Source organism: Enhydra lutris, unplaced genomic scaffold, assembly GCF_002288905.1.
Source record: "Enhydra lutris kenyoni isolate GAN:26980312 unplaced genomic scaffold, ASM228890v2 scaffoldscaffold5, whole genome shotgun sequence".
Taxonomy (NCBI): domain Eukaryota; kingdom Metazoa; phylum Chordata; class Mammalia; order Carnivora; family Mustelidae; genus Enhydra; species Enhydra lutris.
The window spans coordinates 30,199,234-30,271,322 of NW_019154089.1; the positions used below are offsets into that span (position 1 = coordinate 30,199,234).

The window sequence follows — 72,089 nt, forward strand, 5'->3', positions numbered from 1 at the left end:
GAAGGCAGAGGCTTAACCCACTGAGCCACCCAGGCACCCGGTCATTTTCCTTAATACAAAACAGAAATGTGTGATGTGGGAAGTGAACCTTTGGCATTTGACAGAACTGAGAGTAGTGCTGACTTCTTAGTGATTCAGATCCATGGATGGCTGGTGGGCAGACTGGAGCCCTGCTCTGCACAGGGCGTCCATCAGAATCAGTGGGAGAGCTGGGCCCCAGCTCCGGGGCCCTGGCAGAGAGGGCTATACTCTGTGAGTCATACGGTCCCCAAATGGACAAGGAAAGCACATGATGGAGCTAAAGGTAGAATTTGTTGCTTGATCACAGGTGTCAGGACAGCCAGTAAAACCACATCAAGAAGATCCACCAAATATTGTATTAATTTTTAAATAACTTAGGGCAATATTTCCCAGTGGGTGGTGCTTTAGTTTTTTCGCTTGTTTGGGTTGGTTCAGTCATACTGGGGAGCATATGGAAGAACTTTTTTTGTGCAGGGAGAACATTTTTAAAGGCTTTTTAAAAATACTAGTTTTACTGAGGGATATTTGACAAATAAAATTGTAAGAAATTTAAAGTAAAAGTTGTGGTGATTTGATACATTCGTATATACTGTGAAAGATCCCCCCAATCCAGTTCTTTAACACATCCAGCCCCACACATATTTATCTCTTCTTTCTTTCTTTCTTTTTCATTTTTTTTTTTTTTTTGCGAGACCATTTAAGTTCAACTCTCTTAGCAACTTTCACTTATACAATATAGTGTTATCAACTATAGTCACCGTGTTCTGTGTTGGCTCCGCACACCTTATTCATCTTATAGCTGAAGGTGTGTATTCTTTTAACAACCTTTCCCTTTTTTCTTCACCCCCAGCTTCTGGCAGCCACTTTTCTACTCTTTGTTTCTGTGAGTTTAACTTTTTAAAAAATTCTGCATATAGGTGATACCATGCTGTATTTGTCCTCCTCTGTCTGGCTTATTTCATGTAGGATAATCCTCTCAAGGTCCATCCCTGCTGTCACAAATGGTAGGATTTCCTTCTTTGTCGTGGCTGGGTAATATTCCACAGGATATCCGTACACCACATCTTCTTTATCCATTTGTCCACTGACAGACACGTGGGTTGATTCCATAGCTTGGCTATTGTGAATAATGGTGCAATGAGCCTGGGAGCTCAGATTTCTTTTCTTTTCTTTTTCTTTCTTTCTTTCTTTTTTTTTTTTTTTTAAAGATTTTATTTATTTGTTTGACAGGCAGAGATCACAAGCAGGCAGAGAGGCAGGCAGAGAGAGAAGAGGAAGCAGGCTCCCCATCGAGCAGAGAGCCTGATGCGGAGCTCCATCCCAGGACCCTGGGATCATGACCTGAGCCAAAGGCAGAGGCTTTAACCCACTGAGCCACCCACGCACCTCTCAGATATCTTTTCAATATCTTCTTTTCACTTCTTTTGGATGTGTACCCACAAGTGGAATTGCGGGATCATATACTATCCTATTTTTAATTTTTTGAAGAATCTCACACTGTTTTCCATAGTGACTACACCAATTTATATTCCCACCACCAGTGCCCAAAGTTTCCCTTTATACCAACTCCTCACCAACATTTATCTCTTGTTTTCTGTTTTGTTTTGTTTTTACTTAAAAGAAACTCATTTTTATGTATCCCCTGCAGAGGGAGATCCCTTCTGAGTTTGGACAGTGGTGACTGAGCGTGAACATCCTCTGGTTTTCCGTTTAACATTTTGTTACCTTAGGTAGCTCAGAAGATGAAGGCTTTCTCCTTTACCCTTCCGTGACAATCTCAGATGAAGATCGACATCACCTGGCCGTCCCCTTGTCCACCTCCTTCTCTTCCTAGGGGAGTCATCGTTGCAGTCGCTGTCACCTCAAGGCCCCTCAGGCTCATCTCTTGTCTGTCTGATGACAGTCATTCTAACAGGGGTGAAGATACTTCGTTGTAGTTTTTTAAAAATATTTTATTTATTTATTTGAGAGAGAGACAGTGAGAGAGAGTATGAGCGAGGAGAAGGTCAGAGGGAGAAGCAGACTCCCCGTGGAGCTGGGAGCCCGATGCGGGACTCCATCCTGGGACTCCAGGATCATGACCTAAGTGAAAGCAGTCGCTTAACCAACTGAGCCACCCAGGCGCCCTTCATTGTAGTTTTTTAAAGTAATTACATGCCTACTTTTTTTATTTCTTTCACTTTATGGCAAGTGATGTTGGCATTTCATTCATGGTCATGATATAAAGGATATTTTTGAATATAATAATTTAAGTGCAAATGAGAAAATTTAAAATGAAGTATTTCTAAAATAACGATACCATGGTGTTGATAAGGCAAAAATGTGATGGTGATATGAGAAGGGCAGAACTTGGGGAAACACTGGTATGTGACATGATGCCCCCTCTCTTTCATTGTTTTCACCAGAGATCCCCACCCCCCTGCCCCAGAGAAGCTCCGGAGAAGGTCAAAAGCAAGAAGCTTTTGTTTAATACATTTTCCATCTGGATTCATATGTGAGAAATGTTCAAAACGCTCTTAAGATGCTTCTAGCAGAAGATCTGTTCCCCATCAACATGGGACATGTTTCTGCAAGAAACCACGTCTATCTCAAGTTACCTCAACTGCTCAGTGCGGTGATCATCAAGGGTAGGTTCACACAGGCCCTGGGAGAATGCCAGAGGATCCCTCATGGCTGATGAGGATGAGATATCTATCTGTATTTATTTTATCTAAAATGTAGAAAAATAAATTTTACTAATGATTAATAGGCACACTGACAGAGCAGACATCTATTTTATAAGTATGTACAGTTGGGGGTCGGACAGTAAACACCATTTTATGAATCAGATGTTTAGTCAAAATGGTTCAGTCACTACCATATATGAGAAAAAACATACTGTTGGTGTGTTTGCAGTCTGTCGCTCTAGGCACACCTGCTCTCTCTCACTCTGTTCCTGAGGGAAGGCAGAAGACTCTGAAGAATTCACTCCTGAAGAAAAGAAGGATGTCCAAGAGGTCTCCCTCACATGGGAGGAATCCTATGCTGTCTTTTTACAGCCCTTTGGAAATCTCAAAACCCAACCATCTTATTTGAGTTCCAAATTTAAAAAGGAAAGACAACCCAGGCCACAGATGGACTATGTTCCCCAATTTTTTCACTATACATTCATAACTCAGAATTTATTTTCCCGTAAAAATGGTTTATAGTAATTCATTTTCTTAGAAAATATTTACTTAACACTCAGTGTGGCAGAAGTAGTTGCAAAGACAATTTACAGATTATAATGCTGTTACAATGCTAGTGATTTAAATGGAACAAAAATTGGATAAGAATAGTTTATGTTGAACCACAGGGAAAGCCACAAGAATGAGAACTGGAGATTCTTGCAAACACTTTGAAAAGGTCCCCTAGTCTGCTTCCAGGACATGAAAGAGGCACCGAACTAGCTTTCTCTTGTCCAGGTTCACTGCAAAACTCACAGCTCTTCTCCTCTTCAATACTGAAGTATCACTAGTATGCTCTTTTCGCTTACACTCATGGGTAGGGTCTATTTTGGGTCAGTGAAGAGGGGAAAAACTTCCCCCACCATAGCAGCTCTTCATTATATAGGGGTCTGCTTATAATTAACCTTTTCTTGTGTCGTTCAAAAAGGAGGTTTTTAACACACCTCCCAGAGATCATTCAGCTTGTGCTGGGAATTGGAGATCTATCGGTCCCTGTGGGGGTAATAAAAAGTCCCAGAGGCCCACTAGGTAAGGGAAGGGCACACCTTGCCGGAATGCTGTTTAGTTCACAGTTGACAGAGACCCAGGAGGAATGATATTTTTCCCCGCATATTTGAGCAGTGCCCACATCAGATTCATTGTTTAAGCTGGGTTGCTCCTTCCCAAAGAACTTAGCATCCATGAGACAATGTGGAAATTTATGAATATTTTAAAGTTCCATCAACACATCACGAAGGTGCTAGAAGAGACTGGTGGTACATAAACCAGAGCTGTAACCACTTGCGGAACACGACAGTGGCCCGGAGAAGTAGGGATGAGAAACCGCTCTCTCTGTAGGTTTCTGCCTCCCAGCGCACATACGGACAACATGATCCACGCCAGTTCGTGCTGGAGGCCGACTGCACATGACTGCCTGCCCTTGCAAACGAAGGACCAGGATACCACCGAGGGCGACAGAAGCGCACCACCTCCTGCTTTCCTTCAGTCTCTGCTAACTGACACTCTCACCTCCACCCTGCCTCCCCCTCCCCAATGGCCTTCCCCCTCCACCCCCACTAGCTTGCAAGGAACACTAAGCAGAAAACAACCGGAAACATTGCAGGAAGAACACACTCTGAAGTTGTTCCAGACCCTCCCGTCCACTTGAAATGTTGCTTTCCTCCGAGAGACCTTCCCTGACCCTCAGTCACCCTCTGTCACAACCTCCCGCTCTCATGCTTGATTCTTTCTTGGCACTGTGAGTCTTCCGAAGTCATTTCTACCTTGTTTCCTGGAGATGTATGGCTTTTGTGAGTGGGAAACTTGTCTGTCCCGCTCATTCCAGTATCTCCAGGGTCTAGAACAGTGCCTGGCCCCAGAAGGTGCTCAGGAAATAAATGTCCACTAAACAAATTCCCTGAAATACCCAGCAAGATGATACAGATGTTCAGTACATGTTAGTCAGTAGACAGAAAGCACTTAGCAAATGGTGGTTATTATGGTTTTATGATTAAGTTGTTGGTACCCAGAAAAAAAAAATTACCTGGCCTCTAGGATTTGACAATATTCTTTCCCAGCCCAGCAAAATTATTTGGTTCCTCTTGCTTCTCCCTGACCCTTAAAATAAAATTCTACTTGAGCCTGAGAATTGCACCCACAGCCACAGTCCCAACACATCTGTGAATTAGCAATGCAGGCTTAGTGCTACGATGTACGGTCTCCTTTGAGAATATGGGGTGAAAAATCCCCACAGGCTTGGCCTCAGCTTTCTTTGTTCACATTGTTTGCTTTGAAGACCTTAACACGGTGCTGAGAAATCAATACGCAGGGATGCTGCCGACCCTGTATATGTCTCCTTCTGATTCTCCTCTGGGAGGCTTGGCTCACTCCAATGCACTGATAAGTCATGTAGTGCCCAGCTTTCTCTGCAAATTAAGGCTTTGTAACTAATCAAGGAACGCCAAGTTTAGCGCGCCGTGGATTTTCCATCCTGAGTGTCATTAGATGAAACGGAAGTACACATTACAGGTTTGTGTAATGAACAAGCCTCAAGTTAGGTTTGCCGTGATAGGGTTATCAGTCATTGTACAAATTAATTATTTAGGAAAGCACTTTTTACAGTGGGTTTTCATTTAAGTTTTGCCCCTTGATATATGTGTATGAGAATGACTAATCCATCGGACACTGCTACTGTACTTGTGCATCTATCACTATCGGGCCTTTTTTCGTAATTGGTTTATTAATTATAGCATCTTAATGATCTGTTTAAAATAAATAAACCATTTGCACCATTTCAAAGGTATTTTGTGAGGCTCAGCTGATATTAAAATAGCACCAGCCTTATGTGCTTTTTCAGCAAGTGACCTAATTAGTTAATAAAGTAATTGAATATTAAAAAGGATGTTGCAAGTGATTAAAATTTAAGAGCCTTCAGAATGTTATTAAAGCTATAAATCATACATCACTGTTTTAATTTGCATAGCTACAGAATTACTAATGGTCCCACGTGCACACGGGGCTTGGCAATTAGTCCTTTAACAAAATGTTGGTGATGTTGAGGTACCAAATTCTTTCAAGCTCTTTTGATAGCTACATAGAAACCTGCTTTTGCCAGATTAAATATCTAACTGTTGAAGTTGCTGCTGGCTCCCTTTGACAAGTACAGACATCCATTCACTCAACAAATATTTATGATACCCACTGCGTCCAAGAACTATGTTGTAAGTGTTGAGTATAACGGTAAACCAAACAGACACAGTCCTAATGGAATTTAGGGACTGGAGATATCAGTCATGCACTTCCCTAAATTCATGTGTATTACAAAAGGTGATAACAAGCTACAAAGGAAAAGTATAGGATGTTCCAAAAGGATTTTGCTGGCGAAATCTGAACTCCTCTGCTAAATTAGGGACCAAACACTTACTTCCAGGTGAACAGACAGGGACTTCACCCAGCAGGTTGGGAAGTTTTATTCAAGCAAGAAATGCTTCATGAATCTACCAGTGGTGTGTAGGAAGGACTGGCTGAAACTGTTGGTTGTTTACTCAAGAGCCTTTGTTCTTTCCTGGCTATCAGAATCCCATTCTCTTTGGCTACAGCACTAGTACTATGCTTAGGGAACGTAGACCCAGGGATAAATGATGAAAAGTCTAAACCTATTATTGTAATTCCATTGCCCTTTGCCTGTGGATTGGTTTATGGTGGATGTGTTCTGATGAACTCTAAGAGGATTTCTGGAAGGATCTTCCTTGCTGATAAAAAGAGACACACAAGAACACACTTTCCCTCCATGCTTTTTATTTTTTTTATTTTTATTTTTTTTAAAGATTTTATTTATTTATTTGACAGAGAGATCACAAGCAGGCAGAGAGGCAGGCAGAGAGAGAGGAAGAAGCAGGCTCCCCTAGAGAGCAGAGAGCCCGATGCGGGGCTCGATCCCAGGACTCTGAGATCATGACCTGAGCCGAAGGCAGCGGCTTAACCCACTGAGCCACCCAGGCACCCCTCCCTCCATGCTTCTTATATCATCATTAGTGAAGGTAATACTTGGTGCTATAGCGGCCATATTGAGACCATGAGAGGGGAAGGCAAAACAACCAAACAGTACACACACACATCTGCCCACGTGTATGTGCACACACACACACACACACACACACACACACACACACACACACGCTAAACCTGAGAGCTCTGATATTGTTGAGTAGGCTGAACCAACTCTGGAAACTTTGGATATCCTACTACATGAAAGAATAAGTTTCAGTTGGATAGTCTCTTACTTGCCCCCTAAGACATCTTAACTAAACCAGATGGGTCAAAAATGAAGACACTGAAAGCTGAAAGACAAATTAAGAGGCTAATATAATTGTCCATTTGAGCAGTGATACAACACTAAGCTATGGTGGGATGGAACAGGAGGAATGGAAAGTGACGTCAAGAACAGAGCAGAGGCCTTGTGGACAAGATTCAACAGAATCTGTCAACGTACTAGTTATCCACGGTGCCAGGTAATAGTGATCGCCCTCAACTGAGCACTTCCCATGTTCCAGGCACTGTTGTAAGCACTTCACATGCAGTGCGCATGGAATCATTTCAACAATTCTATAAAATCCCACGAATTGTCACCATGGTTGAGTTCCGTTTCAGTCAGCCTTGGTTTGCCAAGTTGAAGTCCAGTAGCCTCTGCCACCACTAGTAGTTGAAAGCAGATGAGTTGTTTCTGACCCCTTGAGAGAGCCGCCGGCTATACTGCTGCCGCCAACGTATTTTTTTACTTCCTGACTCACAGAGAAAATGACACTATTTTAAGGCACACTGAAGGGAACTTAGGGCATCTGTGTGGGGCTTGGCAAAAGACTTCATGATTCTTTCTCTTTATATTATATAATTATAAGAAAATAAAATTCAGAATTTAGGGAAGATATTAAATACTGAATTTGTATAAACTTTCCAAAAAATAATGTCTTTAATTTTTAATGAGAAATTAGCATTTGCTTTTTATGACTATAGCCTTTCACAACAGATTTTGTGCTTCAAATAGCAATTCCTGAAGAAGACTTTCGTAATCCAGTCAAGATTCTTTAATCAGTCTCTCCAAATTCTTGATATTCACCACAAACAATAAACCTTGTTCACACAAGTTAGTAATGCCAACAAAGTAAAACATTTTTTGAAGCCTTTCAAATTTTATAATATTTGAGTCATATTTAAAGAATCTATCCGTTCCTTTTCTTTCACTCACAATTGCCCTATTGGAATTCCTTGAGATTGTGTGACTGGATTTCAAATCTTTGGGAACTTTTTCAAACCAAATTATTTCAAAATAATAAAAATGCTTTAATTCATAGACCACTCATGCATAGTTAAAGTAGTTACTAAGCACAGCCAACTTGGACACCTCTGAAAGGGCACGTCAGTCACAGAGGGAAGAATCCAATACATGTGAAGACAGACTCGGTGTTGTGCCTGCCAAGAACCTCTGTGCCCCCTCCCTGCCCCTGTTGAACTTGCGACCGGATGCACTTCGGCCTGCTGCTGTGCGTCTTGCGGGGCCAGCTCCCTGGGTGTGCAACCTGGACCACCATACAGGACCCTGCACTCCGAAGGACCCCATTCTTGGTTTCAGGCTTTGTTGTTGGCATCTTCAAATGATTTTTGAACAAGTAACCCTGCATTTTCGTTTTTCACTGGGCCCTGCAAGTCATGTAGCTGGTGTTGGCATCTGGGGCACCTGGAACACACACTCCTCCAGTAGCAGCCACCCTGTGCCTTTGCCCACGATGGGCAATGGCATGTCTTTTGAGTCATGAAGCAACTTCTTAGGTTCTGTGTTCGGCTCCTTGACATGGGGCATAACGATCTGGATATTATCAGGCTCACCAGGTTCAATGTTGACATGACCATGGGCTACATCTTCCTACCTTGTTCCACTCAGCCACCCTCGAGGGACCTTGATGAAGTTGTCGGTGCTTCCGGCTGGAGGTGACTGGTCCAGAGTTTCCAGGTGCTACAAGAACGGAGGCATCTATTATATCACTCTAGATGCCATGGCTTACTATTTGGGCAGTCCTGTGCGGGGTGTGTTCCTCGTCATGTTAAATTCTGCCAAGAAGATCTCTGTGACCTGAAGGAGGTCTACCAGATCCTTGCCAATAGTTTTCAATATGAAGAGTTTGTATTAAATTTTGAATACCCACTCAAAGAGAATGTAGATTTGAGGTATGATCACTGAGGGTTAGATCTAGGAAGGACCAAAGTGGAAGGCAGAGCTGGAAGGGAACATTCTGAATCCTTCCAGGCTCTTCCTTCATATGAGGGTTTAGAGCAGTTTCTCCCAAACGATTTGGAATCTGTATTACTTTTGGTTTGATGTCATACATAATGTTGATCTCTCTCTTAAAATGACACATATATATTAATATATAAGGATATATAGATGTGCATCTATCTATATCTATCTATCTATCTGTCTATTTAAATAAAATAAGCAAAAACAGTTCCAAGACAGTGAGGACAGATGACTCCCAACAGAGGTGAGGAAAGTTTCTGCCAAAACACTTTTCATGGAGCAACAGATGTGCTCAGATGACTCTGGGGATCGGGGAGAAAGAGGGGTAAGAGAACTCAGCTGAGGCATAATTGGACCTGGCAAGGGTAGGGAAGAAGCTGTACACAGGTCTAAGATTTCTCACACAGACTACCAAATGAACTAATTGCTTTCTGCCCTCAGAGGCAAAGATCACAAGTATGCATCAATCTTAGAACAAGGTCATACAAACAGAATCCCAACAGATATTCTTAAGTAAATACTATTTTATACTATTTTACATAAATACATACACAACATTCCCCATTACACAGTCTTACTGTTTCAGCAAGAATCGTGCACTGAGAACTCTATAGATGTTAACGGCATGGAGTCCTTTCCTTGCTCTGTATGGTGCGTGGGTGTGTACGCACGTGCACAAGTGTGCAGTCATTAAGTGGTTCTTGTGGTTAAAGTACTCATCAGGTCTACATGCAGTGGAAGAAAACTATAACTGCATTCCTGCTTCTTAATATTCTGATTTTCTGATCTAAGTAAGTCTTCTGGCATTTATAAAATGGTCTGGCCCTCTTGCTACCAGTCAATGGCTTTCCAAGGATCATGAGAAACCTATAAAAGTATATCAGTAAAAAAGTATAAAAGTAATAAAAGTAACCAGTATAAAAGTATAAAAGTAACCAGTATAAAAGTAAACCCAGGCAGCATCAAAATAACAGGAGTAGCTTTTTGCAAGAGTCCATAAGGTAAGGGAGGAGACAGAAGAAGGAAATACACTCTGTGTTCCTACATTGCTAAAATGTTATGCTCTGCCTTATGATATATTTGAACCCAGATCCCTTTATAAGTCCCTTTTTCTGGTAAATCTCATCTCTGGACATGGGGGCAGGAAGGGAGGACCTTCTGGACTTCACATTCATGAAGATTTCACATGAAGACTCGGGGCTCTATTTCTTTCTTTCTTTTTAAGATTTTATTTATTTGACAGAGAAAGAGAGAGATCACAAGTAGGTAGAGGGGCAGGCGGAGAGGAGGAAGAAGGCTCCCTGCTGAGCAGAGAGCCCAATGTGGGGCTCCATCCTAGGACCCTGAGCTGAAGGCAGAGGCTTAACCCACTAAGCCACCCAGGCACCACTTGGGACTCTATTTCTTTTTTTCTTTTTTTTTTTTTTTAAGATTTTATTTATTTATTTGAAACAGAGAGAGATCACAAGTAGGCAGAGAGGCAGGCACAGAGAGAGAGGAGAAAGCAGGCTCCCCGCTGAGCAGAGAGCCCGATGCGGGCCTCGATCCCAGGACCCTGAGATCATGACCTGAGCCAAAGGCAGAGGCTTAACCCACTGAACCACTCAGGCGCCCTGGGACTCTATTTCTAAATGAGGCTACACACCTACTCACAGGTACACAAAGAGGATGGAATGCTATCTTTCAACTTGAATTTTTAAAATATACTGCGAAGTTTGCAACTTGGCTTTGACCTTTCTTCATTTTTTTTTTTTAGTATATTGGGAGTCTCCAATAATGGAAGTGGCTGGGCCCTCTCTCAACCTTGAAGGGATGTGTGTGTGTGTGTGTGTGTGTGTGTGTGTGCATCTTTTTATGTGTATTTTTCCTCCAGTGCACATTTTCATAACTGAATTGGATGTAACATGCTCAATTAATTAGGGAATACATTTTTATTACCAATACCACTGCTGGTTATAATTCGATCTCTATAAGGAACTGGCCAACCAGGCAGATTAGCATGAACTGGTTCATGACTGGAGGGGAACAAAGATGTGCGGCCAACACATCTGCTTTGCATGTTTGTGCTTTGTTTATCATAAAACAGGTGATAATGATAAGGACGTGTAAGAAGCACAGTTGTTAATGATAGCGCCAGTAGAGAGTGCGAACAAAAGCCATGACTTTTGAGCAAAAGCTAGATGTAAATTAAACTCTGGATTTGTTCAGAGTTGAGGTTTTATAGCTATACATTTACGGCATTTAGAAAGACCTTTGGTGTTGAAATTCCTGAAAGAATAATTTCATCACTTCAAGTGTGAAACTCCCCAGTCACTCAACCCAACTCTTCCCACTGAAGCAACTGCTTCATAGTATTGTCTTTGCTAATGTGACCATTTTATTACAGACACTGTGTGTATTATAAAACACATGAAACTTATATAATGCAGCATTTACTAACACACAGGTACATGGATCACTTGTGGCACAGGAGGGGTCTCCAGATAAAATGTATGAAGACAAACATTTTAATTTCAATAGTTGTATATTTCTTTTAATGTGTACTTTCGATTTAGGGCAAATTTTCTCACTTGCCATTGATGGTAGTGATGTACAGCTTCTTTTTAAGTGTAAGCTAAAAAGTGAGTCAATCTATAGAAAAACACTGAATAATTAAGCAGTAGTCTGCTTAGGATAAAGCAAAAATGGTGAAAGAGCTCTGCAATTGACCCATGTTTTGGAAAAAATGAACTATGTAATAAAAAGAAAGAAGATGTGGGCTTTGGGTTGAGTTTCTGATGGTGATGATGGCTACACTGAGCCATCCTGGAGAACAGTGCCACACACATGTAAGGCTGCTGCCTGATGCCCCAGGAGCGTGCTTTTCCACGTGACACTAATTGGCCCACACAGGAGTGAAACCATGACCCTTCCCTCATTAGCCACATGCTCAGACCAGCTGAGCTAGCTCACTCTGGGTCACTGGGGTCCTATGTAGGAAATTACCATTCCAGTGCCCTGTGGTCCTCTCGTAACCCCAACTAATGAATGTCCCGTGGAGCCTAATGTCATTCCTGGGGGAGCACACTGCTCTCCCAGAAGTGGAGAAGTTGATGATATTCCGATGTTTTAACCCAGGGAAAGCTAAGTAAGAAAGCACGGAGAACTCAAGAAGCCTGAGAACAATCTTTCGAACACCTGTGTGCTAGAAAAAAGGATGACAACAGCATTCTGCTCTGTCCATCATTTGCCAGGCCAGGTCTCAGGACACAGAGTGCAGGCACAGGGAAGTTAAGAATGCTAAGCATCTCACAGCAAGCTCATCACGGTATAAATGACTTAAAATTAAGTGCTTGCTGTCTGGACCAACCACTATCTTTCACCAGCCCTATGAGGTACGTTTGATATAGGTTAATCCCTATTTTAGAGATCAGGAAGCTGAGGCTCTGAAGTAACTAGTGCAGGAGCCTACAATAGTGAACTCCTCTCAGGATTGCTGTATTCTGGAAATTAACACATTATCAAGTTGAAGGGAAATTCTACAAGATGGACAGACAGCTTGCCAAACCTTTCTGCTTGTGTCCCCTTTCAGGTCTCAGAAGAAAGACTGTAAGCCTTCAAGTACTCTTTATTTTTCTTTGCTTTAGCACATCCATAGTTTAGCCCTGACAAGAGTTTAGGAAGATGAATTACTATTAAAAAAAAAAAAAAAAAGATGGGGCGCCTGGGTGGCTTAGTGGGTTAAGCCGCTGCCTTCGGCTCAGGTCATGATCTCAGGGTCCTGGGATCGAGTCCCGCATCGGGCTCTCTGCTCGGCAGGGAGCCTGCTTCCCTCTCTCTCTCTCTCTCTGCCTGCCTCTCTGTCTACTTGTGATCTCTCTCTGTCAAATAAATAAATAAAATCTTAAAAAAAAAAGATGAATTTATAGTCAAGGCCAAGAGAACGCACTTTTTCCAAATGTTGGAAAACATTGGAAGGAAAGGGACAGCAGATTTTCTAATGCATATTGAAGAGCTGGGAAAGACCACTGTGTTACCCCAGCTGCTTTTTAACAAGGCTATTGGATTGATACCCCTTCTAGGGCCAAACTTACTGGTGGATGAAATACCTCCTGGTGCTCACTTGGCGGCCACTATTCCCACAGTCCCAGTGGGCCTGTTGCCCTGGGGGTGCCCAACACCCTTATCCTCTTTGGAAGCCATGAAGCCCTGTGTGCATGTTCACTTCCAGCTAAAGAACAGTATGAATCAGAAGGGACTAGAGACACTTGAAGCAGATCACCAAACCATATTTTAACACAGCCCTCTGGTTTCTGATTAATCAGAGGGGATGACTCAGCTTTGTCTCTTTCCTGGTCAGTGCCTGAGAAATTTAATATTTTTAACTTACAGCTGGCTAATAATAAACTCAATAGTCAGACCTAGATAGTATCCCAAATTTGCCAATGATTAGCAAAGAGATGTTGGCAATTTACTTTCTATTTTTTTGTGGGTTTTTTAAAAGATTTTATTTATTTATTTGAGAGAGAGAGAGAGTGCGAGCGCATGCACGCACAAGCAAGGGACGGGGCAGAGGGAGAGAGTGAAGCAGACTCCCCGCTGAGCAGGGAAGCCCAAAGCAGGGTGATCCCAGGACCTCGATATCATGACCTGAGCCGAAGGCAGATGCTTAATTAACCAACTGGCCACCCAGGCATCCCGAGTTACTTTCTGTTCTACTTGCCTCACTTATGTAGCAGAGATAAAAATCTTTCTCTTATGGCGGTTGTATTTGAATAAGGTAATGCCTATAATATGCTTGGCACAGGGCTGAGATGCTCAAAAATGACAGTATTTCTTATTGCCTGATCTGTCTGCTGCCCCTTCACATAGCATGATTGAGTGAAATGTGGTGCTAGTTACTATAGTCCAAAAGGCACAAGATACATTTTTAAATTATAATCTTATATTTAATTATTCATTTGGAGACCTTACCTATTTATTATTTCATATTTGGTAATCCTCTTTATTATATGCTTCTGAGAAATTATTTCTTGGGATAGAGGGAACATGGTCTTTTGAAGGCCTTGACATGAAGTGCTAGGAGACTCACTACCACTGACCACCCACCCTTTATACCCCGAGTCCAGCCTAATAAAACAGACTTTTCTGTGTCCATTTTAAGTTTTCCTTTGATTCAGGAGCATATTTGCTTAGTCTCAGAGTGGAGACCCAAGTCTGGTCATGGACCCATAAGACAGACGCAACCTTTCTCATAAGTGGGCTCTCGGGCATCAACACTGGGTAGAACTGAATTGTTTCCAAAAGTGAGACAACTGCTGAGAAATGGGAGCATCGAGACGGTTTCCCCGGGGTACTCCTTAGCCAGCAGCTGGGAAGAGGCTGGGTGGAGCTGACCAGATGCGTGAGACCATGATATGAGACCAGTGACAGCCACTCTGAAACAGAGGACGCTGAGCAAGCTCGCTGTTCACCACTCTTCTCCAAGCACATTCAGTGGCTGATTGCCATCAGTCAGCTTTCCTAGGCTTCAAATTAGGCAAATCCAATATTGGGAAGAAACTTTTTTTTTTTTAAAGATTTTTTAATTTATTTATTTGACAGATCACAAGTAGGCAGAGAGGCAGGCAGAGAGAGACAGGAGGAGGCAGGCTCCCTGCTGAGCAGAGAGCCCGATGCGGGACTAGATCCCAGGACCCTGAGATCATGACCTGAGGCAGAGGCTTTAACCACTGAGCCACCCAGGCGCCCCGGGAAGAAACGTTTATATTGCCACTTGGGTTGATTATAGCTTGTTTCTCCTCCATCATCTAGGTTCAGACTGGTGAGCTTTTAACAATGACTGGTAGCGGTAGCCGTATGGAGACTCATGTCCTTCTGGGGACTCCAGTTTCGCCATTCTCTTGAACCCACTGCCACCTAGCGGCGGCTGAGCAGACTGAGGAGTGCTTCTCTTCCGCTCCGGAAAGAATGTGGTGGGGCAATAAACTTCTTGTCCTTGCCATTCAAATCCAGGAAGCTTAGGAAAAGATAATAGGTATCTCTCCTTCCACTGGCTTCCATCCCCCTGCCCATATTTAACTGTCACCGTACATTTTAAATGTCAAGCTAACTGACTCTTCTGCCTTTATTTTGATTAATGAGGACATTCTCATTTAATCAGAAGTCTTTGAGATACAAAACAAACAAGCAAGGGGAAGAATTGGAGTATGTGGGTCTCGCCTCTCTTCCCTCCACTGTATTGGTTAGAAAATTCTTGTATGTCAGCTAAACCCAGCTTAATATATTCTTTGAAAGCGGAGAATTGGGTCTTGATGGTTAACTTGAGGTTTCCCTAAGCATCAGTGTGATTTTTGTCTACCTTACCCAGGTGACTCAGTTCTGAAAGCACACAGAGGAGATCAGGTAGTCCATGTGGCAAATCTTGGGGCAGTTCAACTTCCGGTACATGCACAGAAGGAAGCTGGTGACAAATTCAAATATTTCCGGAACCATGTGAGGATCAATTAGTCAAATGTGGTCAAACCCTTAGAGGGAGCAGAGTGAAGGGTGACCTTAGCATGAAGAGAGGGGGTTAATGCCAGTGAGCTATTAGGTAGAATAAATTCACAGGGCAATTACCACTGCTTGGAGCTTGGAAGAGATAATTCATGATGTGGGCCTAGCTCCTTTTCTAAGAAGGAGTCTCTGATAAACATGGAAGAACAAAGTCACCCCAAGGAGAGTTGATGTAGATGTGTGTGCTTTGGTAAAGAAAAGGCACAAGGTTATAACAATGAGATGGCAGAAGGCTTGAAACGCATTAACTTTCAAGGGGTGTCTTCACTTGGTAATAAACTCCCCTGCCTCCTCCCCTCCCCTACCCCTCAAAATCAGCAGAGACAAAGCAGTCAGTACATTAATACAATCATATTTATTACAGTTTCCAGACTCCCATATGACACATACCTAAAGCAGAACACTGCAAACTGACATTATTAGCAGCAATCCTCCCTAAACATGAAGAATTTAGGTGAACTTCACAATTGGGAGTAATTTCAAGACAAGATTATAAGTCATGGTTTTTCTTTTAGCAGCTGGTATATGAATGCTGAAACTATAAATACAGAGAGTCATCCAGGTTAGCCTTGTCTTAAAAAACATTAATAAGTCACGGAGCAGAGGGGTATCCCCAGGGCTGCCAAACAGAAGGCTAATGTCTTTAGATGTCAGTATGAAATAAGCAAATCACTTTTCAAGACATCGCTCACTATCTGTGTTACTGTCGGGACAACAGAAAAAGAACTGGACAGCTGCCCTAGAACCTAGCTTACACAGAATTCAGCCAGATAATCATTTAAATAATACCTCCTAAGATTGTTTAGACATTTTTTTCCCCCACAGCTCTAAAAACATAACATCAGACATAACATCAGACATTTGCTCCAAAGGATTAAAAATCAAAAGCAATTGCGATGTATTGGGAATAGCTTTTATAGCTTTCCTGAGGGACAGTTGCCATCTTTTCAGAGAGTGTTTTTAAAGCAGCACTAACTCTGGTAGCTTATCAAACTACTTTTCATTCTAAATAAATAAAAGACCAACTGAAGGTCTCAGGTGTACTTATTTCTTTTTCCCTAGATCTCTGAACCATCCAAAGCCATTCCTTGACAGATAGCTTTCATTTTTATTAGAGGAGTGCGAGAGAAGTTACAAACACTTGAAAAATACTCAAAACACTGAGAGTAAAAGAGGCGCAACCCTTCCTCAGAGCCCAGGAACCTGTGACAGGAACCCCAAAGACTTATCTAAAATCCACCAACTCAATTTGCAAGAAAGTAATGACAGACCACCCACCTTTGCAACATAGGCACAGATAAGATTTTCTTGCTTTATAATCCCTAAGAAAAGCATCTGGGAGTTACTGCCCAGGAAAACATAGGTTGATGCATAGAAGCTCCTGAAAAGGGGCTGATTGAAGTTAGTATCTGGCACAGGAAGAGAAAAATTAAAACAGTTGCTAAACCATTATATCTATACCATGATACTCGAAGGTGAACCCTGGCCTTCCCATAGCAACCATTTCGTTCACAAAAAATACATAAAAATGGGAAAGATTTGGGGCAGCACCAGTGACAGCCGGCTGTCTTTGAATAACTTTAATTTTTCCTAAAGGCAAAAACTAAGAGAAAATTTACAGAATTGATTCTATTTCATGATTTTGCCCATGTCAGTGGCTTTGGGGATATTGTAAATAGAAATATAAAACCCCTCAGCATCAACTTAGGGTTCTATTTTTCTCTCAAGGGGTAAGTGGTATTCCTAGACTTCTGTACACAGCTTCTGAGGATTAAAGACAGCTCATGGTTCATGCTTTGACAATCTCTAAAGGTATGCCTGGACAATTTCATCACAAGGAGAGATGAAGCCCCTCCTGACCCACCAACTCAGAGCAAGGATTCTCATGCACCTAGACTTTAATGCGAATGGTTTCTAGGCTTTCTGACTTGATATACACCATGCACAGAGAGCAAGAAACTGACTGGTGTAAAGCCATCTGCCTTAGACACGGCTAACACTGGCTACCCATCTCACAAATGGCCCGCCATCATAAGATGGTCTCTGAAAGAGCATAAATGCTTCCCAAGTTCTAGAACAAACAACCTAAAGCAGAAGTTCTCCTGGTGGTAGAGGCACAGGATCACCTCTGTGCACAAAGAATGGCACATGAAATCACTCTGGGTGTGAAACCACATCTCCCGTGGCTCAGTGCTCCTGAGAAGACCTCAAGAAGTGCACAGGTACGCCCCATGAACTGTCTCGGAAATGGATTCCCATGTCTAGAGATTACTTTGAAGAACCCATGTTGGATGTTCAAAAATAAGTACTATTCCTACTGAATGTCCTAAGCCCAAATCCCCGGAGAACACCTGGAACCAGTTTTGTTGCATTTTAGCTGTGTAGGGCACCCCTTCAAGTGAGCTCGTGGGGGCCTCCAGAACTCTACCATTCTGGCTGTTACTTTCCCTTTTTCTTTCCTTCTCCTGAGGAAGACTTCAGTTATTTTCATAACAACTTATTAAAATGTTCTAGGTGATGATATATTTTGAGCAGCATATAGGTTAATAGAACCAATTTTTTCTTCCTTTTGAAAGATTTCTACAATAATAAAGAAAAGGCAATACTTTTAAAAATTGACTTTCCTAAAAAAAGAATTGTCATACTTTATACAAAACACCACATGTACTACTTAAATAGTTTTCACCCTAGAATCACTAAGAGGGGCATATGGGCACATCAGACTGATCACATGAGTTTAAAATAATTTTCAGAGCCAGAATTATTAGATTAGACAGAAAAGTAGCAAACCAATTGTTATCTGGACATATGAACATTATATACAAACATGAAAATGCAGCATGTGTTTAAAATAAATCACATTGGGTTTAGTCAGGCACTAAAACGGATGGAAATGGACATGTTCCTTCTGATACCAAACTTACGCTTTATTGGGAAAACCTGGTGTCTACGGCAGCTTCTAGCCGAGGGACAGAACGGCAGACGCAGGAAGACATCTAACAGGAAAGACTGGTAAAGAGGTAGAGGCAGGGGTGCCTGATGATTCAACAAGATAACTATTAACTGAGGAACTGAGATTCTAGACAGACCACTTAGAAGAGAATTTAGGTGAGCGGATTCCAAAGGTAACTGCTTGACTTTGTAACATGGAACCTCTCCGAATGTTTCTGATATGGCTCTAAAGACAAACATTTACAGTGCGTTTTAAAATAAAAGCAAGTAAACGAAACAAAACAAAACATCTTCCACAATTCCCCTTTGGGGATGTGTCATTTTTAGATGTGCATTGTCCCTTTGGTACTACCGTATAAATCCCTTGAAAGTTCAGGGGAATTCTTTCTGACGATGATCAGAAAAGGGTTGGGGCTGGGATGTGGGGGAAGCAGCAAAGAAACACTACTCTTCTTTTATTGAGGATATTCTTCTAAGAACTTCCATTTGCCTTTAGGAGAAAGGAATGGATTATGGAAAACAGTTCCTGAAGATATCACTGCCTTCTGAGGACAAGTTCATAATTATGACACCTACAGAGATGACTTTCGTATGTAGCACCTACCCTGCTCATAAGACATAGAACTCTTACCAAGCTATGAAATATAGTTAGTAAAAGTTACTCATGGCACTTAAATATGTTTAAAGACTTTAAAATGTCTTCCTAAAATTCTTTGTCTCAGTGCCCCTGTGAGGTAGGTGTCTGAGGGGAAAAACCGAGGCACGGAGGGGTTAAGTCACTCTCCCTTCATTGCATGATGAGCCAGTGGCCCAGCTAGCAGAAGGACCAGGTGGCCTAACTCCCTCGACGTTATTCACCCTGCTTCTCAGAAGGCTTACCTAAGTTACATAAAAAACACAGAAGGGTAATTTTTTTTTTCAAGCATTTTAACTAGTTATCTATTTCTTATTCTCACTTTGAACATGTTATTCTAAAATAAAACCAAATACAAACAAAATGAAAAATCAATTATTGCCTAACAGTCTGTGTCTAGATGTAGCCTGTTCTGTACTAGTGATTGAAAAAGCATATATTATGATTCAAGTAGAAGTACCAGAGGGTGCTACAGTGTTCCTGTTACTCAAGCCAGGCTGTGAGTAAAGTGTCCCTTAGATGCCACCCACTGTACTTTGTAAGAACCTCTTCGGCGTGACACGAGGGAATAAAACTAGCACTCCTGTTTCATGGAAATACCATTCTGAAAGTTACTCTATGCAGTCCAGCCCTAACTGGAAAGGGAACTCTCAACCATGTGATGCATATGTACTACTGAGTTCATGCAGAACTCTTTGAAGCCATATATGAAGGTCACAGTCACCTGCCATAAGCTCACGGAACAGTTCGCACTACACACAGAAGGGCAATACATGGGTACATGCACTAGCACCATGCCACAGAAGTGTAGGAAAAGGACAAGAAGCCACCTCATGAGCATCTTCTAGTCCCACCTGGCATGCCAGTCTCAGAAGCTACCTCTGGTAAGTGGGGAAGACCCCCGAAGTCCCGTATCCCTTTAAATAATAAGGAGAGGGGTAAAAACAGAATATTCATTGTTGGCTGCTTTGAGCATACCAGCTACCCAAATTTTACTCTTTCATAAGTTAGTAGCTTTCTTAGTTTTATAGCTATTCAAAGATAATAAATTACATATCTTGATGAAGGGAGAATGGTGTAAAGCAAAATTCAAAGGTCAGTTACAAGTTGTGGATACAAGACTACAGGGAAATTTATACTGCTACTCTTAGAATCAAATTCATGAGTACTTAGGGCACTAGCTTTTAGAAATGAAATAACTTTTTTTGAGGTGTTTTTTCCCTTGCATCCTTATAGTATCTGTGGGGTGAATTTAATTCCTACCAGACCCCTAATTCAAATGAAGATTTGATACTTGGTTTGAATGTCTAAAGTTGACCATGACAGCAAATAAGATGCAGGTTGTTTCCTCCGTACGGCTTCTGACTTGATATTAATGCAAATACCCTCCCTGCCCTGGAGGGAGCTCCTCTTCCAGAGGGCCTGAGCCTGGCTCTATGCTCTGTACATGCATGACCAGAGGGAATGATTCCAACTCAGAGTTTCACTAGGGTACTAGGATACAGCATAGCAGCAATTCATGCATTTTATTTCTAAAAACCAAAGCTCCCATGAGGTTGAGCTGGTCACTGTGCAAGATGAACCAGCAGGACATTCTCGCCTCGAATGAAAATCTGATTTATGTGTCGAGTGAATACCTGCTGGTAATCCACTTTGGGCTTTCGCTTTTTCTTACGGGGCTGGCCCCTGGAAAGGGTGGTGGCCCTGGAAAAGGTACCTCCCGCACTTGACCCTTCTGTCCGTGTAGTCCTCCCTGACATTTCTGACCTGGACTCCTCCCTTGCAGATGCCTGCAGGGAAGAAGGAACGGAGCGGGAACGCCTGCGTGAGCCCCGGTCAGTATCTCCTCTTCCCCACACTGAAGCCACCTTCCAAGTAGACGTCTGGGAATATCTAGACAGAGTGGAGTCTTCAACTGCAGACTTAGAATCTCCTTCTTTTTTGGAAGAATCTTGAAGTTTTAGGCGATCAAACAGCTATAAGGAAAGCAATGATAAGTATCAGCCTTCTCTTTAGCCTCTGACATCCCTATTTGAATATACAGAAAAACACCCACCAGATTGCTTAATTAGGTTTTATAGGCTCCTTGTTGTGCATTTTTAAAAAAAGTTAGTAATGAATCTTCTGTGTGTAGCCATAATACAGATAAATCAATAATGTCAAGAGAAAAGGCACCTTCATTTTCCTGTGGTATAAAATGGAAAGATTTCAAGAGGTGACCTGTTGTTTAAATACCATGCAGGTCAAAAGCAGACTCATTTACGATTAACTGAAAGCATGGGAAGTGAGACTAACAAAGCTCTTCATTCAGGCATACATAGTGGACAGCAACTGAGCTCTCCCACAAGGAAAACCAGTCGCCACATTCAGTGATCTCCATTTCTCAGCTTGAAAGCACACTGGGTACTCAGGAAGTCAGGGGAAACAGCCTACCCTAGTTAGAGTCAATGAAGAATCCCGCTCATATGCTTTGCCTAGAACAGGTTTTCGGTAGGTCTCATCCACGTCAGTAAGTGCCTAGAAAAACACCCAAAGGAGAAAAAAATTCAGCAAAATTAAAAATATTATTGTTATAGCTTCCAGGAAAAATTTTAAAAAGCAGAATAAACATCTCATTTAGAGGAACTAAACTTACCAAGTGACTCTGCTCTTGGGCAGAAAAAAATGGTAATACCTGGTACCCTTTGAGTAAGATTTCCAAGTTGCTATCATCATATAATAATTGGTTTTGTCAATGGTAAGGGGCCTTTCCAAAGGCATGGTAGAGGTTCTTAAATTTCAGTATGCATAAACATCTAGGAAGCTTGTTAAAATAGCAATCCAAGGCTACTTCCTAGATATGCTGATTTAGTAGATTTGGGATAAAGCCCAGGAACTTTCTGCTTTAACCGGAAACTCTACAATCGTGATGTAGGATGCCCCTAGGCTGCACTTTGAGAAACACTATTCTACTGCTTCTTTTCCTTCCTCAGTTTCTAGGTCTTATGAAAGCAATGAACAGGTATTAACCGGGTTTCATACAGAATTGCTGGTGAATTTTTGTCCCTGAGAGATCAGCCTCAGAGGATCTCTGAGGATCCAGTGAGATCATGTATGAGAAATCAATTTGAAAAGTGTAACTCCTCCCACAAATATAAGCTGTCAGGATAATTATTATGGCCATCATATCAAAGATGTTCTCTTAAATACTTTTCCTTCAAAGGTAAAATTGTAAAATTGTAACAGTAAAGTACTTTTCCCTACATTTTAGATATAAGAAAAGTGGGCCTCAGAGAAATTACCTTGCCTAGAGTAACAGAACTACCAAGTGGTAAAGCTAGGATTCAAATCCAGGTCTTCCGATTCCACAGTGGTTGAAAACATGGTCTTAGGAGTCAGAAACACCTGGGATTAAGTTCTAGAACTTCCACTTACTGACAGGATAATCTGGGCCAATCATTCAACATTTCTAGCCTCAATTTCTTCATTTGTAAAATAGAGCAGTAGTAAACTTTGTTCATTGAGATAAACCCTTAGTATATCCAGCAAAAGTTAAGTGCTTAATAAATGCCAGCAACTACTATACTCATCTAGGAGAATGCACGGATGAAGACAAAATGCAGGAAAAAGAAAAGTTGGAGATGGAAAACCACATAAAAAAGAAGTACCAGAAAACCTGGTGTTCCTATTCTAACTGCCTCATATTGCAGTTGTGCTATAATGTATCTCTTCATTACCACAAATGTCTAGTAAGCAGACAGCCTCTAGGAGACTGGGGGCACACTTCCTTCCTAAGGAAATACCACGCAACGTGTCTGGCTTATTAGGATGCCTGCTTCCCCTCTATCTTCATCTATCTTCTTAAAACTGTAGAGTAAAAGTTCCTTTCTGAAATTTCTGTACCTAGCTCTGTGGTAAAGTACTAGTCAAAGTGTGAAATCAATAAATATTTTGAAATCAATGAAAAATGGTCAGTAGGAAATTGATACAAAATTCCTAAACAGTTGGAATAGGTAACTATTCCTTAAGGCTGGGTTTCTTAACCATAGCACTTGACATTCTTTTTTAGGGTTATGCAATTTTTTTTCCATTTTCTTTTCTTTTCAGTGTTCCAAAATTCATTGATTATGCACCACACCCAGTGCTCCATGCAATACGTGCCCTCCTTAATACCCACCACCAGGCTCACCCAACCCCCCACCCCTCTCCCCTCCAAAATCCTCAGTTTTTTTCTCAGAGTCCACAGTCTCTCATGGTTTGTCTCCCCCTGATTTCCCCCATCTCACTTCTTCTCTCCATCTCCCAATGTCTTCTGTGTTATTCCTTATGCTCCACAAGTAAGTGAAACCATATGATACTTGACTCTCTGCTTGACTTATTTCACTCAGCATAATCTCCTCCAGTCCCGTCCATGTTGATACAAAAGTTGGGTATTCATCCTTTCTGATGGAGGCATAATACTCCATTGTAAATATGGACCACATCTTCTTTATCCATTCGTCTATTGAAGGGCATCTTAGTTCTGCTATTGCTGAATGAACATTGGGGTACAGATGGCCCTTCCTTTCACTACATCTGTAACTTTGGGGTAAATACCCAGTAAGCACTTGACATTGTGCACCAGATACTTCTTTGCTGTTGGTGGGCTATCCTGTGTGCTGTACAATGTGCAGCAGCCCCTCTGGCCTCGACCCAGTAGATGCCAATAATACCCTATGCCACCGTTATGACAATTTAAAAAATGTTCCCAGACACTGGCAAATGTCCCTAGAAGGGAGAGAAGAGTAAAACTACTCTGATTGAAAGCCAATGCCTTAAAGAAAAGGAATCAACAGAAAGTACTCTTTTGTTGTCAGCCAAGAATGCAAAAATCCTAGTTCTTCTGGGAAGTTATTCTATAGGTTTTCCTAAATAAGGTTACTTGAGACAGACAAAAGATGTAATCACTAAAAAGTTCTCCAACCTCTTAAGAAAGGCTTAATTACCATATTCCAGAACTTGTCAAAGGCGACGAGGAAGCCTGTACAGACGCCCCGAAGACCCTTGAAAGTGCGGATGTGAACATTCACCTTCACTCCCTCCCGGATACAACGATGGAGCTCACCCAGAGGGCTGCCTTCATGCACTGAAACAAGAACAGTAAGCATAGCATAAACATCTGCTCTCATTCCCAGAATTAACAACCAAGACCACCTAACCATTTCTAGCAACATTAGGCAACACAGTGCAGTGGAAACCTCACTATGGAAACAGGAAAGCCCGATGGGCAACATAACTAGTACAGGCAATACACACTGAAATAAGGCAAGATTCCACCAGGACGGAGATAAAGCATACATTTGTTTATCACCCAAGTGTTTCACTACTCATATGTCATGTTCTATGATGTCATTGATTCTAAGATGCACCATTATTTAAAAATGTTTTTTGGGGAAAAACCCCATATTAAATGTACACATCAGCAGCAAAATTCTTCTAAGTTCTATATCTGGGTAAGAAAACTTTTTTTAAAAAAGATTATTTATTTGACAGAGAGAGAGAGAGAGAGAGTGAGCAAGCACACAAGCAGAGGGAGCAGCAGGCAGAGGGAGAAACAGGGTCCCCACTGAGCAAGGAGCCTGATGTGGGACTCAATCCCAAGACCCTGGAGATCCTGAACTGAGCTGAAGGCAGACGCTTAACTGAATGAGCCACCCAGGTGCCCCAGGACAATGTTTTTAAGGATAATTCTCATGAACCACATATTCAGCTTGACTCTTTACCAAAAAACCCAAAACCAAACAACACATTCATATGTTTAAAGGAAACAAACCATGTAAAACATCTGCCCTTCACCATGGGCAGTGCTCTAAGGGAGAATGGACTTTTGGCCACCCATCTGGAGACACTCCATGCCTGAGCTCTCTGAAGCCGCTAGATTCCAGTGCACATCGTCTTTACACTAGGAGGAAGAGACGTGATTGCATTCCAAGCCTGGCTGATACAGAGGCACCTGCTAGGCATTAGGCTCCTATGATACTGCTGATAAGTATCACAAAAAGAGTATGACGACTCATGGGAAGAATGCTGGGACTATAAATTGCAGCCTTTACTCTGATGGATTCTTTTTTTCAGAGCTTGGGAACGGAGATGAATTTTATTTTTATTACTTCACATTAACTTAGCCTTCACAATATGAAGGCTATACTATATAAAACCTTCCAAAAGAAAACCACATGTGCACACACACACTCTTACACTCACACTCACACATACACAGTCCCAGTCTTTCCTCCCATATTTGCAAGGGAAAATACTCTGCAGATTGATTACCGCCATCAATAGCAAATACACAAAAATTTCTGTTTTGTTTCTAGTGGCATGAAAGAGAACAGCAGTCCTGCACTTCAGTCTGTAAAACTAAGCAGGTTACTCCTGACCTCCTTATCCCTCATTCATATCCCTCACTATCCCCCCTTACCCCTCCCTATCCCTCACTCCTAGATCAGCTTATAAATGATGGCAGTGATAATTTAATAAAAGAAAATACTCTTTGAAGAAAGTAATTTAGCAGATGAGAAGTAGGAGTTTGTGTCAGATTGAAAAATCAGCAAGAAGGCACAGTTGAAGGCAGTGTGTGGCAGATACAGAGGCCTTGGAAAGGAACATGAGCACCTTGGTCTGACCTTCATCATCTACCTTTGCTATGGCAATAGCAGTATTTTGAAATTATTTGAATGTTTGAGTAACTTTTTCTCCACAAGTCTGAGTTTCCTTATTCATAAAATGAAGTTAGGCTAGTTATCTTCTAGATTCATCTCAGAAATAAGTCTCTATAATTCAATTTCTTAGAAACTGATCATACTGCCTGGATCATTCTCTTTGCATATACACGTTCCCTGTTTCCCCCCACCCCCCTATGTGTTTCTTCCAACAGTGGAAAAGACCATTCTTTTTCTAACATGTAAATAAACAGAAGTACTACTTTGCCCCCTGAGCCCCCAAACCAGAGAGAACACACAAACACACATCTTAACAATTTCTTATTCTGGTTAAACAAATGATAAACTCAGGTCTTTCAACTCTCATATCTGTACTTTTCTCTTGATTTTTTTCTTCCAAAGATTTAATAAGGTGTAATTCCAGGGACCACTTCACTCCTTGTATCATCAAAAATATAACACTAGCACCACCTATCAGAGCAAACTGCCAAGGCAAAAATGAGTTCTACATTCTGAATCGGAATGCACACTCTGATCTCTTTCCAGCAGTCTCTAAAACAAACTCCAAATGGATATATATAAGCCAGTCTTCTAAAAGTTAATACAACAACAACAAAAATATATGCCTTATCTTTGAAGACAGTTATTCTTCCAGATCTCCTTCTCCATTGCCATTATTCTTAGGCCCCAACCTTCTAAAGCCAGGTCATTCCTTTTTTTTTTTTAAATTTAAAGATTTTATTTATTTATTTGACAGAGAGAGTTCACAAGTAGGCAGAGAGGTGGGGGTGGGGGGGTAGGGGAGGGAAGCAGACTTCTGCAGAGCAGAGAATCTGACGTGGGACTCAATCCCAGGACCCTGAGATCATGACCTGAGCCAAACACAGAGGCTTAACACACTGAGCCACCCAGGCACCCCAAGACAGGTCATTCTTAACTCCATTCTTCTCCTTACTTGTGGCCACACTAAGCTCAGACAATAGATTTTCAATAATTAAGACATACCCTTTCCTTTCTCCTTCCCCAACCAATAATACAGTCCAGAGCCTTATCAGATGATTGGTTTACTACAACAGTCTCCCAGTTCCCCTCAGATCATCCCTGACACCATCAATTATCACCAATTACTGAGCAGTCGGTATGAGCCAGGCCTTGGGGTAAGTTTAACTTTATGCATGTTACTTGATTTAATCCTCACAACTTTAACATATTATTTTGTCCCACTTTATAGATGAGGAAAATGAGGCTCAGAAATGTTTATGTAAATAATTTCTCAGGGCACCTGGGTGGCTCAGTGAGTTACAGCCTCTGCCCTTGGCTCCGGTCATGATCCCAGGGTCCTGGGATCGAGCCCCACATCGGGCTCTCTGCTCAGCAGGGAGCCTGCTTTCTCCTCTCTCTCTCTCTGCCTGCCTCTCTGCCTAGTTGTGATCTCTGTCAAATAAATAAATCAATCTTTAAAATAAATAAATAAATAAATAAATAAATAATTTCTCAAGGTTACCTACCTAGTGAACAGCTGAGCCAACACCCAATACAGGCAGGGTATATATACATCCTGACCTGGAGCTTTTAATTATGACAGTCTAAAACAATAACCACAAATATAACCTATAACAATCACAATGACATTTAACATTTACTGAGAATTTCCCTAGGTGTAAAGCTTTGAATGGGTTAACTAGCTTAAACCTAACAACTATAAATAGATACTATTACTGTCCTCACTTTACAGATGAGGAAACTGAGGGCCCAAAGAGTTTAAGTTACTTACCTACTGAAAACAGCTAGAAAGTGGAGGAGTCAGTGTTCAAAACTAAAAAAGTCAGCAGTCAAACCCTTGAGTTTGTGGTCTAAACCTCTATAAATACATTTTACTACTAGAAAGTAAGTTATTAGAAGCATTGCCCTAAAAGTACTTTCGCTTAAGAATATACATGATGGTTCCCACTATCTATCAAAATAAAGTCAAAGAGAAACTCTTTGGTCTTCAAAGTATTTTAACAAATCCTTCTCTGGACCCAAATTCAGTTCTCATTACCCTAGACAAACACCCCTCTGCCTCACTTATGTGGCACCCTCCACCCACCAAAAGAAGCAAGCAAAGAAAAATGAGAATGTACTCCCCTCTTCCTTTACTTGAGATTAGCATAATGGCCCAGACACACAGGCCCTGGACTTGGACAAACTCAGCATTAAGTCTCACATGCAAACTAACTAGCTATGTGATCTTGGGCAAGTAGTTAAGCTCAACAAACTTCATTTATAAAATAGTATCTAGGGGTAAAGTCAGATATAAGGCATCTAAAGGGCTTAGCAAAGTGCACAGCACTTACCAGCTAAATAACAGTAGCTATAATTAGCAACAATGAAATTGTCTATTGACTTAAAAAAGTATGAGGGAACTTTCTGGGATGATGATTTGTTCTGTATCTTGATTGCGGTGGTAATTTCACAACTGCACATTTGTCAAAACTCACTCAAAATGCTTGTCATCTGGCAAGCATTTCTGACATCTGCCACTGAACACAATGACCTAGTTAGCCATTCAAAGCTATTTTGTTGTGTGTAAATTATACCTCAATAGCTTAATTTTTAAATAATTACTGTTATCTTCAACCATGTCCTTCCTTAAATTAACTTTAAGATCTGAAGCCAAAATCTTCCAGGAACTCTTTCTGAATAAATTTAATCTTCACCCTTGCTTCTGTACTTTTTTACTTTCTTCCTTTTTGTTTTTTGAAGATTCATTTATTTATTTTAGAGAGAGTGTGTGTGCATGAGCAGGGGGAGGGGCAGAGGGAGGGAGAGGGAGAGAAGCAGACTTTCTGCTGAATGGGGAGCCCCAGGCAGGGCCCAGGATAGATCTCACATCCCTGAGATCATGACCTGAGCCTAAATCGAGTCAGACATTCGACTGAGACATCCAGACATGCCTGCACTTTTCTTGCTTCCTGAAGCTCACCAGTTCTCAGAGGTCTACCCATCTCTATCATGTATACTCATGTATACTAGAAATGTATACTCATGTATACTCTATTAGTATACTATCATGTATACTAGAAACAGCTGTTTCTAGTGATGTGGTTAAAATTTTCAGTGCTGGGGCGCCTGCGTGGCTCAGCCAGTTAAGCGTCTGCCTTCAGCTTAGGTCATGATCCCAGGATCCTGGGATCAAGCCTGGCGTCAGGCTCCCTGCTCAGCAAGGAGCCTGCTTCTCCCTTTCCCTCTGCCTGCTGCTCCCCCTGCTTGTTATCTCTCTCTCTCACTGACAAATAAATAAATAAAATCTTTAAAAATAAAATAAAATTTTCAGTGTCTATAGCACATTCTGAGATATTGATTCCAGGCATATATTTAACCATGGGAAATCAACAAAGCTGTTTTCATGCTCTGTCCTACCAATATAGCACAGTGCTCCATAGGTAAAGCTAAAACCACTTGCCATATGGAAATATGTCTTTCCCTTGCCAGTCTCAGTAGCAAAGCAACAACTGGCAAAATGGAAATAAATGTTACAATCTGAGGCTTGGAGTGCATTTCCAAGATCTGATAGTGGCAAAAAGTCTAGGCAAAATAAGGTCCCCCAAACTGCTCTTATTTTAGGAACACGCATACATTATCTTTGTGTTACTGTTGGGCAAGCAAGCTGGGGTTCACCCTAGCTTTGGCAAGAATGCTCTGGCACTATCTGTCACAGTAAATGATCTGACAAAGATACATCTGACTGCACACAACTTTTCAGGATGTTTCTTTCTTAATAAACACTTCTAGGAATGAAACAAAATATTCCCTTGCTTAGCACAACCCTCTAAAGGCAGTGATTTAATAATGTTACAATTTAGCTATCAGGATACAGATGCTTTCTTTGAATGGCTAACTAGGTCATGGCGTTCAGTGGCAGATGTCAGAAATGCTTGCCAGATGACAAAAGACATAACCCTTGGCTGTTTTTATTCCATGTGCTTAAGACCTAACTCACACATTAGCAACCTCCCCTGTTTACAGCTTTACTCTAAGGATCTATTAGGAAGGTCCAAGAGATTCCCTTGTGTCATTTACACCTTCAGAACTTAAAATAACCTGCACATATGGTAATATGAGCCTGACAGACACACTCCTGTGCCCATCCTGGCAGAATGGCTGTGAAGCAGTGTCTGGGTTTAAGTGGCATTTGTGCCTGCTGCATTCCAGCACTTGTGATTTGGTAATGCAAACATGTGTATCAATACCCCATAGCCCTTCTCCTATAAGCACCCTGGAAGGAGCTGTCAATGTGCAGGAGTTATGAGATTATGTCCCCTGGTCTAACTGAACAGATAGGTCTCCCCACACTCCATCCCACCATCCTCAATCCCACTAACCAAACACTCTCCTTTCCTTAATACTGGTTGTGCCTTCCCCTCTGGCTGTGGTCCCTAAGACTTCTCATCACCTCTGCAGATCCTCCTTGTGATGTCCCGTTTCCGGGCCCCACCGCCTCTTCAGATCCCCACCACACCCGCAGACCCTCGTTGCAGGCCCCTCATCACCCCTGTAGCCATTTGTACGGACCCCGTTAACCCCGCTGACTTACACCTTTACCCGCCAGACCCTTCCCATGGCTCCTTATTACCTCTACAGTCTTAGCACTCTTCCCCCGCTCCCTCATGCAGACCTCTCATTACTCCAGAAGACCCTCCCCACGCCCCCATTAGCCACTTGACACACGGAGAACCTCCTTAAGGTGGCGGATTATCTCTGCAGCCTTCACCAAGACCCTCCCCCTAATGCGTGCGGACCTGCTCCAAGTCCCTAGCGCTCTGCAAACGCCCCCTGGGCCACCACCTTCCGGGCAGCCGGCGGGGCCCTCGTCCCCACCCCACCCCACCCCGCCCGCGCCCGCCGGACTCACAGGGCATTCGCGTGAGCACGTTGCGCGGCGCCTTCCTGCTCCGACCCGGACCCCGCCGGCGCGCCCCAGCGGCCCCGTCCCCTTCCTCCTTGGCCACCATGAGGCGACGGAGGCGCTGGATGCGCTCGGGGTCTGGAGCGGGGGCGTCCTGGCGGCGGCGGGTTCTGGCCGAGGGCCCAGCAGCGGCGGCGGGGACCCCCGAGCCCGCGGCCGCGCTCCGCGCCCGCCCGCGCCCGCCGCCCCGGACCCCGGTCCTGAGGAAGCTCTCGTACTCGGCCAGGTTGTTGAAGCAGGGCGCGTTGGGGTAGGGGATGGGCGGCAGGCGGGGCGCGTACAGGGCCAGCAGAGGGTCGAAGCTGTCAGAGCTGACATCCAACCGCGGGCTCGGCGGGCGCGCGGGGCTCCCGGCGCGAGCCGACCTCGCCCCCCGCTCCCGCTCCTCCATGTTTGAAAGGCCCGCAAGCCGAGGCCGATGGGAAGAAGGAGCGGAGCCGCCAGAGGGCGGCACTGCGCAGCCGCGGACTGGGGTTGCACTGCGCCGACGCGGCCGCCGGAGGGCAGCATCTGTCCGCGTTCAGCCCCGCCGGGCCCTTTACACCGGTTGGATAACAGATTAATCTGTTTGACTGCCGTGTTTCCCCAATTATATCATTATCACTTAGGGTGTTTGTTAATACTCCAGATTCCCCGGGGGTGGATCTTGGAATCGGCATTTTAACAAGCCTCCCTAGGCGTTTCCCTGCTCTCAAACTGCCGTATACTCCCAGCTTGAGCTGGTGGGAAGAGGCTGGAAGAGGGCAGAGTCCCAGTATGCTTTCATGCCAAGCCTCGCTGGGGGCGAGCCTACCTGGGCTCAAGTTATTTCGCTTCTTTGGGTCTTTACATTCTCACCTGAAATATGATAGAAATAGTACCTAACCCACCAAATTCTCCTAAGAAATGAAGACATACTGCATGGAGAGCATATAAACGCCCTATGTTAGCTAGTTAGGATTAGACAATGAAGCTCTGAAGCAAGGATGGACACCAGTCCTCCATTTCCTGCACCCGATGCAAAAAGTAATTTGCGCTAATACCAGAGCGACCTTAGTATTAAAGAAAACTCACTGGATTACTGATTTCCTAAAGCACTGCTTAGGCAAGTGGAGGAAACTAGGATCCAGCTCTTGGAAGCCAGGATGATGAAAGATTTAGAAGACCTGGTTGTACCACTTGATATTTTCTAGCTTCTGTTCAGCAAAACATTTTTGCTTTTTGATATTAAAGTAAGAGTCTGTACGGAAGGCCAGGTGTTACTGCCTCATCCAGCACAGCTGTTTCGTTACCTACAAGCCACACAAATCACCTTCCTGCCACACTCTCCTTAACTATGTAGTGTTAATTGTATACTGTTTGTGTTTTAACATTTCCTTAAGCTTTGGAAAGCCCAAGAGAATGCTGTTCTCTACGTTAGAAAGCAAGATGAAAGTTAATAGCACTTAAAACAAGCATTCCAGGTAAATTTTTGTATGCAGAAGTCTGTGAACCACTGCTGTGATGAAGGTACATTTATCCTGGCTTATGTGGAAGACACATATATACAAAAGTTGGATTCGTATGAGAAAAGTAAATGAAAAATGAGGCCAAGGGAGTTGAAACCTTTTTTTTTTTTTTTCTTAAAGAGATTTTATTAATTACCTAACATGCACCAAATCTTTTCCTGTATAATGAGAACAGGAAGGGAAAAAATGATTCGGATAGATGAGGTATCAGTTAGTGAAGACCACCAGCTGTTGCCTTCAAAAATACATTTTCTTCGTGACTGTAAAATGTAGGCTGCCGCTTAATTCCTTTTTGAAAGATTTTATTTGACAGAACAACAGACAGCACAAGCAGGAGGAGCAGCAGAGGGAGAGGGAGAAGCAGACTCCCCACTGAGCAGGGAGCTTGACGTGGGGCTTGATCCCAGAACCCTGAGATCATGACCTGAGCCGAAGGCAGATGCTTAACCAACTGAGCCACTCAGGTGTCCCTTAATTAATTCCTGATGGAGCCAAATAATCTTCCTCTGAAATATGAAACGAGGACAATGGGCAATGTGAGTTCTCTCACCACCTATCCTCACTTCAGAGGGGGACCCCTTGCTTCAGAGGCTAGCAGCTTGGCAACATGCAATTACTGCTGCTCCTTCCCCATCTACAAGGGCCCATCAGGAGCTGGGACTATTAGGTGTCGTTTGACACCTGCCACTTGTGACCCAGTATTGACCACTCTACTGTCTTAACTCAAATGTCAGTGTTCTGATTACATAGAGGCTACCTGAGAATCATTTTCAGGAAGTCCAGCAGGAAGGTAAATTTTAGAACTGAAGTATTTACAGGACATGGAGTCAGTGTTTTCTCTTCCTTTTTCATTCATTTTCACATTTTTCCTCATATATACACATAATTCTCTTTCTTCTTAGAAAGAGGTTAGTGGCCGTGGAGATACCCCTGGTGAGACAATGATCATGCTGACAACTCCACAAAATCAATCTATGGAATGTTTACACAAGGACATCCAAACTACTACTCATTTGTTCAGCCAAAGTTGCCAACTTGGGAACTGCACAAAACCCTGATTCTCCCTGGGAATTCCTGAACTCAGAGGCCAGAATTGCTGAACTCATGCAGCCACCAACCCATTATTTACCTCCAGGTCAGTGTCCATGGGTAGGAAAGGTGAGATTTTCAAGGTTAGTGGAGTCTGTAGTTAAGAACAGGTGGTTGAGAGTAAAGTTTGGATTCATATTCTATCAGGTAGAAAAGGCTTGACAAGTTTTTATAAGACTTATGCCACAATCTAAAAATGATTCATTCTGCAAAGCATAAAATAGTTCTTGCTTTATAAAAATAGCACCAGGATTTAAAAAAAAAAAAAAATGCACTTCTACAGAAGGAACCATGTTCCAACATTGTAAAAAAATGTTCTACTTAAAGCAGAACAAGATAACCACCCCATCCATCCCTTCTTTCCTGTTCCCTCTCAGAGCAGTCATGTGTCACTCCCAGCACACTGTTCTCAGTAGTAGGGATCCTAGGGCACCTAAGGCCAGGAGACTTGGGGAGTGGGAAAGAGCAGGTCTTGTATGGTTATGCATGCCAGGGCTAAAAGCAAAGGATCAGCTGTCTTCATCTAGGATCTCTGGATGTTCCTTCCAAAAAGCATCCCCAATTATATCACAATATAGAGGCACTGGCTTTGTCCTGGTCCGGGTCACTGCCATCTTTTTTCCTTCCATTTCTGCTGGCAGTTTAACTTCTTTTGTTGTGACTTCACCCACCTACAGGGAAAAGTTAAAATACTGACATTGTTAACTGGGTTTGGGAGAGAAGAGGGGGATATGAGGGAAGTTTAGTTTTTTACTTTTTATATTTCTGAGTGATATATATTTATCAAGTAGATATACTGATACACATATCTCAACATTTATGAATTTGCTTATAAAAACTTTTTTAAAAAGTTATGTTGCTATATTTCCAAACAAGATCTTAGGAACAAAGGAGTGATTCCATGTTCCTTATCAGCAGTAACTACAGAATTAAAGGTAATTCTGCTCTCTCATCTGCATTAAGAAGTATCCAAGCCTGTGCTAAAGAGCAAATGTGCTTTAAAAATACTAATAAGCTAAAGCTGCCAATGGGATGACTAATTCTTAAGGCACCACTTAACACTTGGAAAACTCATTAAGAAGAAAAAGTACTTTACATGGAAGGAGATAAATTTAGAGAAATCATGCTCAGAAGCTGCTATGGAGGAAAAATATTGAAAATTAAGAATTTAGGTATATGTACAGACTTATTACAGAATATTAGGGTAAGTATGAATATCTGGGGAATCTCCAGAATATTCTGCAAGTGACAGAACCCTCATATACGACACCTACTGCCTCATATTATAGTTGTCATGGGATGGATGGACTATTTAATGGTATTATCCAGTGTGGAAGAAATGTTCTATGAATGCAAAAATCCTTCTATCTGCAGTGTACCCTTTATAGGGTTTTATTTGATTTGGAGAGCTTAGGACACAGAAAAATAAGTGTTACTAATTCTAAAATTGGTGATGCCACTTAGAGAAGAAATTCTAAACCATAAAGAACACTAACTAGCAAAATTAGCATTGACCAAAAAAAAGCATCCAAAATAATATACAGCATTTCATTTTTAAAAAGATCTAATTCATGTTAGTGACTAGAATCACATCTGCATACATGTAGTAGGAAAGACAAAGCTTGGGATGGGCACAGGCTTTTGTCTTTCTGACCTCCATTTTTCTTTGGACACAACAGCATTACCTTCTGCCATATCAACACAGTCCCTTTCCTATACATCAGTGGCTCATTATTGTAGTTGATGTTGAATTCGGAAAACAAAATCTCATTCTTGTCTGCTGCAAGAGTTCCCTGAGAAAAATAAAAAGATAAAAACAGACTTTTATGTCTGCTCTCTGCCGTAATCATACCTACCCATTCCACCCTCTATCTAAATTTCCACAAATCAAAAAGTGGAAGGGTTTTATCAAACCTCTGATAGATATTAATGAATGTGCATTGTGAGAGCAGCTTAAATCTTATTTAGATGTATAAATTCAAAGAATTGTCTTCCATTACAAACAACTGGCTTCAGAAGTCACAACCGTGATAGGGTGACAGGAACTAGCAATAAGAGGACCTGTTCTGTACTACGTACATCGTTAACGCTATCTTATTTGATCCTCATTACCGTCTCCACTTGAGAGAACGTAACTCCGAAGCTTAGAAAGATTATATAAGTTGCCTAAAGCTAAAGATTGCTTTTATTCTTCAAAGAAAAATCAAAATCTAAACTCGGCTCTTTCAAGCTCTGGATAAATCTACCAGTATTCCTATTAATGGTATCTGCAAATCCCGATCATCGTTAATGACAACCATTTATCATGTAATTACAACGTATCAGGCACTGTGTTAGGAGCCGTTACAATAAATCACCTCATTGCAGAGTTAGTCATCCTACAAGTAGTGCTGTCATCTAATTACGAGAGCCAGTGTTTTATTAAGTACTTACAATGTGCTTTGTACTATGCTATGTGTTTTACATGCATCATGCCACTTAATTATCACCATAAACCTACGAGGTGAGAACTATTATTTCCTATGTTTCACTTATAAAGAACTAAGGCAGGGTAGCACCTGGGTGGCTCAGTTGGTTAAGTGTCTGACTCTCGATTTTGTCCAGGTCATGATCTCAGGGTCCTGGGACTGAGCCTCACATCAGGCTCCCTGCTCATCAGGGAGTCTGCTCAAGATTCTGTCTGCCCCTTACCCTGTTTGCTCACACTTTCACTCTTTCACAAATAAATGTATCTTTTTAAAAAAGAAAAATTAAAGAAAAAAAAAAAAGAACTAAGGTAGAGAAGATAAAATTAAACAGAAGTCCGAGTACAATTATTTGACTCCCAGAGCCTATACTCTTACCAATACACACACCCAGAAGGGAATGGCTATGATGAAGAGGCCAAGTGGGACTGATGAAAAAGAAGAGCACATGCCCCGTCTAAAGAAGGCAACCAATATGTAGCACCAGCCAAGCATTACCATGTAGGAAGGTAGAACCAGTGTCACTAATTCTGTTTTCCAGCTGAGGACACTTAAGTCCCAGGGAAAAGTAGTAACTCACTCGCAGTCACAGAGCAAGCAAGCCGCAGAGCTGCTACTAGTATGATTTTTATATCCTCTCAAAACAAAGCAGTAAAGAGAGCTTTAGAAGAAGGCAAAATGCCATGGAAGAGCAGAGAAAACAGCCCCAAGGTTAAATATTAATGCAGTAAGATCTTATACCTGTAATCTCTCTTGGGCTTGTACTGGTGTTAGTCCAGACTGTTGTACAAGTGCCCAGAAAACCGTATTATACAGATTATTGATGTGACCTGTAAGAGAAGAGTAGCACTGTTTATACATAATCTTCATTCAATATTCACACTTCAAAGAATATTAGAACTTCACCTCTCTCCTCCAAAGAAGAGAGATCCCAGAGACATTTAGTGATATGCCCAGAACCATACACTGGGAACACAGGGGGGAAGTGGTCAAGTATAAACAAACTTATTTCCTAAAAAGTTCTATTCTGTCATTTCAGTTATGCATTATATGAACTGCTTAACTTGAAAATTACACTTAAGAATACTTTCAAAGTTATTTGATTTAGATTATTCCTTGCTCTTTTCCAGTTCTTCTGGCAAGATCAAGATATACAAAATGAGTTAAGTCTCACAAACGTGTCACCACAGTCACGTAAGGCAGGGGTCACAACTCAAATCACCCACTGAGGCCACCTTGAATATAAAAGCACAAAGCAGAATAGGTGACCCCTGAGGGAATAAGAGAGACTGGTAGAGACTATGGCACCTTGCGTGCACGTGTGTGTGTGTGTTAAGACAGCAGTCACTGCCCTGTACAGGTTATGTCCAATACTAAGTTGGAATGATGTCCTAGTATTGCCAGGTCTTCTGATTTTCCCCAAAAAACTTGGAAAAAAGGAAGTATTTACATAAATTTCCCAATAGTTTGATTGTTTTCAACTAATTAAAAAAAAAACTGAAATACTGCATTCTGAACAAAATATACATGCACCAAAACTGGACCAAATCACCACCTCTAATGTATGGAATTGGTGGTTTTAACTACCTCCGTTTATTTGGTTTTACTTACAATCTGCTTGCCGCCAACTGAGGTAGTCCTTTAAGGTCTGGTTGCTAGGATACACTATGACTCTTCCATCAAAGCCTGGGGGATACAGAAGGGGCTGATCCTCAAAGTAATCTCGCCAATAAAACACATAGCTGGAGGCGAACTGGGAAGCCACGTGAGTCATGAACTTACTTGCAAAAGTACGGCACATTGGGTGGAGCAAGAAAAGAGAAAATACAAGATATTAATTCAAAACCATGGTAAGGGCCTGTGGGTGCAACAGAGTGATTACACAAACTACTCAGCACGCCAAAACATAAAATGTGTTGGGCCAAGAAAAACTAAGCAGCCCGCCTCTCTCCAGTCCTATCAGTAACTTACTAATACCAAATTTTTCTCTGTAGGATGTGATGTGAATTTATGGTTCAAGAGGGTTTTTGTTTTAGTCTTGGAAGGAAGGGAACCACTATATTAAAAACATGCCAATTCACTATATGCTTTGTTTTCGGTGAAAGTTTCAATATATCTGCCAAATGAAATATCTTTTGTCTATTTTGAGACCCTCCTTAACTAAAAATTTGAGCAACACTGTAACACACATATAGGCTGTCACTAGCTAGAGCAAACCTATGAGTCATTAAAATTATAATCTTCTAATGGTCTCTGTTTCTAGTCTTAATATTTAAGTGCCAGATCTATCTAGAAGCTAAGGTGATGAAGAATGGAGGGGAATCAGATTGAGAGGCATATGTATGTTCAAATACCAGACGAAAGTACAATAGTAAAACAGAAAACAGACATTCTGCAGTTGCAAACACAGCAGGCTCTATCTGTAGTCTCTGCATCAGCAATAAAAAAGAGCAAAACCAAACGCTGGTAAGAAATATTCTGAAGGAGCTAGGCCGCGGAATTACCTGGCTCTTCTTTTAAACCAATTGCTTTTGCGCTTGAACACAAAGCTGTACTCATCGCTCTGTCCATATGCAATCACGATATCCTCCAGTTCTTTCATTACAGTCTGGGCACATTTGGTCATTAGGTGGAGAGCACGGCTGTCATTGGGTTTTGCAAAGTTGTGCTTCTCAGCAAACCTTCATAGAGGAAAGAGAAGAGAGAAAAGGGCATGAGCGGAAGAGAGCTTGTCATTAACAGCAGATATCAAAAAGACAGCACAGAGAGGGAGATACGTACTAGTTCTGAGTCTACTAGCCACAACCTGACTCATTCCCTTAAGAACTCTAGACTTTTCTTGCCCTGAGAAAAAGGGGCCTAATTTCTAAGTCTCCATTCCCTTTTATGTGAAATGGAGATAAAGCATGCTTACTCCATAGGGCTGTTCTGAAGAGTAGAGAGAGATAAAAATGTAACTATGCCTGGCTCCTTGGAAGTGCTCCATAAATGTTAGTTATAATAACCATTATTAAAATAACACTTTTAAGAATTAAATTTCCTTATTTCTGTGACACGTCTTCCTTTCTTTCTGACTTGTTTCTTCTTGAGTCCAGTCACTAATAATAATGAAACAAAAACATACTGTAAAGTGTTGTCCACAGCAAGACCTTAACAGGTCTCTAAACGGCCCTCAAAAACAGCTAACGAAATAGCCAGGCACTTGGCTGAAGAGCTCAAATACTGCACCAGGGAGTGACTTTTCCCATCAAGATTTTGCTAACAGGTCTCTGCTCACCGGCACCACAGGCCAGCGGCTCACCATGAGCGCACCCGGCCTCAGTCTAACGACTCAAGCCAGCTCGCGTTCAGGCACGTCGTAGCCAGCACGTCGGGCGATGCTCAATGCCGCGCGCTCATTGGCTGTCGCGTCTCCCGGTAACCAGGCGCCGCAAAGAAGAGCGGCGTTTGAGTCCCAGGAAGCCCGAGCGCACCATGTGGCCGCGAGCCGAAATCGCTCACCGGTGGAAATTCCTGCCGTCCAGCCGCACCACCACCCAGCAGTGGGCCAGGCAGGTGTCGTCAGCCTCGAAGTTCCGCACGTACTCGAATTTGCTCTTTGCCATGGTGGGCCCCAACTTCAAACACCGTCTCAGAGGGACGGAAGTCGCGGCCCAGCAATAGCAAACTTTCACGTTGCAAGACGCCCACATTCGCCCCGCGGAAGGTGAAGGACCAACGGGGCCCCGCCCCGGAAGTTCCGATTTCTCTTAGTGGCCGCTCTAGCCGTGGTGGAGGCCGGCATCTCTCTCGACTCTCCTTGTAGTCCTTAATTCACTTCCGAGCGTAGGAGGAGGATTCCATTCTGTCCTTCGCTCTATGCACGGTTTTTCGTTTTTCTCCTCCCGTCGTGTCAGTCTACGAAGTTGTAAAAAAATAACTTTTTGACCAAGTTTGAAGATTTAGTTGTGTTTTTTTTCTTCCGAAATAACATTTATTAACTTGTAGAAAATGTGTACTATAACGAAAAATATAAGAAAATACTTCCTATCACCCCTCTCCCTTCCAACCATTGTGGATGGTTCCTTCCCGTCTCTTTTGTCTTTGTATACCTCTGTGTTCACACGGGGAACACATTAAGTTGTACTCCTACATATATGTATTTTGTATATTTTTCCACTTCACCACTTTCCAATGTTATTAAATATTTCAAAGGGTGATTTTTAAAAGGAAAATAGACTTATTCGAACGCATGGACATACTAAATTAATTTACTCAACTTTTTCCAAACACCCAATTTTTTATTTTTGTTGGTAGATAATAGTAACATTAAACCTTTCTTATTTTAATGATGCTTTATGATTTATAAAGCTCTTTTGAATTCGGTACCTACTTACATTATTCTTGCTACCCTCACGAAAATTATTCAAATAATATAAAAGAATGGTGAAAAGTCTCTCACTGACTCCTAACTCAGTACTTCAGACAACTGCTGTTACTAGTTACTTGTATATCCATCCACGGATAGAGACGAACATGGATCTACATGTACGTCTGTATCTCTCAAACTACCTCAAAACAACAGGAAGGAAGGATGGAATGTCGTAGATTTATGCCCTGGCTCTGCCACTTATTATGTGACCTAACATAAGTTACTTTTCTCTCAGATCCCTTTGCTAAGTGGAGAAACAAGTTCCTCTCTTGCTTCCCTCTGAAGTTATTGTGAGCATCGAAGGACTTCATAGCTGCCATTTGTGGTAGGGATACACACACACACACACACACACACTGATAAAATAATATTCCAAGGTGACGTCAATTTGGAACCAAGATCAGGAAGTTCTTAGAGGAAACACACCAAAAGGAAATAACCACACAAATTCATAATGTGGAATCTTCTATATAATTACTGATCTGACTTCTTAAAAAGATAAATTTCATGAAGTATAAAAAAAAGTGAAATGAAAAAAGGATGGGAAAAGGTAGGACACTGTTCCAGAATAAAAGGTATTTTAAGAGACATAAAAACCAAATACAATGTGAAAATCTGGAATGCATACTGGCCCCCAAAATATTAAAAATAGCTCTAAATTCACCTGGGAAAAATAGCTCTAAATTCAGGGAAAACCTGCAATTACAAACAGCTCTAAATTTCAGTGGCTTACCAAACAAATATTTATTCCTTGCTCAAGTCATTCCCAGGCTCCTGGCTGGCTACTGCCGTGCTCCAGGTAGATGTTCTGATCTATGTGTCTTCTCATTCCAAACCTCTGGCAGTGATTGGAAAGGCTTCGCACCGTAGGATACATCTTGCTGCTCACATTATGTTTGCTAAAACAGTATTACAATATAGTCACCTGCGAAGATTATGGGACAGAGATGTATTATCTTCCCACAGGGAAGGGGAAAGTGAGTAATTTTGAACAATAATGTAATCTACTGCAACTGTTGATTAGTTGATAATAGGGAATTATTGTTAATTTGGCACAACAATAGCAGTGTGGTTAGGAAGAAGAATAACTTCAATCTTGGTGGAATATGAAGAAAAAGTGGCAAAAACAATTACTGAATCTAGTGAGGGTCATATAGGTATTTATTATTTTTCCAATTTTCCTATATGTTATGTGTTGTCACCCAGAAAGATATGTTTAAATCCTAAAAGATATGTTTAAGTTATGTGTTGTCACCCATAAAGATATGTTTAAAAATATGGGTATTTATTATTTTTCCAATTTTTTTATATGTTATGTGTTGTCACCCAAAAAGATATGTTTAACCCAAGATATAGTGAATGTAACTTTATTTGGAAATAGGGTCTTTGCAGATGTAATCAATAAAGATGAAGCTATTAGTGTGGGCCTTAATCTAATATGACTAGTGTCTATGTGAATAGAAAAACAGAAACACACAGAGGAAGAGCACCATGTGGAGAAAGAGACAGATATTTGAGAGAGGCATCTACAAGCCAGGAAAGGCCAAGGATTGTCAGGCATCACCAGAAGCTAGGAGAGCAGCATGGAAATAGGTATTATCATTATTACCACTTTACAAATGTGGAGATTGAGTAGAGAGAGGTTAAGTAACTTGCCTAAGGTCATAGAACCAACAGGTGATGATTCGAGAATTCCAAACCAGGCATTTTAACTACAGAGCTTATGCTTTTAGCTACTCCTCACTACTGCTTCCTCTTCTCTCTGTCTCTGTTTTTTATTCACCAGCTATTCAATAGTTTCTGTCTGTGCCAATTATTGATTACTTCACTGAATCCTCAAATCATAAAGGTACATGGGTCATCCAATCCCTTAATTCTCAAACATAATTTATTCATACATGGCCTTTGTGAATTTTGTCATTTGAATATGCTGCCTTATTTTAAAACTATTTTTCTTTATGTCAACTCTCTTCTTTTTAAATGTTTTTATTGGAAAAAATAAATATTTTATTGAAAATGAGCATACACATGGAAAAGTACACAAAACACCATGTAACCAGTACCCACTGGAGAAAGAGAACATTGTCAGTTCCCAGGAGTCTATTTCAATTATTACTCCCTCTCCTTTCTAGAGGTAATGCCTTCTTAATATCTATAACTTAGTTATGTTCATTTTTTTAAAGTAATCTCTACACCCAGTTGGGGCTTGACCTCATGACCCCAGGATGCAGAGTTGCATGCTCTACCACCTGAGCCAGCCAGGCACCCCAGTTACGTTTGTTTTTAACCTTTATATAAACGAAATCTTGCAGTACATATTCTTCAGCATGTGGTCTCTTTGGATCAACATTATGTTTGGGAGATTCAACCAAATTGGAGTGTAACTGTAGTTCATTTTTCCTCATTCTTCTGTAGTATTCCATTGTATAACCATACCAGTTTATCCACTGTATCGTTGAAGAGACATTTGCGTTGCTTCCATTTTGGGGGTGATAATGAAAAATGCTACTTTGAACATTCTTGTACTTGTCTTTTTGTGTACATGTGCCTGAATTGGATATATACTTAAGACTAGAATTTCTGTATCATGGAGAATCCATCTGTTCATTTTTTATCTATAATGTTATACTTTTTCCCAAAGTGTTTTTACCAATTTACGTTCCTCAAAACAATATGTGAGTTTCTCCATATTCTCACTAACACTTGATGTTGTTAGTTTTTTAAAAAATTATGCTGCATCACTCTGACTTGTATATAGTAAATCTTTTGTGTATTACATTTCCATGATGATTAACAATGTTTAACATCTTTTATATTTATTGGCCACTTGGACACCCTTTATTGTGAAGTATGTGTTCAAGTCTCTTGCACATTTTTTCACTCACTATTTAATACTTTGGTGAATTTATTTGAAAGAGAAACTATGTCATTGTCATAAGTGGAGAATTAGTATCACATGCCAATAATAGAGGGTGATAATACATTAAGATAAATGCAATTCCAGTATAATGCTCATGCTTTGTGGTAAGAATTTGTTTTCTTTTTCATTCTGCCAACAAGGAAAAGGAAATACTGAACATTACCAGGTATCCTCAAAGTCATTCAAAAAGTCAGCTGCAGAACCTGATCTGGCTCAGAGCTCCCTTCTCCTTCCAATGACATAAAAACCTGGAAGAGAAGTGGCAGATCAAAAGCCATAACAACTTTCCCGAGATCTCCCCCAGGTTTACCAGTTAATACCAGGGGCCATTCATTAAATACTAGCAACTTTACATTGTACTGTACTAGCAATATTACATTGACTATCTCATTTATTCTGCACAGTTGCCCATTGAGGTTGGGTTTTCCAATGTTGGTGTGTGTATACTATCCTTGATAGCTGCATTATCTGTTTCAGAAAGGAAGAAGAAAGGGGAAGAGAGCAAAGCTCACACCTCCAAACCAAATCATCTCTCTTTATCAGGTTTTTGCTGAAGCTGCACAACTTTTACATATGTATTTTGAGCCTTCCTTCCTCCTTAACTGCAAGGGAGCCTGGGAAATGTAGTTTTTTTAGCTGGGCACTTGGCCATTCCAATAAAATAGAATATTTCCTCCCTCCTCCCTCATTCCCCTCCCTCCCTCCCTTCCATCCTTCCTTCCCTCTTCCTTCCTTCCTTCCAAAAGAAGGAAGGGTACCTGCGTGACTCAGATAAACGTCCAACTCTTGATTTCAGCTCAGGTCATGATCTCAGGGTCCTGGGACCAAGTCCTGTATCAGGCTCCCCATTCCAGGGTGTGGGCTTCAGGATTCTCTCCCTCTTCTTCTGTCCCTCCCCTCACTTGAGATTGTGCATGTTAATGCTCTATCAATTAATCAATCAATCAATCTTAGAAAAGGAAGAAAAAGAAAGAAAGAAAGAAAGAGAGAGAGAGAGAGAGAGAAAGAAAAAGAAAGAAAGGAAAGAAAGAAAGAAAGAAAGGAAGGAAGGAAGGAAGGAAGGAAGGAAGGAAGAAAGAAAGAAAGAGAAAGAGAGATGCTATTGCATGGGTAACTGGAAGTTTCTGCCACAAAAGACAACAAGAGTTATAAAGGGCAGCCTAACAGGCCCTGTACCCTGAACTCTAACACCCAGCCTGCTCTTCCCACCACCTTCAGTTAGTCTATAAAAAAAGAAGTCAGAGAAGGAAAAGAAGAGATAGAGGTTTGATTGGAAATTCCAGGGGAAGATGTTACTTTCTTCCCTCCCCATACTGCCCTCTACCACCGGCCTTGGGTTCCCCCACTCCCCACCCCCAGAACATGTAGTAGCAGGATGGGGGAGGCTTCAAAGGCGGGCAAGAAGGGAGGACTACTTCCTTACTTACCAGCTGGGGACCTGCAGAGTTTTTCTGGTGCTGTCACTGAAGCAGAGAACCAGGAGAGTCACTGGGAGATCCTGATAGGTATTAAGCTCTTCTGCTCCCCTTGAGTTTGGGGGTGTATGTGAATGTAGAGACCATTGACTGCATGATACTTGGAGGTTTCTGGAGCAGCCTAGACCAGTAGATGAGAAGGATCAGTAATGTGGTATGCCTGAATAAACTATGGGGATACCTCACTGCATTCCCCCTTGGCCTTTGGGGCCTGAAAAAGATCATCATCATCACTTGTTCCTTAAGAAGCTCAGAAGTTGGGGCGGGGGTGAGGCGGGCAAGAGCTGGGAGTTGTCTCTGAGACCACTGGGCGAGTAAAAGTCATCTCTCCTGCAGAGGATTTGGAGACAGAGCGAGCTGGAAGGGCCAAAGGCAGCTATGGTGTTCCTCTCAAAGGGATCCTTGGAGATCAGGCTGGTGCTAAAAATGGCCTCAGGATAATCATGCACCATGCCAATGCAGGAAAAGAGAAGATCTTCCCAGCACCAAGTGGAAGGACAATTACACAAAAAGGCCTCTGCTTTGCCTACACTTCAACCCAGCCCTCAATGGGATTAAGTCTTGAAAAGAGGAGGGTGATGGAGAAGATCTCAGAACCAGACTGTGGCTTCCACCTGGCCAGTGCCGGGGTTGCGGTGAGAGGCACTTGCCAAAAAAGACAAATACGGTATGATTTGCAGTCCAATTCATAGAGACAGAAAGTAGAATGATGGTTGCTAGGGAATAAGGGGAGTGGGGGAAGGGGAGTTATAGTTCTATGGATATAGAATTTCAATTTTGTAAGATGAAAAGAATTTGGAGATTGGCTGCACAACAGTGTAAATGATGCACACCATTGAGCTGTACACTTAAAAATGGTTAAGGTGGTAGATTTTATGTTATGTGTATTTTACAACAATTAAAAATAACTAAAATCCTGCATACAACAGATATTTATGACTTAACTGGACCGTGACCTCTATTTCTAAAAATTTCTTTTTTTTTCCTAAAAATTTCTATTACTTAGAAAATCACTTATCACAGTGACTGACAGAAAAAAATAATTGCCTTTGGTGTGGAAGTCATATTTCAGGTTGTCTTCCCTGATGCTGACTCATTTCATTTGTACTAAGAGCTGCATTATGTAAATGAAATTCAGGGTGGAGGGGGGGTGAGAAGAAGGAATAATTTGTCTCTAAAGTCTCCTTCCTGCTCTGAACCACTCTAATCAAATTTCTGGCGGGAGCAATGTACGTACTTCCAGGAATGGACGGCCTAGCTCTGTCATGGTTCTGAAGCAGATAAAAACAACAGCGTATATGAGGATACGCATGGGTATAAAATTTAGAACTACTATTCTAGAATAAATTAATGAGTACAGGGCCTCGTAATTGTTATAACACATTTGTTCTTTACTTTGAGATGTAGCTTGCATAGTTCAGAGTGAATGGATTTTATTTCTAAATAGTCATCAATTGCGTCCTAAAATGGGCATGTTTTGTCAACTACCCATTCTTTCTAAATACTTAGGAGAAGTTTCAGAAGTCATGAGGATATGGTCACTTAGGGGGCCTGGTAAAAGACATTAGAAGAACAGAAAGGGGGGATTAGATGTGTTTCCTAGTCCATGTGACCTTGTTACCACTTAATTCTGCAATTTTCCTCATTCATTGAGCAGGTATTTAATTTCCTACTATGTACTATACTCAGTGGGATGCAAACAATACAGCCATGGTGCCTACACAATGGAGTTCATGGCCTGCTGAGGAAGATGGACATTAAACAAAGGGTTTCACAAGTAACTGTTGGACTAGAATTGTGTTAAGTGTTGTTTAACAGGTTGGAGGACCTGCCCTAACTGGGCAGATGGGGATGGTCCATGGAGTTTTCCCTGAGGAAGCAGTATTTAAATTATGACCTGAATAATGAGATGAAAAGATGGCTTGCTTTGTATGTTTCTGGAATTGTTGACTTTAATGTTGAATAAATATTTTGCCAAAACATTTTTCTTGTGTAGAATTTTGGAAAACAACCCAAAATAATGTGAATTTCCATACCGTGGATCAGCCAACTAACAAACAACTATCGTGCACCTTCAATGTATAAAGACAAGATACTGACCGGGAGGATACAGTAAATAAAAATAAATATAATTATTTATTATTTTAAAAACACCTTCCAAGTGTTAGAAGCTTAAAGTTTCCAAACAATACTATCATATATTATCCTATTTTCCCTTTTCCATGAGTGTGTAGAGGAGCCAGAACAATACTCTCCATTTAAAAAGAAACAAACTTTGTGGGAACTGGTTAAGGATTTGCCCATTGTCTCAGGTTTCCAGAACTAAGATTAGAACCGAGTCCTTCTGATGCCAAGTCTAAGTATCTCCACTCTATCACTTTGCCTTGCTATGTTTTTAAGAAAAAAGATGGATAGCTGTTCTGTTTGCCTAGTATCCCAGCATCCCTCCTTCTGTCTTACGGCAATGACACCCCCAACTGTCCTTCCCCTGCCAGACCATTTGGTTTATTTGGAGAATACCTCATCTGACCTTTGCTCCAAGGTAAGTACATGACCAAGACCACTGTAATGTTTCAGTGTGAACTAGAAAAAGGTCCCTCTTTTCAGCAGGCATAGTTGTATACCAGGCAAAGTCTTGGTAAATATGACCATATCGGACTTCAGGCCCTGCTTTCCCCCTTTGGAATGACCAACCTGCACAAATATGATAGCCCCACTCACAACTGAGACCTGGACAGTAAGGTTCAGAGATGTGCACTTGACCTAAGCCAGGTCAATAAGAGAGTCTGACATGCTGCTAGAATGACTAGGAAAAACAGATTCTCTTCCTATTAGAAATGCTACACTGGTGACCACATTGCCTTCAAGAGGGAAGAGACTGTCCATGAATTAGGTCTACACAAAAGGCAAAAATCTAAGAGATAGAGAATATGATTTTTGAGGACATTGAATTGAGCATTGGTTCTGGAATCAGTGCTGCTCCTAGACTCTTATAAGTTTCAGGAGGGCAGGGGCCTTGCTTAATATTTTTCAAAGCTCTATCCTCTGTGCCTAGAATAGTGCCTGGCACATGGGAAGCAATCAATAAATAAGTGTTGAAAGATTAAGCCAGTAAGTTCCTTTTTTGTATATGGAATTGGGTTTTTAGAAGTCTCAATTCATTGGGGGTATAAATAAATTAACTTCATTTTCCCCAATAACTGCTCTCTCATGTTCTCCTTTATTGATGATTACAAATTCCCTTAAAGAATCTTGGCCAGGGGTGCCTGAGTGGCTCAGTTGGTTAAGCATCTGCCTTTGGCTTAGGTCATGATCTCAGGGTCCTGGGATCAAGCCCTGCATTGGGTTCCCTGCTCAGTGGGGAGACTGCTTTCCCTCTGCCTGCTGCTCCCCCTGCTTGTGCTCTCTCCCTCTTTCTCTCTGTCAAATAAATAAATAAAATAAAACAAAATAAAGAATCTTGGCCAGATCCCATAACTTCCCTGTAGGTGAAACGTGTTAGTGTTGGTATTCAAATGTTGGTCAAGACCACTGAGCTCCTCCAAATGCAGACAACTCTTTCCCTCTCAGTCCTATTCTTCTATCAACTCAGGGTGGAGAGGTGGTTGACATAGCAAGTCTGATTCTGGTTTTTTTCAGCAGACCCTTCATGGAGCCCTTAGTAGGGGCTCCTGGAACTCTGAGTGGATTACTTCACACTTTATGTTCTAGGCTTTGGGCCTTTGTTATAATTTAAGAACAAAAGGAAAAATCCCACTCAACATCTTGTTTATTTGTTTGAGTTAGATCAAAAGCAATTCATATAGAAGAGATGAACTTGAGAGAAAATAGGATGACACTTTTGGATAAATTCAGGAGTATGAGTAATGTATGCAAGGTAGATTGAGGTATATGAGGAGACCCACAAAGAGATGGAAAGTAGGGGGTGGCTCAGTTGGTTGGGCATCTGACTCTTGATTTCTGCTCAGGTCATGATCTCAGGGTCCTAGGATCAAGCCCCACGTTGGGCTCTGTGCTCAGCACAGAGTCTGCTTGTCACTCTTGCTCTGGTCCTCCTCCAGCTCACTCTCTCCCTCTCTCTCAAATAAATAAAATCTCTCTTTTTTAAAAAAAAGAGGTATGGAACGTAAGCAGTGTGGAAGAAAAAACTTCCAAGAGACAAAATCAGACTTGAGGATATCAAGTACAAGATAAGGACTTTGACCTTGATCTAATGGTGTTTTAGGAAAATTAATCTGGCTATGGCATGAAGGGTAAATGAGAGTGAAAAAGCCTGGAGGCAGCTAAGCCAACTAAGAATCTATTTTAATATGCTAGATATGCAGTGCTGAATAAAAAAAAAGAAATGGGTAAGAAAAAGAAAAGAATTTGGCATCCATTAAGTATTTGAGGTCCCAAATCATAAAGATCTTTAATTCTTTTTAGAAAAGCCAAGACATTAAGATATCTTGAAATAATTACAGATATTTTTATTGATAGAGTCATGTTCACTGAAGTATAAATTCTACCATATAACTAGGAGCTATTTATAGGGCTGCATATTGAATGCCCCATAATGATTTGGACATGAATGGGCCATAAGTTGGTAGTGAGTTGATACAGACAGATATATTTCAATTTAATCTTTTCCAGTGGCTGGGCTGCTTTATTGAGGAAAAGAATTTGAAATCTTCATGCCTATCTAAAAGTGTTCTGCAATGTGATCTGACTTTCTCTTTAGCTTATACTGTTACTCATTCCTAAGTGATGGAAATTAAAAGTAAAAGAAAATCCAGTTAGTAATTTTTGAGTAATGTGCTTGGGAAGAATTATTTCCTAAGTTCAATGAGATCTTCTTTTTCATTTTAACAATGAAAAAAAAAAAAACCCTGCATAACAAACTACCATGCTTGATTTTTTAATTTTTTTTATTTTTTTTTAAAGATTTTATTTATTTATTTGTCAGAGAGAGAGAGGGAGAGAGAGCAAGCACAGGCAGACAGAATGGCAGGCAGAGGCAGAGGGAGAAGCAGGCTCCCTGATGAGCAAGGAGCCCGATGCGGGACTCGATCCCAGGACGCTGGGATCATGACCTGAGCCGAAGGCAGCTGCCCAACCAACTGAGCCACCCAGGCGTCGCCATGCTTGATTTTTATTACTTGTTCTGGCTAACTGGGGAACAGAAGTGGTTCCTTAAACATTAATACCCAGAATTTCACCTCTAAATATTTTTTACATAGCTTCTTCTGTTTATATTAATCTTTCAACACTTATTTATTGATTGAAACATAAAAGTAGGAAAAGAAGTCAAAGGATTTCAGAGACTGAACCACACTGCATCACTGACACTGCGTGCATTTATGCCATTTAAGGAAATATTTTCTCTCTGACATTTTTGTTTATGAAGATTACTACTCAGAGAGGGAGACAAACCATGAGAGACTCCGGACTCCAGGAAACAAACTGAGGGTTACAGAAGGGAGGGGGGGATGGGGTAACCATGTGATGGGTATTAAGGAGGGCACATGTTGTGATGAGCACTGGGTGTTATACACAACTAATGAATCATTGAACACTACATTAAAATCTAAAAAATTTTTTAAAATACAAATATCTCAATAAAATGTGGGTAAAAGTAAAAAAAAAAAAAAAAGAACATGTTCTTAGGCAAACCCTCACAAATTACTACCCCATTTTGACTCATCGTTGATGCAGTCTGGGAGTTACCTCCTCTTTAAATTACTACATTTAAAAGTAAAATTCTGTAACTATATAATTTCACGATGAGTAACTGAAATATAAATCAGAATCAGACTAACTATACAAATACAACTAAAGTATCTTCATTCTTGAACTATATTTAGGCTTTGTTTTATACATGTTTGAAGATGAACATCATCTTTTCCATTTCCATACTGAATTTTGGCCAGATTTTTCTTCATTTTCCTAGTCAACAGGCTTGAAAGTTTGGAATCATTATTGGATATTCTCTATTTTCCTCTAACAATGGCTAACATGCTTATTAGGTGCCAAATATTTTATTGAGCCATTTACATAGAACATTTAATGTACTCCTAACAGTTCTTTTAGGTATATACTGTTGTTATCTGCATTTAATAGCACATAGAGATTAAATTATTTGTCCAAGGTCACATAACTAGTAAACAGTTTAGCTAGGATGGGAAGTTAGAAATGTAATGCCAGAGCTTATGCTCTTAACCAGTTTTTCTATACTACATCCTAATAACACCATAACATTGGTTTATGGATTTATCCATTCAATTAGTTATTAATTTATCTATTCATGGCACAAACACATCTTTTACTTATTTATTTATTTATAAGAGCAAGCCGGGGGAAAGGGGCAGAGAGAAGATGGAGAGAGAGAATTTTAAGTAGGCTTCACACTCAATGTAGATCCTGACCCAGAGCACAATCTCATGACCCTGAGATCATGACCTGAGCAGAAATCAAAAGTCAGATGATTAGCTGACTGAGCCACTTAGGCACTGCGGCTCAAACAGTTCTTAATTGCCATTCTAAACTGGAAACTGTAGAAGGTGCTGGGAATTTAGTCAAGGTCCCTACATCAACAATTTAGGGAGAAAACATGTTAGCAAAAAATTAAAGTATATTACAAATGTTGAACAAATGTTATTTTTATTCCTTTTCTATTACTTTGGATGCTTCTGGTTATGAATAACTAGGAGCCTAAGAGAAGCTTCAACAACATGGGTATTTACTTATATCACATAGAGAAGCTGAGTTTGGCAGTTCCAGGGCCCATTCAGTAGCTCAATGATGCCATTAAGGATTCCAACACTTTAAACACTTCTGCTTCACTGTCCATACTGTATTAGAGAGATCTCTTCTCGTGTTCACAAAATGGCTGCTATAGTAACAGACGTCATGTCCTCATACTATAACTTCTAAAGCAGAAAGGAGATGAACAGAAAAGAGCTTTCTTTGTATATTTGCTCTTTCTTCTATTAGGGAAAATGGTTCCTTCAGAACCATCCATTAGACTGTTCCTTATGTCTCAGTGGATAGAACCAGGGTCACATGCTCACCTCTAGACTAATCTCAGATTAAGGGAACAGTATTTGGCACAGTATCTTCTAAAAAAAAAAAAAAGCAGGATTTTGTTAGTAAGTAAAAGGGGAGAATGGTTAAAAGGAAGGCAACAAATATTGACTACCACACCCCTCTTCCAAAATAGAGGTATACAGAAAGTGCTGGGAAAGAATAGATTTAAAAAGTGTTTTGCTCCACCCGTGAGAACTAGAGAAGGCTTTTAAAAGAATGGTACATTTAAGCTGACTATTGAAGGATATATAGAAGTATGTATACCAGACAACAGACCAATATCTCAGAATATCAGAGATAACAGACCTTAAAGAATATTAGAAAAAATTTCATTCATCGACATGTGTACATCTCCTTCACAGTATTTCCCAAATCTGCTTCATTCTTTTTTATGACCTCTGTCTCTAGCTTAGTCAAAGCCAACAGTGTTTGGGCCTTTTTGCTTCAGTCAATAGTGATTTTATGTGGCAGGAGGTCCAAGATAATATAAATGCAAGAACCACATTTTTACCAGCTGACCAAATGCCCTTTTGACCGAATAAAATAATAAAGGACATGGTACACACACTGTAAGGGACCTCAGATATTTGCTCCCTTTCTCTATCTTCCCCCCTTTTTAATTATCTTGCAGTCTTATTTTAGGGAATGCCAAAATAGAAAAGCTAGAACTTTGATTCTTCTGACAGTAATGTAATAAAAACTGTAGGATACTATGTGATAGAGACCAAAGAGCTTATTTGCTCTTTATTCAGGATTAAAATTATATTAGTCATCCTTGCTGTGTAACAAATTATCCCAAAGCTTAGTGGCTTAAAACAATAATAAGTGCATATTGTCTCACATAGTTTCTGTAAGTCTGGAATTCAGGAGTAGCCTAGCAGGGTGTTTTGGGCTCAGGATCTTTTATGAGGTTGTAATTAAGATGCCAGTTGGGTTTGTCATCTGAAGGCTTGAATGAGGCTAGAAGATTTACTTCCAATAATTCACTTACATGGCTGTTGGCTGGAAGCTGCAGGCCTCTCCCTGTGACCTCTTCATAGGGCTACTCAGTACATGGAGGCAGAAAATACAGCAGAGAAAACACAGATTGTTAGATGCTGTTAGGATAACTAGATATGAAATGAACTTGGATCCTTATTTTACATCATATACAAAGGGAAATCTCACATAGAATAAAGACCTAAACATAAAAAGTAAAATTATAAACTAATGGAAGAAAATATAAAAGAATTCTTTTGAGATACCTGGGATGGGAAACTATTTCTTAAACAAGACTCTGAAAGCATAAATTATAAGGTAAAACAATGATGGCTGTAACTGTATTAAATTAAGGATTCTAGTCAATAGAGGATATCAGTGAACAGATGGGTCACAGAAAAGAAGATGTTTACAATGTCTGAGTATAATAAACAAGGGACTCCTTGGCTCCACATGGAAAAAGCAGGAAATAATAATATTATAAATGATTTGAATATGCATAATTACTAACTGGGAAGGCTGAAAGACTAGTAAGCTTAAAATGAGATGGTCAATCTTTCTAATGATCAGAGAAGTGAAAATTAAAACAACAATCAGATACTTCTGGTCTCCAATAAGATCGGCAAAATTTGTTGAATAAAACCAAGTGTTGGTGGGACGCCTGGGTGGCTCAGTCGGTTAAGCCGCTGCCTTCGGCTTAGGCCATGATCCCAGGGTCCTGGGATTGAGTCCCGCATCGGGCTCCTTGCCCCACAGGGAGCCTGCTTCTCTCTCTGCCTCTGCCTGCCACTCTACCTGCTTATGTGTGCTCTCGCTCTCTCTCTCTGACAAATAAATAAGTAAATAAATCTTAAAAAAAAAAAGTGTTGGTAAAGTAGTGGAAAACAGGAAATCCTCGTGCACTGCCGTTATGAGTCTGAAGTAGAATATTTACCTAAGAGAGCAGTCTGTTAATAAAGTGTTGCATGTGCACACCTAGAACCTAGCAATCCCACTCTTAGGTATATCTGCAGAGAAACTGCTGTACAGGTTTATGGGGGGTATGTACCTGACAACCCTGCTTGTGGTAGGAACTTGCTGGAGGTACCACAGGAGACCATGATTAGAGCAATGGAGAAGAAAAAGTGCTTGAGAGAAAACAGAATTCAGGAGCTCAGAGGCAGATGTACCTTTATGACATGGACAGATTTTTCTATAGATCTTCTGCTTCATAAGGACAGAAAGTAGATCAGTAGTTTCCAGGGGCTGGGGAAAGGGAAAATGGGGGGTAACTATTAATGGTTTGGAGGTTTCCATTTGGGATAACAAAAATATTCTGGAATCAAATAGTGGCAATTATTGCACAATGTTGTGACCATACTAAAACTCACTAAACTGTACACTTTAAAAATAAGCTAAAAAAAACCAGTTAACACATCCACTGGAGAAAATACAAATAACCAAAAAGAAATTTAAAAAATTATGTTAAACAAAAAAATGAAACAAATTGAGTCTGTATCTAAGATGATACATGTAAACTAAAAAACAAATACATGTGCGGCACCAGGGGGGCTCAGTTGGTTATGTGTCTGACACTTGCTTCCAGACCAACCAAGATCATGATCTCAGGTCATGATCTCAGGATCATCGTATCCAGCCCCACGTTAGGCTCCATGGTCAGTACAGAGTCTGCTTGTCCCTCTCCCTCTGCTCCTCCCCTGGCTTACATTCTCTCTCTCTCTCTCTCTCTCTCTCAAATAAATAAATAAATAAATAAATATCTTGATAAAAACCAAAAAACCAAATACATGTATTCACCAAACACTGTATGTATCATTCAATGATACTTACATAACCAAAGACACACTAAATACATTAAACTGGGTGCCTGGGAATGGGAGTGAGGGAAAGTAGAATTGGAATGGGAATAGAAAATGGTGAATAAAGAAGTGTCATAAAATAATAAAGTAAAAGAGGAATAGGGACTGCAGCAGATAGACTAATGCTCCCCCAAAGATATCCATGTACAAATCCTAGCAACATGTGAATACGTTATCTTACATGGCAAAAGGGACTTTGCAGATATGATTAAGTTAAAGATTTAAAAATAGGGATATTATCATAGATTATCTGGGTGATCCCAGTGCAGTCATAAGGATATTTAAAAGATGGCAAAGGGAGATAAATGAGCCAGAGAAGATGATGTAATGATGGAAGCAGGGGGGCCTAGAAGGTCAGAGTGATCATTTGTTGGTTTTGAAGATGGACGAGGTCTGTGAGCCAAAAAATGTGAGTAGCTTCTCAACAGTGGGAAAATCAAGAAACAGATTCTTCTGTAGAGCCTCCAGAAGGAAAGTAGCCTTACTGAAATCTTAGTTTTAGTTCTGTGTGACCTATTTCAGACTTCTGACTTCTAGAATTATAAGGTAATAAATTTGTGTTGTTTTAAGTCATTAAATTTATGGCTACAACAGCAATAGAAAATTTATATTGGGACTTGCCCTGAGCAAAGCTACCACTCTGCTGGAACTGTAGCGAATAATGAACTCAATCATCTGTACTGAAAGTCCAAAAAGGAAAAAAAAAATGTCCATCTTCTCCCATAAACAATTAATATTTGGTTCATTCTGCATTTGTTCTAAAAATTAGCAAGTGGTGGCAATTATATCTAAACCTTCTAAAATGTAAGTTTAATCAAATCAATTTCACAATTTTAGAAGGATAAAAAGTATCCCTTTCTCACCAATTACCATAGATATTTGGTACTTGTTTGTATTAACTGCTTGGGCTGCCATAACAAAATACCACAGGCTGAGTGGCTTAAAAAACACATCTATTTTCTTACAGTTATGGAGGCTAGAAGCCCTGGATCAAGATCGGACAGAGTTCATTCTCGGTAAGAGCTCCCTTTCTAGCTTATAGATGACTACCTTCTTGCTATGCCCTCATATAGCCTTTCCTAGGTGTATTCTCAAAGAGGGTGGGGAAGAGGAGATCGGCTCTCTGGTGTCTCTTCTCAAAAAGACACTAATCCTACTGGATCAAGGCCCCACCCTTATGGCTCCACTTAAGCTTATTTACTTCTGTAGAGACCCTATCTCCAAATACACCTACACTGGGAGTTAGTATATGAAGTTGGTGGGGGGGGGGCTGTCACAAACATACAATCTATAATACTGCCTTAGTGGACTCATTTTAAGTGGCCTCCTTAAGGGACATTTTTGTGACCTTAGACAGTTTAGTTATTAATTTAAAATTTCCGTTAAAAAGGTAAGCTGTGTAAGGGAAGAGAAATGGTTTGTTTTACCCCCTGTTATATTCCTAGTACCTAGCATAGAGCTTAACAGATTTTAGAGGTTCATTAAATATTTGCTGAATGAATAAATTAATTAACCAGTGAATGGAAACTCTCCTCCAGGCTTTCAGTCAATGGATAGTAGCAGCCACAGAAAATAACTAATCCCAGAATTTTCTGTTGCACATTCTATATTAAGAGAAGAGAGAGAAGAATAAAGAATACATTAGTTTTCAAGGTGGTTGTAACAAAGTACCACAAATTGGGTGCCTTAAAACAAAGAAACTCATTCTCTCATGGTTCTGGAAAATAGCACTTTGAAATAAAGATGAAGGCAGATTGATTCCTTCTAAAGGCTCTGAGGAAAAATCAGTTTAATGCCTCTTCCTAGCTTCTGGTGGCTCCCAGGAATCCTTGACATCCCTTGAATTATAAGAGGAATCCTGTCAATCTCTGCCTCCAGCTTTACATAATCTCCCTCTGCCTCTGTGTCCTCTCCTATTCTTATAAGGACACTAGTCATTGGATTTAAAGTTCATCCAAATCCAGTATGATTTAATCTCAATCCTTAAAAAATTACATCTCCAAAGAACTTGTTTCCAAATAAGGTCACATTCTGAGGTTCTGGACACAGATTTTTGCATATACTACTTAACCTACAACAAGGATCTGATGTAAAGAGTCACTGCCAATAGATTTCTATCTTTAAGTAAATAAATAATACCTCCTACTATGCCTTACATAAATTGTCAAAAAAAAAAAAAAAACAACCTATGGAAGTCCATATATTATTTGACAATTACTGATACCCTTTCATGAAAGATGAGAGATGAGAGCAAAAAATCTATCAGACCCATAAGCAAATTGAAAGATAGCTTTCTGTGAATAGAAATTTACTGGGGGGGATGGTCCAGATGTTGGATTCACAGACAAAAACTTCAAAGAAAGTACTATAAATATGTTCAAAGAATTATATATACAATAATAACTAACAAATTGTAAATCTTAATAAGTAAAAGTCATTAAAAATTGAAGTCTGAGGGGCATCTGGGTGGCTCAGTGGGTTAAAGCCTCTGCCTTCAGCTCAGGTCATGATCCAAGGGTCCTGAGATTGAGCCCCGGCTCTGCTAAGTGGGGAGCCTGCTTCCTCCTTTCTCTGACTGCCTCTCTGCCTACTTGTGATGTCTGTCTGTTAAATAAATAAAATGTTAAAAAAAAAATTGAAGTCTGAGAATTGAAAAGTACAATTGAAATGAAAATTTTACTAGATAAGATCAACATTAGAATTGAGACAACAATAATCAACATTAAAATCAGTAAGCTTCAAGACAGAACAACAGAAATGATTCAATCTAAGGACTAAACAGAGATAAAAAGGATGAAGAAAAACAAACAAAGTATCAGAGACTTGCAGGATTATAGTAAGGATTCCAACATGTGTTAATGGGAGCCCCTGAAAGAAAAGAGAAAGAAAACGAGTAGGAAAAATATTTGAAGAAATAATGGCTGAAACCATCCCAAATTTGATTTAAGAGGAACAAAACAAAACTTACAGATAGAAAATTGCAACAAACCCCAAATAAAATAAACATAAAGAGAACCACACCCAAATTCCCGAAAGCCAAAAACAAGGAACAAATTATGAAAACTTCAAAAGAAAAAATGACTAAGTATGTAAGGGGGAAATAAAAATCTAACTACTGGCTTGCTTCTCAGAAACAAAAGAGGATAGTGAAATGACGGATTCAAGGTGCTGAGAGAAAAAAAACAAAAAGAGATCAAGTATGAATTCTATATCCAATGAAACTAGTCTTCAAAGATGAAGGTAAAATAAAAATATTTACGAAGAAACAAAAACAGAGAAGTTGTTGCTAGCAGACCTGTTTTCCAAGAAATACTAAAGGAAATGATGCTTGAAAATAACTTGATCTGCAAAAAGGAAAGAAGGGCATGGGAAATAGTAAATATGTGGGTAAGTATAAAAGACCATGTAATTTTTCTCTCCTTTCTTAATTTCTTTGAAAAACATGTTTGTTCAGTGCAATAAATATAATATTGTAGTATTCATTTTACAACATATATGATAATAATAGTATAAAGCAAAGAGGAGGAAATGGAATTCTCCTGGTGAAATATATTTTACCAAAATGAAGGCAGTATTAACCTATCTTTGGGAAACATATTTTTTTAAAGATTTTATTTATTTATTTGACAGAGAGACACAGCGAGAGAGAGAACACAAGGAAGCAGAGTGGGAGAGGGAGAAGCAGGCTTCCCGCTGAGCAGAGAGCCAAATGGAGGGCTCAATCCCAGGACCCTGGGATCATGACCTGAGCCAAAGGCAGACACTTAATGACTGAGCCATTCAGAAGCCCTGGAAATATATTAACCATGTTACACCTAAAGTAACTAGAACAAGAACAATAAACAAATCTAAAACCAGAAGGAAGGAGATAATAAAGATTAGAGCAGAAATAAATAACACAGAAACTAAACAAATAGAAGAGATCAATGAAGCTAGGAGCTGGTTTTTTGACAAGAGCAACAAAATCATAAACCTCTAGCCAGACTCAAAGAGAGAAAGAGAGAGAGAGAGAACTCAAAATCATAAATGAAAGAGAATAAATAAAAACCAACAACACAGAAATGTAAACAGTTGTAAAAGAATATTATTAAAAACTATATGCCAACAAATTGGGCAACCTAGAAAAAAATGGATAAATTCTTAGAAACATATAACCTACCAAAACCAAAGCAGGAAGAAATAGAAAATTTGAACAGACCAATTACCAGCAAGAAGATTGAATAAGTAATCAAAAAACTCCCACCAAACAGAAGTCCAGGACTACATGGCTTCACAGGTGAACTCTACCAAACATTTAAAGAAGGGTTAATACCTATTCTTCTCAAACTGTTCCAAAAAAATACAAGTGGAGGGAAAACTTCCAAATTCATTCTATGAGGCCAGCATTACCCTGCTACCAAAGCCAGATAAAGACACCAAAAAGAGAGAGAGAGAGAGAGAGAGAGAGAGAGAGAGAACAAGAGGCCAATATCTGTGATGAACATAGATGCAAAAATCTTCAACAAATAATAGCAAATCAAATCAAATAATACATTAAAAAAATCATTCACCACAATCAAATGGGATTTATTCTCAGGATGCCAGGGTGGTTTGCAAATCAATCGACATGATACATCACATCAATAAAAGGATAAAAATCCCATGATCATTTCAATAGATGCAGAAAAAGCATTTGACAAACTCCAATATCTAGTCATGATAAAAGACCTCAACAAAGTAGGTTTAGAGGTAACATAATAAAGCCCATATATGAAAAACCCACAGTGGACATCATACTCATTGGGGAAAAACTGAGAACTTTTCCCTTCAGGACAGGAACAAGACAAGGATATCCACTCTCACTACCTTTATTCAACATAGTACTGGAAGTCCTAGCCACAGCAATCAGACAACAAAAAGAAATAAAAGGCATCCAAATCAGGAAGGAAGAAGCAAAACTTTCACTATTTGCAGATGACATGATACTATATAAAGAAAACACAAAGAACTCCATCAAGAAACTACTAGAATTGATAAATGAATTCAGCAAAGTTGTAAGATTAAAAAATATCAATGTGGAGAAATCTGTTGCATTTCTATATACCAACTATGAAGTAGCAGAAAGAGAAATTTAGAAAACAATCCCATTTAAAACTACACTAAAAATAGTAAGACACCTAAATCTAACCAAAGAGGTGAAAGACCCATACTCCGAAAACTATAAAACACTGATGAAAGAAACTGAAGAGGACACAAAAAAATGGAAAGACATGCCATGTGCATGAACCAGAAGACAAATATTGTTAAAATGTCTATACTTAGAAATCTTAGAAGAGAGGACAGGCAATAATGTCTCTGGCATTGGCTGTAGCAACATTTTTTCTAGATAAGTCTCCTGAGGCAAGAGAAATAAAAGCAAAATTATAAACTATTGAGAATACATCAAAATAAAAATTTCCTGCACAGTGAAGGAAAGAGTAATCTATACATTCAATGCAATCTCTACCAAATACCACCAGCATTTTTCACGGAACTAGAACAAAGAATTCTAAAAGTTGTATGGAAATACCAAAGACCCTGAATAGCCAGAGCAATCTTGAAAAGTAAAACTGGAAGCATCACAATTCTGGACTTCAAATTATATTACAAAGCCATGATAGTCAAAACAGTATAGTACTGGCACAAAAATAGACACACATATCAACAGAACAGAATAGAAAACCCAGAAATAAACCCACAATTATATGGTCAATTAATCTTTGATAAAGCAGGAAAGACTATCCAATGGGAAAAGACAATCTTTTCAACAAATTGTTTTGGGAAAACTGTTCAGCTATATGCAAAAGAATGAAATCGGACTACTTTCTTATACCATACACAAAAATAAACACAAAATGGATTAAAAACCTAGATATGAGTCCTGAAACCATAAAAATCTTAGAAGAGAGGACAGGCAATAATGTCTCTGGCATTGGCTGTAGCAACATTTTTTCTAGATAAGTCTCCTGAGGCAAGAGAAATAAAAGCAAAATTATAAACTATTGAGAATACATCAAAATAAAAATTTCCTGCACAGTGAAGGAAAGAGTGCAAGGAGCCCGATGCGGGACTCGATCCCAGGACGCTGGGATCATGACCTGAGCCGAAGGCAGCTGCCCAACCAACTGAGCCACCCAGGCGTCGCCATGCTTGATTTTTATTACTTGTTCTGGCTAACTGGGGAACAGAAGTGGTTCCTTAAACATTAATACCCAGAATTTCACCTCTAAATATTTTTTACATAGCTTCTTCTGTTTATATTAATCTTTCAACACTTATTTATTGATTGAAACATAAAAGTAGGAAAAGAAGTCAAAGGATTTCAGAGACTGAACCACACTGCATCACTGACACTGCGTGCATTTATGCCATTTAAGGAAATATTTTCTCTCTGACATTTTTGTTTATGAAGATTACTACTCAGAGAGGGAGACAAACCATGAGAGACTCCGGACTCCAGGAAACAAACTGAGGGTTACAGAAGGGAGGGGGGGATGGGGTAACCATGTGATGGGTATTAAGGAGGGCACATGTTGTGATGAGCACTGGGTGTTATACACAACTAATGAATCATTGAACACTACATTAAAATCTAAAAAATTTTTTAAAATACAAATATCTCAATAAAATGTGGGTAAAAGTAAAAAAAAAAAAAAAAGAACATGTTCTTAGGCAAACCCTCACAAATTACTACCCCATTTTGACTCATCGTTGATGCAGTCTGGGAGTTACCTCCTCTTTAAATTACTACATTTAAAAGTAAAATTCTGTAACTATATAATTTCACGATGAGTAACTGAAATATAAATCAGAATCAGACTAACTATACAAATACAACTAAAGTATCTTCATTCTTGAACTATATTTAGGCTTTGTTTTATACATGTTTGAAGATGAACATCATCTTTTCCATTTCCATACTGAATTTTGGCCAGATTTTTCTTCATTTTCCTAGTCAACAGGCTTGAAAGTTTGGAATCATTATTGGATATTCTCTATTTTCCTCTAACAATGGCTAACATGCTTATTAGGTGCCAAATATTTTATTGAGCCATTTACATAGAACATTTAATGTACTCCTAACAGTTCTTTTAGGTATATACTGTTGTTATCTGCATTTAATAGCACATAGAGATTAAATTATTTGTCCAAGGTCACATAACTAGTAAACAGTTTAGCTAGGATGGGAAGTTAGAAATGTAATGCCAGAGCTTATGCTCTTAACCAGTTTTTCTATACTACATCCTAATAACACCATAACATTGGTTTATGGATTTATCCATTCAATTAGTTATTAATTTATCTATTCATGGCACAAACACATCTTTTACTTATTTATTTATTTATAAGAGCAAGCCGGGGGAAAGGGGCAGAGAGAAGATGGAGAGAGAGAATTTTAAGTAGGCTTCACACTCAATGTAGATCCTGACCCAGAGCACAATCTCATGACCCTGAGATCATGACCTGAGCAGAAATCAAAAGTCAGATGATTAGCTGACTGAGCCACTTAGGCACTGCGGCTCAAACAGTTCTTAATTGCCATTCTAAACTGGAAACTGTAGAAGGTGCTGGGAATTTAGTCAAGGTCCCTACATCAACAATTTAGGGAGAAAACATGTTAGCAAAAAATTAAAGTATATTACAAATGTTGAACAAATGTTATTTTTATTCCTTTTCTATTACTTTGGATGCTTCTGGTTATGAATAACTAGGAGCCTAAGAGAAGCTTCAACAACATGGGTATTTACTTATATCACATAGAGAAGCTGAGTTTGGCAGTTCCAGGGCCCATTCAGTAGCTCAATGATGCCATTAAGGATTCCAACACTTTAAACACTTCTGCTTCACTGTCCATACTGTATTAGAGAGATCTCTTCTCGTGTTCACAAAATGGCTGCTATAGTAACAGACGTCATGTCCTCATACTATAACTTCTAAAGCAGAAAGGAGATGAACAGAAAAGAGCTTTCTTTGTATATTTGCTCTTTCTTCTATTAGGGAAAATGGTTCCTTCAGAACCATCCATTAGACTGTTCCTTATGTCTCAGTGGATAGAACCAGGGTCACATGCTCACCTCTAGACTAATCTCAGATTAAGGGAACAGTATTTGGCACAGTATCTTCTAAAAAAAAAAAAAAGCAGGATTTTGTTAGTAAGTAAAAGGGGAGAATGGTTAAAAGGAAGGCAACAAATATTGACTACCACACCCCTCTTCCAAAATAGAGGTATACAGAAAGTGCTGGGAAAGAATAGATTTAAAAAGTGTTTTGCTCCACCCGTGAGAACTAGAGAAGGCTTTTAAAAGAATGGTACATTTAAGCTGACTATTGAAGGATATATAGAAGTATGTATACCAGACAACAGACCAATATCTCAGAATATCAGAGATAACAGACCTTAAAGAATATTAGAAAAAATTTCATTCATCGACATGTGTACATCTCCTTCACAGTATTTCCCAAATCTGCTTCATTCTTTTTTATGACCTCTGTCTCTAGCTTAGTCAAAGCCAACAGTGTTTGGGCCTTTTTGCTTCAGTCAATAGTGATTTTATGTGGCAGGAGGTCCAAGATAATATAAATGCAAGAACCACATTTTTACCAGCTGACCAAATGCCCTTTTGACCGAATAAAATAATAAAGGACATGGTACACACACTGTAAGGGACCTCAGATATTTGCTCCCTTTCTCTATCTTCCCCCCTTTTTAATTATCTTGCAGTCTTATTTTAGGGAATGCCAAAATAGAAAAGCTAGAACTTTGATTCTTCTGACAGTAATGTAATAAAAACTGTAGGATACTATGTGATAGAGACCAAAGAGCTTATTTGCTCTTTATTCAGGATTAAAATTATATTAGTCATCCTTGCTGTGTAACAAATTATCCCAAAGCTTAGTGGCTTAAAACAATAATAAGTGCATATTGTCTCACATAGTTTCTGTAAGTCTGGAATTCAGGAGTAGCCTAGCAGGGTGTTTTGGGCTCAGGATCTTTTATGAGGTTGTAATTAAGATGCCAGTTGGGTTTGTCATCTGAAGGCTTGAATGAGGCTAGAAGATTTACTTCCAATAATTCACTTACATGGCTGTTGGCTGGAAGCTGCAGGCCTCTCCCTGTGACCTCTTCATAGGGCTACTCAGTACATGGAGGCAGAAAATACAGCAGAGAAAACACAGATTGTTAGATGCTGTTAGGATAACTAGATATGAAATGAACTTGGATCCTTATTTTACATCATATACAAAGGGAAATCTCACATAGAATAAAGACCTAAACATAAAAAGTAAAATTATAAACTAATGGAAGAAAATATAAAAGAATTCTTTTGAGATACCTGGGATGGGAAACTATTTCTTAAACAAGACTCTGAAAGCATAAATTATAAGGTAAAACAATGATGGCTGTAACTGTATTAAATTAAGGATTCTAGTCAATAGAGGATATCAGTGAACAGATGGGTCACAGAAAAGAAGATGTTTACAATGTCTGAGTATAATAAACAAGGGACTCCTTGGCTCCACATGGAAAAAGCAGGAAATAATAATATTATAAATGATTTGAATATGCATAATTACTAACTGGGAAGGCTGAAAGACTAGTAAGCTTAAAATGAGATGGTCAATCTTTCTAATGATCAGAGAAGTGAAAATTAAAACAACAATCAGATACTTCTGGTCTCCAATAAGATCGGCAAAATTTGTTGAATAAAACCAAGTGTTGGTGGGACGCCTGGGTGGCTCAGTCGGTTAAGCCGCTGCCTTCGGCTTAGGCCATGATCCCAGGGTCCTGGGATTGAGTCCCGCATCGGGCTCCTTGCCCCACAGGGAGCCTGCTTCTCTCTCTGCCTCTGCCTGCCACTCTACCTGCTTATGTGTGCTCTCGCTCTCTCTCTCTGACAAATAAATAAGTAAATAAATCTTAAAAAAAAAAAGTGTTGGTAAAGTAGTGGAAAACAGGAAATCCTCGTGCACTGCCGTTATGAGTCTGAAGTAGAATATTTACCTAAGAGAGCAGTCTGTTAATAAAGTGTTGCATGTGCACACCTAGAACCTAGCAATCCCACTCTTAGGTATATCTGCAGAGAAACTGCTGTACAGGTTTATGGGGGGTATGTACCTGACAACCCTGCTTGTGGTAGGAACTTGCTGGAGGTACCACAGGAGACCATGATTAGAGCAATGGAGAAGAAAAAGTGCTTGAGAGAAAACAGAATTCAGGAGCTCAGAGGCAGATGTACCTTTATGACATGGACAGATTTTTCTATAGATCTTCTGCTTCATAAGGACAGAAAGTAGATCAGTAGTTTCCAGGGGCTGGGGAAAGGGAAAATGGGGGGTAACTATTAATGGTTTGGAGGTTTCCATTTGGGATAACAAAAATATTCTGGAATCAAATAGTGGCAATTATTGCACAATGTTGTGACCATACTAAAACTCACTAAACTGTACACTTTAAAAATAAGCTAAAAAAAACCAGTTAACACATCCACTGGAGAAAATACAAATAACCAAAAAGAAATTTAAAAAATTATGTTAAACAAAAAAATGAAACAAATTGAGTCTGTATCTAAGATGATACATGTAAACTAAAAAACAAATACATGTGCGGCACCAGGGGGGCTCAGTTGGTTATGTGTCTGACACTTGCTTCCAGACCAACCAAGATCATGATCTCAGGTCATGATCTCAGGATCATCGTATCCAGCCCCACGTTAGGCTCCATGGTCAGTACAGAGTCTGCTTGTCCCTCTCCCTCTGCTCCTCCCCTGGCTTACATTCTCTCTCTCTCTCTCTCTCTCTCTCAAATAAATAAATAAATAAATAAATATCTTGATAAAAACCAAAAAACCAAATACATGTATTCACCAAACACTGTATGTATCATTCAATGATACTTACATAACCAAAGACACACTAAATACATTAAACTGGGTGCCTGGGAATGGGAGTGAGGGAAAGTAGAATTGGAATGGGAATAGAAAATGGTGAATAAAGAAGTGTCATAAAATAATAAAGTAAAAGAGGAATAGGGACTGCAGCAGATAGACTAATGCTCCCCCAAAGATATCCATGTACAAATCCTAGCAACATGTGAATACGTTATCTTACATGGCAAAAGGGACTTTGCAGATATGATTAAGTTAAAGATTTAAAAATAGGGATATTATCATAGATTATCTGGGTGATCCCAGTGCAGTCATAAGGATATTTAAAAGATGGCAAAGGGAGATAAATGAGCCAGAGAAGATGATGTAATGATGGAAGCAGGGGGGCCTAGAAGGTCAGAGTGATCATTTGTTGGTTTTGAAGATGGACGAGGTCTGTGAGCCAAAAAATGTGAGTAGCTTCTCAACAGTGGGAAAATCAAGAAACAGATTCTTCTGTAGAGCCTCCAGAAGGAAAGTAGCCTTACTGAAATCTTAGTTTTAGTTCTGTGTGACCTATTTCAGACTTCTGACTTCTAGAATTATAAGGTAATAAATTTGTGTTGTTTTAAGTCATTAAATTTATGGCTACAACAGCAATAGAAAATTTATATTGGGACTTGCCCTGAGCAAAGCTACCACTCTGCTGGAACTGTAGCGAATAATGAACTCAATCATCTGTACTGAAAGTCCAAAAAGGAAAAAAAAAATGTCCATCTTCTCCCATAAACAATTAATATTTGGTTCATTCTGCATTTGTTCTAAAAATTAGCAAGTGGTGGCAATTATATCTAAACCTTCTAAAATGTAAGTTTAATCAAATCAATTTCACAATTTTAGAAGGATAAAAAGTATCCCTTTCTCACCAATTACCATAGATATTTGGTACTTGTTTGTATTAACTGCTTGGGCTGCCATAACAAAATACCACAGGCTGAGTGGCTTAAAAAACACATCTATTTTCTTACAGTTATGGAGGCTAGAAGCCCTGGATCAAGATCGGACAGAGTTCATTCTCGGTAAGAGCTCCCTTTCTAGCTTATAGATGACTACCTTCTTGCTATGCCCTCATATAGCCTTTCCTAGGTGTATTCTCAAAGAGGGTGGGGAAGAGGAGATCGGCTCTCTGGTGTCTCTTCTCAAAAAGACACTAATCCTACTGGATCAAGGCCCCACCCTTATGGCTCCACTTAAGCTTATTTACTTCTGTAGAGACCCTATCTCCAAATACACCTACACTGGGAGTTAGTATATGAAGTTGGTGGGGGGGGGGGCTGTCACAAACATACAATCTATAATACTGCCTTAGTGGACTCATTTTAAGTGGCCTCCTTAAGGGACATTTTTGTGACCTTAGACAGTTTAGTTATTAATTTAAAATTTCCGTTAAAAAGGTAAGCTGTGTAAGGGAAGAGAAATGGTTTGTTTTACCCCCTGTTATATTCCTAGTACCTAGCATAGAGCTTAACAGATTTTAGAGGTTCATTAAATATTTGCTGAATGAATAAATTAATTAACCAGTGAATGGAAACTCTCCTCCAGGCTTTCAGTCAATGGATAGTAGCAGCCACAGAAAATAACTAATCCCAGAATTTTCTGTTGCACATTCTATATTAAGAGAAGAGAGAGAAGAATAAAGAATACATTAGTTTTCAAGGTGGTTGTAACAAAGTACCACAAATTGGGTGCCTTAAAACAAAGAAACTCATTCTCTCATGGTTCTGGAAAATAGCACTTTGAAATAAAGATGAAGGCAGATTGATTCCTTCTAAAGGCTCTGAGGAAAAATCAGTTTAATGCCTCTTCCTAGCTTCTGGTGGCTCCCAGGAATCCTTGACATCCCTTGAATTATAAGAGGAATCCTGTCAATCTCTGCCTCCAGCTTTACATAATCTCCCTCTGCCTCTGTGTCCTCTCCTATTCTTATAAGGACACTAGTCATTGGATTTAAAGTTCATCCAAATCCAGTATGATTTAATCTCAATCCTTAAAAAATTACATCTCCAAAGAACTTGTTTCCAAATAAGGTCACATTCTGAGGTTCTGGACACAGATTTTTGCATATACTACTTAACCTACAACAAGGATCTGATGTAAAGAGTCACTGCCAATAGATTTCTATCTTTAAGTAAATAAATAATACCTCCTACTATGCCTTACATAAATTGTCAAAAAAAAAAAAAAAACAACCTATGGAAGTCCATATATTATTTGACAATTACTGATACCCTTTCATGAAAGATGAGAGATGAGAGCAAAAAATCTATCAGACCCATAAGCAAATTGAAAGATAGCTTTCTGTGAATAGAAATTTACTGGGGGGGATGGTCCAGATGTTGGATTCACAGACAAAAACTTCAAAGAAAGTACTATAAATATGTTCAAAGAATTATATATACAATAATAACTAACAAATTGTAAATCTTAATAAGTAAAAGTCATTAAAAATTGAAGTCTGAGGGGCATCTGGGTGGCTCAGTGGGTTAAAGCCTCTGCCTTCAGCTCAGGTCATGATCCAAGGGTCCTGAGATTGAGCCCCGGCTCTGCTAAGTGGGGAGCCTGCTTCCTCCTTTCTCTGACTGCCTCTCTGCCTACTTGTGATGTCTGTCTGTTAAATAAATAAAATGTTAAAAAAAAAATTGAAGTCTGAGAATTGAAAAGTACAATTGAAATGAAAATTTTACTAGATAAGATCAACATTAGAATTGAGACAACAATAATCAACATTAAAATCAGTAAGCTTCAAGACAGAACAACAGAAATGATTCAATCTAAGGACTAAACAGAGATAAAAAGGATGAAGAAAAACAAACAAAGTATCAGAGACTTGCAGGATTATAGTAAGGATTCCAACATGTGTTAATGGGAGCCCCTGAAAGAAAAGAGAAAGAAAACGAGTAGGAAAAATATTTGAAGAAATAATGGCTGAAACCATCCCAAATTTGATTTAAGAGGAACAAAACAAAACTTACAGATAGAAAATTGCAACAAACCCCAAATAAAATAAACATAAAGAGAACCACACCCAAATTCCCGAAAGCCAAAAACAAGGAACAAATTATGAAAACTTCAAAAGAAAAAATGACTAAGTATGTAAGGGGGAAATAAAAATCTAACTACTGGCTTGCTTCTCAGAAACAAAAGAGGATAGTGAAATGACGGATTCAAGGTGCTGAGAGAAAAAAAACAAAAAGAGATCAAGTATGAATTCTATATCCAATGAAACTAGTCTTCAAAGATGAAGGTAAAATAAAAATATTTACGAAGAAACAAAAACAGAGAAGTTGTTGCTAGCAGACCTGTTTTCCAAGAAATACTAAAGGAAATGATGCTTGAAAATAACTTGATCTGCAAAAAGGAAAGAAGGGCATGGGAAATAGTAAATATGTGGGTAAGTATAAAAGACCATGTAATTTTTCTCTCCTTTCTTAATTTCTTTGAAAAACATGTTTGTTCAGTGCAATAAATATAATATTGTAGTATTCATTTTACAACATATATGATAATAATAGTATAAAGCAAAGAGGAGGAAATGGAATTCTCCTGGTGAAATATATTTTACCAAAATGAAGGCAGTATTAACCTATCTTTGGGAAACATATTTTTTTAAAGATTTTATTTATTTATTTGACAGAGAGACACAGCGAGAGAGAGAACACAAGGAAGCAGAGTGGGAGAGGGAGAAGCAGGCTTCCCGCTGAGCAGAGAGCCAAATGGAGGGCTCAATCCCAGGACCCTGGGATCATGACCTGAGCCAAAGGCAGACACTTAATGACTGAGCCATTCAGAAGCCCTGGAAATATATTAACCATGTTACACCTAAAGTAACTAGAACAAGAACAATAAACAAATCTAAAACCAGAAGGAAGGAGATAATAAAGATTAGAGCAGAAATAAATAACACAGAAACTAAACAAATAGAAGAGATCAATGAAGCTAGGAGCTGGTTTTTTGACAAGAGCAACAAAATCATAAACCTCTAGCCAGACTCAAAGAGAGAAAGAGAGAGAGAGAGAACTCAAAATCATAAATGAAAGAGAATAAATAAAAACCAACAACACAGAAATGTAAACAGTTGTAAAAGAATATTATTAAAAACTATATGCCAACAAATTGGGCAACCTAGAAAAAAATGGATAAATTCTTAGAAACATATAACCTACCAAAACCAAAGCAGGAAGAAATAGAAAATTTGAACAGACCAATTACCAGCAAGAAGATTGAATAAGTAATCAAAAAACTCCCACCAAACAGAAGTCCAGGACTACATGGCTTCACAGGTGAACTCTACCAAACATTTAAAGAAGGGTTAATACCTATTCTTCTCAAACTGTTCCAAAAAAATACAAGTGGAGGGAAAACTTCCAAATTCATTCTATGAGGCCAGCATTACCCTGCTACCAAAGCCAGATAAAGACACCAAAAAGAGAGAGAGAGAGAGAGAGAGAGAGAGAGAGAACAAGAGGCCAATATCTGTGATGAACATAGATGCAAAAATCTTCAACAAATAATAGCAAATCAAATCAAATAATACATTAAAAAAATCATTCACCACAATCAAATGGGATTTATTCTCAGGATGCCAGGGTGGTTTGCAAATCAATCGACATGATACATCACATCAATAAAAGGATAAAAATCCCATGATCATTTCAATAGATGCAGAAAAAGCATTTGACAAACTCCAATATCTAGTCATGATAAAAGACCTCAACAAAGTAGGTTTAGAGGTAACATAATAAAGCCCATATATGAAAAACCCACAGTGGACATCATACTCATTGGGGAAAAACTGAGAACTTTTCCCTTCAGGACAGGAACAAGACAAGGATATCCACTCTCACTACCTTTATTCAACATAGTACTGGAAGTCCTAGCCACAGCAATCAGACAACAAAAAGAAATAAAAGGCATCCAAATCAGGAAGGAAGAAGCAAAACTTTCACTATTTGCAGATGACATGATACTATATAAAGAAAACACAAAGAACTCCATCAAGAAACTACTAGAATTGATAAATGAATTCAGCAAAGTTGTAAGATTAAAAAATATCAATGTGGAGAAATCTGTTGCATTTCTATATACCAACTATGAAGTAGCAGAAAGAGAAATTTAGAAAACAATCCCATTTAAAACTACACTAAAAATAGTAAGACACCTAAATCTAACCAAAGAGGTGAAAGACCCATACTCCGAAAACTATAAAACACTGATGAAAGAAACTGAAGAGGACACAAAAAAATGGAAAGACATGCCATGTGCATGAACCAGAAGACAAATATTGTTAAAATGTCTATACTTAGAAATCTTAGAAGAGAGGACAGGCAATAATGTCTCTGGCATTGGCTGTAGCAACATTTTTTCTAGATAAGTCTCCTGAGGCAAGAGAAATAAAAGCAAAATTATAAACTATTGAGAATACATCAAAATAAAAATTTCCTGCACAGTGAAGGAAAGAGTAATCTATACATTCAATGCAATCTCTACCAAATACCACCAGCATTTTTCACGGAACTAGAACAAAGAATTCTAAAAGTTGTATGGAAATACCAAAGACCCTGAATAGCCAGAGCAATCTTGAAAAGTAAAACTGGAAGCATCACAATTCTGGACTTCAAATTATATTACAAAGCCATGATAGTCAAAACAGTATAGTACTGGCACAAAAATAGACACACATATCAACAGAACAGAATAGAAAACCCAGAAATAAACCCACAATTATATGGTCAATTAATCTTTGATAAAGCAGGAAAGACTATCCAATGGGAAAAGACAATCTTTTCAACAAATTGTTTTGGGAAAACTGTTCAGCTATATGCAAAAGAATGAAATCGGACTACTTTCTTATACCATACACAAAAATAAACACAAAATGGATTAAAAACCTAGATATGAGTCCTGAAACCATAAAAATCTTAGAAGAGAGGACAGGCAATAATGTCTCTGGCATTGGCTGTAGCAACATTTTTTCTAGATAAGTCTCCTGAGGCAAGAGAAATAAAAGCAAAATTATAAACTATTGAGAATACATCAAAATAAAAATTTCCTGCACAGTGAAGGAAAGAGTCCAACAAAACAAAAAGCCAACATATTGAATGGAAGAAGATATTTATTCTCCAAAGAAGACATAGAGATGGCCAACAGATACATAAAATGATGCTCAACATCACTCATCATCAGGGAAATGCACATAAAAACTACAATGAAATACCACCTTACACCTGTCAGGATGGCTAAAATAAAAAACACAAGAAACAAGTGTTGACAAGGATGTAGAGAAAAAAGGAACCCTCTTGCACTATTGGTGGGAATGCAAACTGGTGTAGCCACACTATGGAGGTTCCTCAAAAAGTTAAAAATAGAACTACCATACTATCCAATAATTGCACTACTGGATACTTAAAAAAATACAAAAACACCAATTCAAAGGGATACATGAACCTCTATGTTTATTGTAGCATTATTTATAATAGCCACATTATGGAAGCAGCCTGTGTCCATCAACAGATGAGTGGATAAGGAAGCTGTGGTATATACACATAAGGGAATATTATTCAGCCATAGAAAGAATGAAATCTTGCCATTTTTAACAAGGATGGGCCTAGAGAGTATAATGTTAAGAGAAATAAGTCAGAGAAAGATAAAT

At 39.8% G+C, this 72,089-nt stretch overlaps 2 protein-coding genes across 4 annotated transcripts; both read right to left on the bottom strand.

Moving 5' to 3' along the window:
- Positions 1 to 18,182: 18,182 nt before the first annotated feature.
- LOC111140993 (LSM11, U7 small nuclear RNA associated) lies at positions 18,183 to 31,139 on the bottom strand. Its single transcript, XM_022493294.1, has 4 exons — positions 30,695 to 31,139; positions 24,085 to 24,224; positions 21,554 to 21,637; positions 18,183 to 21,096 (listed from the first exon to the last, which is right to left on the bottom strand). The coding sequence occupies exons 1-4, from the start codon at positions 31,137 to 31,139 to the stop codon at positions 20,686 to 20,688; spliced, it is 1,080 nt and encodes a 359-aa protein (XP_022349002.1). The 3' UTR covers positions 18,183 to 20,685.
- A 1,530-nt stretch (positions 31,140 to 32,669) lies between these two features.
- LOC111141075 (tRNA-histidine guanylyltransferase 1 like) lies at positions 32,670 to 39,501 on the bottom strand. 3 transcript variants are annotated; one of them, XM_022493404.1, is made up of 6 exons: positions 39,291 to 39,501; positions 38,294 to 38,470; positions 37,401 to 37,570; positions 36,531 to 36,619; positions 35,010 to 35,117; positions 32,670 to 33,995 (listed from the first exon to the last, which is right to left on the bottom strand). In XM_022493404.1, the coding sequence occupies exons 1-6, from the start codon at positions 39,479 to 39,481 to the stop codon at positions 33,834 to 33,836; spliced, it is 897 nt and encodes a 298-aa protein (XP_022349112.1). In that variant the 5' UTR covers positions 39,482 to 39,501; the 3' UTR covers positions 32,670 to 33,833. The 3 variants fall into 3 exon arrangements, with proteins under 3 accessions (XP_022349112.1, XP_022349114.1, XP_022349113.1); XM_022493406.1 differs by lacking the exon at positions 39,291 to 39,501 and having other exon boundaries at positions 37,401 to 37,475; positions 38,294 to 38,418; XM_022493405.1 differs by lacking the exon at positions 39,291 to 39,501 and having other exon boundaries at positions 37,401 to 37,566; positions 38,294 to 38,341.
- Positions 39,502 to 72,089: the final 32,588 nt, after the last annotated feature.

Bases quoted from the DNA above. Each gene is read 5' to 3' on its own strand.
- LOC111140993 (XM_022493294.1), bottom strand. From the start codon at position 31,139: ATGGAGGAGCGGGAGCGGGGGGCGAGGTCGGCTCGCGCCGGGAGCCCC. The intron at 24,225-30,694 runs GTGAGTCCGGCG...TTCTTGTTTCAG, and splicing joins CGTGCTCACGCGAATGCCCT to TGCATGAAGGCAGCCCTCTG. The intron at 21,638-24,084 runs GTAATTAAGCCT...GTGTTTTTCTAG, and splicing joins TTGACAAGTTCTGGAATATG to GCACTTACTGACGTGGATGA.
- LOC111141075 (XM_022493404.1), bottom strand. From the start codon at position 39,481: ATGTGGGCGTCTTGCAACGTGAAAGTTTGCTATTGCTGGGCCGCGACT. The intron at 38,471-39,290 runs GTGAGCGATTTC...TCCTCTATGAAG, and splicing joins GACGGCAGGAATTTCCACCG to GTTTGCTGAGAAGCACAACT. The intron at 37,571-38,293 runs GTAATTCCGCGG...TACTTTTGCAAG, and splicing joins TGGTTTAAAAGAAGAGCCAG to TAAGTTCATGACTCACGTGG.